The sequence below is a fragment of the Primulina tabacum genome, chromosome 6 (assembly GCF_025594145.1).
Source record: "Primulina tabacum isolate GXHZ01 chromosome 6, ASM2559414v2, whole genome shotgun sequence".
Lineage (NCBI taxonomy): Eukaryota > Viridiplantae > Streptophyta > Magnoliopsida > Lamiales > Gesneriaceae > Primulina > Primulina tabacum.
In genome coordinates, this window is record NC_134555.1 from 36,707,564 (window position 1) to 36,779,652 (window position 72,089).

Genomic DNA, 72,089 nt, shown 5'->3' on the forward strand with positions numbered 1-72,089 from the left:
AGAGAAGGAGCCGACACAGGAAGAAAGAAGCGCAGAAGACCGCGGAAGAGAGGGGAACAGAAGCTACTGTGAAGTAGTATCACCGCGGAAGAAGAACATAAGGGAGGAAGAGTGAAGGGCAGAAGCAAGAGGAATTCCGCACACACGCTACAAATCATTGAGAATTCTTTTCCTTCTTTCTTAACTATGTTTTCTTCATTTAATTTGAACACTGATTTTGACTTTTATTTTAAGTTTATGGAGTAGATTTTTATAGACTAAGGCCATGATAGGGCCGAGACATATTATTTTTTGATGTTTTGAGTTTAATTCAATTAGATTATTTATTTTATTCATTGATTGATGTCGTTTATCACGTGTTTTTTTAATCTGGCCAATTAAATTGAATATTTGTTGGTTAATCTAAAACCGGAAGGCGATAGATTAATATTTGCTTCACACATCAATCAACACATGGTTAAATTGACTAGAAATAGTATTCGATTTCAGTGTGCGATTTTAGGTTGAAAAACTGGAATTTCACAGCGATCTAATGCGGTTGAATCTAATTAAATTCAGTTAGGAATAATTGGACTGTTAGATTTAATTAGGTTTATTAATTCGGGGAATCGTTTAATAAATAATTTTGGGAATTCCGTCGTGAATTAAATAATTAATTTAATGAATATGAATTTGACACGTATATTATAAGTTGTCTCGGTACCGTTGTGCGCCTTAGTCGTTTTTAAATAATTTGAATTTTCGTCTAATTTAATAATTTGGATTTTTTTGCTTTAGTTAATTTATTTAAATTGTTTAATTTAGTTTTGATTAATCTATCTCCCATCATTTGAACTTTATTAGCCTAAATTAGGAAAAATAATTCATATTCTAGTAATTAAACATCGATCTCTGTGGGTACGATACGTGGACTCATCTCCAAATACTATTACTTGACCTAGTCCGCTTGCTAGATTTATTTCCAACCGAAATCGTCGGTTAAGTTTTTGGCGCCGTTGCCAGGGATTGAATTGTTTAATATTAGGATTTATTATTTTCTTGAGATTAGGTTTTTATTTAATTTTTTTGATTCTCCGCATATTCGTACGTTTGAAGTTTGCTTCTTATCTTCATGATTTATCTAGCTGTGCATGAGCCGTGCTAGAGGAGACACAGAATTAGAGCCATTTGATCCAGAGATTGAGAATACTTTTAGACGGAGACGTAGAGCACAAAGGGAGAAATCCTCAGACTTTGACGAGGAAGAACAATTAAAACAAGAGTAGAAAGTTGAAACTGCAGGGATGGAAGTAATGGACAACGAGGAAGATGATTGCACTGTCTATGATCTTACTAGACAAACTACTGGAGGTTATGGTTCTAGCATCACTCGCCCTACTGTGGAAGCAAATAATTTTGAGTTGAAGCCATCCATCATTCAAATGATACAATATCAAGTAAGATTTGGAGGATCGCAGACCGAGGATCCTAATGCACATCTGGAGGGATTTCTATCTATCTGTGACACAATCAAATTCAATGGAGTGAGCACGGATGCCATAAGATTGAGACCATTCCCTTTCTCTTTGCATGGTGAAGCACCAGAATGGCTTAGAGATCTACCAGCTGGCTCTATTACTACATGGAATGGTTTGGTAGAAATGTTCATGAATCAATATTTTCCACCCACCAAGCTAGCACAACTGCGTATGGATATTTCATCTTTTCGCCGGAAAGATGGGGAGACATTACATACAACTTGGGAAAGATTTAGAAAGATGTTGAGGAGGTGTCCTCAACATGGTTTCTCTTCATCTGAACAAGTTCAGATTTTCTATAACGGAGTTGATCCTTCCGTGCGTCCCATGCTAGATGCGGCAGCCAATGGTAGCTTATACAGGAAGACTCCACGAGTTGCACTTGAAATAATTTCAAATATGGCTGAAAATAGTGCGGGTTGGCCAGATATTAAACGAGAAAAGAAGGCCGGAGTTCTTGAAATGGATGTGTTGAATGCACTTACTGCTAAGATTGATGGGTTGGCCCATCAATTCTCTCAGCTGAAATCAAATCAAGCAAATCAGGTCCAAGGAATATTCATCGAGGAACGACCCATTTTTGATGAAGAAGCGATGAATTTTGTGGGGAATCAATGGAGACAGCAATCAAATCCATACAGTTCCACATACAATCCAGGATGGAAGCATCACCCTAATTTGTCTTGGAAGAATACGGAGAATTCCCTTAATCCAACACATATTCTTCCATCGCCCATTCCTCAACAAGTGAGACAACAAGGATTATTGGTACCTGCAGCGCCTCCAGGATTCAAGCAAGAAGATCAAAGACCAATTTATGAGGATTTTATGATGAAACATGTTGTGGGGATGGAGACGAGACTGCAGAATCATGATGCTATCTTACGAAGGTTGGATGCTCAAATGGGTCAAATAGCCAATCAATTAGCAAATCGACCCCTTGGAACACTACCAAGTGATACTGAGAAAAATCCGAAAGGAGTGAATGCAGTGAGTACAGTGATCAAGGCCGATGAAGAGGAACCAAAGAGGCAGAATTCTACAGATATGGAGGCAAAGAATGATGGAGGAATGAAACCAAAAATGGAAGATGCTAAGGAACAGAACCCTCGGACTACACGGAAGACAGGTAAGAAAGGTAAGAAATTTGATTCTAATGATAATATTGATATTAATACACTTCCTTTTCCTCAAAGAGCAAGGCAGCTACAATTGGATCAACAATTTTCGAAATTTCTTGAAGTTTTTAAGAAATTGCACATAAATATTCCTTTTGTTGAGGCTTTGGCTAAAATGCCTTCTTATGCTAAATTCTTGAAAGATATTTTGACTAAAAATATGAAACTTGTTGATTTTGAAACTGTTAAGCTTTCTGAGGAGTGTTCAGCTATTTTGCAAAATAAATTACCTCAAAAGCTTAAGGATCCAGGTAGTTTCTCCATTCCTTGCACTATAGGAAATTCTAATTTTAACAAGGCATTGTGTGATCTTGGTGCTAGCATAAATCTTATGCCTTATTCTTGTTTTGAGAAATTGGGGATTGGAGAAGTTAAACCAACCACTATTTCCCTTCAACTTGCTGATAGATCTATTAAATATCCTAGAGGGGTTATAAAGGATGTTTTGGTTAAGGATGATAAATTTATATTTCCAGTTGACTTTGTTGTGCTAGACATGGAGGAGGATCGTGAGATCCCCTTAATTTTAGGTCGTCCCTTCTTAGCTACTGGAAGAGATCTCATAGATGTGCCAAAAGGTGAGTTAGTTTTGAGGTTGAATGATGAGAAGGTAACTTTTAATGTTTTTCGCAGTATGAAATATCCTGGATCTTCTGATTGTTATAGAATATATGCTATTGAAAATATTGTTGAGTGTAGTGTGAAGGATACTTTTATTGAAGACCCACTGGAGATGCTTTTGGTGAACCCAAAGTCCACGGAATCAGACAGAGAAGAGGTGGAGGAATGTATGAACTACTTGGAAGGATCAAAGCCTCTGCCAAGATCTGTGAATTCGAAGATTGGGGAGCTTGTACATATTCCAAAATCACTTAAACCTTCCATAGAAGAACCGCAATTCCTCGAACTCAAACCACTTCCTCCTCATTTAAAATATTTATTTTTGAAGGAAGAATAATTCTTCGAGGAATTCCTATGCGAAGATGAGACAGAAGAGAAGTTGGAGGATGTAGAAGAACACAAGTCGAAGGATTTGAACTCATACATGATCTTAACATATATTCCACCAACAGATTATTTATTTCCATCAACGCAAACTCAAGAATATTACATCCTCTACGAGCTTTATCATAGATTAGATTGTTCTTCCCCTAATAATCAGTCTTTGCCGAGTGTTGTTGGAGCGACGAGCGTGCAATGTCAATATCATGCCAAGCTTGAGGGCACATATAATCAAGACCCATATGTAATATTGTATAATATTTACTATGGGCAGAAGCCGCTATTTGATGGATGCTTTTCCGTAGTCAAGCTATAGACAATGAATATAGTGCTTGCTAGGAGGCAACCCAGTGATTTATTTTATTTAGTTTCATTTTATTAGTTCTTTTTCATTTTGTTAGTTTAATCGTCTGTGATTTTGGTGTGTGTAGGGATATTGGAATGAAGTAAGATGACGTAGACTCTGGAAAAGCTAAACTGTTGAAATAAGAGATTGCCAGCACTGAGGAATTCTACCATCCCCATGTTGTACTCCTAGGATATTAAAGCACACTGCCAGGGAAGTGTTTTCTTACTATTCTACATCCAAATTCTATATTCTTTTTGAATGGCATGACACTGAGGACAGTGTAAATCTTAAGTGTGGGGGGAATTATTAAACAACACTTAGCAAATGCTTCAATGATTAATCCTCGAGCATGAAATTTTTTTTTTTGGTTATTCTTTGAGAAACCGCACTAGTGATTACATGATACACTAATTGACTTTCTAGATTTTTGAACACTCAAGAAATTACATCACACCTAGAATTGATTGAGATGAGCTGTAGTTGTAGCCGAAGGGTTTGAGCACAAACTAGTTTTGTATCATGTTTTGAGACATCATCTATGCACTTTGAGTCATACTTATATGAATTAATTGTGAATTAGCAAGAGGTGAGCTCATGAAAAAAAAGAGAGAAATAAACTCTTTAGCGCTTTAAAATTTTCAATAACTCTCATGTGCTGATTGATAAGAAAAATTGGAGGAGTTTGAAAAAATCATGAAGAATGAGAAAGGGATTGATGAAAAGATATATATAAAAGAAAAAGGAGGATGAATGAATGTTATATGATGTGGTGATTGAAAAACCTAAAAGGGAATGTTGTTGAAGATCGAAAAAAAACTGGAGGAAGAGAAAGAAAATATGGGGGAATATGAATGAAAGTACAAGGAAGATAAAAAAGATAGGTGGATGAATGATGAAATTCCATAAGGGAAGGAAGATAGGAGATGAAAGAGTGCGCTATATGATTAACTTGTTTATTTTCTCTCATTTTGAATTCCCTACCTTTATTGTAGCCGTGAGCCGTGGCCTAACGTTATAACCTTAAAAAGACCTATTGACCGGGTCATATTCCTCCAACATTTAGTGGAGAAAGATATGAAAGATAAGCTTGTGGAGAGTTTCTTTATATATATATAAAAAATTCAGAAAATATCTGCATTCCTTAAACTAAAACACCTTTGAGGAATATGAGTTTTGACTTCTACACTACACATGTCTCATTATCTTGATCTTTTCTAGTGAATGCTTGAATTTTAAAGTTGCAACGAAAGTGAATCTTTCGACTTTCAAAGTGTGATCTTTTGATTGAGTGTGATGGAATTTGGTATGTTGAAAAGTGTTGATTGTGTCATTTTGTGTTATGAATCATTGAATATTCCTTCATAATATTTTTATTCTTTTGATTTGCTCGAGGACAAACAAAGGCTAAGTGTGGGGGGATTGATAAGGCCAAATCTTGAAAAGATTTTAGGGATTTGATTTAATAATATTTGCCCTTATCTAATATTTTTATCCCTATTTATGTGCTTAATTGAATTAATAATTGTAGATTTAAATAAAAGATGAAAAATGATTAAATTTGGAAATAAAATAAATTTACAAGACTTCAAAGGAAATAAAATATTTTTATTTTATTATCTTGATATTATTGAAGTTCTTGATAAAGATGAAGTCTAATCTTTGAAAATAAAATCTACAATCTTATTATCTACAAGGTTTAAGTGGAGATGAGCTTAAAAAAGAATACAAGGATAGGCCCATTTAGAAGAATAAAAGGAAGAAAAGCGTACAGAGAAGGAGCCGACACAGGAAGAAAGAAGCGCAGAAGACCGCGGAAGAGAGGGGAACAGAAGCTACTGTGAAGTAGTATCACCGCGGAAGAAGAACATAAGGGAGGAAGAGTGAAGGGCAGAAGCAAGAGTAATTCCGCACACACGCTACAAATCATTGAGAATTCTTTTCCTTCTTTCTTAACTATGTTTTCTTCATTTAATTTAAACACTGATTTTGACTTTTATTTTAAGTTTATGAGGTAGATTTTTATAGACTAAGACCATGATAGGGCCGAAACATATTATTTTTTGATATTTTGAGTTTAATTCAATTAGATTATTTATTTTATTCATTGATTGATGTCGTTTATCACGTGTTTTTTTAATCTGGCCAATTAAATTGAATATTTGTTGGTTAATCTAAAACCGGAAGGCGATAGATTAATATTTGCTTCACACATCAATCAACACATGGTTAAATTGACTAGAAATAGTATTCGATTTCAGTGTGCGATTTTAGGTTGAAAAACTGGAATTTCACAGCGATCTAATGCGGTTGAATCTAATTAAATTCAGTTAGGAATAATTGGACTGTTAGATTTAATTAGGTTTATTAATTCGGGGAATCGTTTAATAAATAATTTTGGGAATTCCGTCGTGAATTAAATAATTAATTTAATGAATATGAGTTTGACACGTATATTATAAGTTGTCTCGGTACCGTTGTGCGCCTTAGTCGTTTTTAAATAATTTGAATTTTCGTCTAATTTAATAATTTGGATTTTTTTGCTTTAGTTAATTTATTTAAATTGTTTAATTTAGTTTTGATTAATCTATCTCCCATCATTTGAACTTTATTAGCCTAAATTAGGAAAAATAATTCATATTCTAGTAATTAAACATCGATCTCTGTGGGTACGATACGTGGACTCATCTCCAAATACTATTACTTGACCTAGTCCGCTTGCTAGATTTATTCGCAACCGAAATCGTCGGTCAGAAGGCATACAAAATGAACAAAAAACTCATAAAACGATTTTACAAATAAATTTTATAAGATCTCTGATCCAATTCGATTCATGAACTAATATTATTATTTATTTTTAAAAAAATTTAAATATATATTGGACTGAGTTGTCTGCCCGAAAAAATAAAAGTGCCATCATGAAAATGTAGCATACATTTCCAGCGTGCGTGGTACTTTTTGCGCTGACAAGTACAAATTTGTCCTGTTTTAAGCTGTGGGACTAATATAATCCACCACCACCCTTTAAAAATTGCATGCTTCACTCTTCAATTCCAACTGACGACTATATATGTATATCCTCATTCCTTAAACATCACAACATATAGAAACCTTGCAAGGTAAGAAAAAGAAGGAATAATTGAATTCTTGCCTTTATTAATTCTCGTAGCTTCTTGATTTTTTAACCAAAAAAAGACAGTTGTTAGCATCGAAGAAAGAATTTGACAAAACGGGTCTACCGTTGTGGATGTTGGGGTTCCATGTGGAGCGTTTGCTGGCCGAAATGAACCGGTTGCTGGCTTTACTCTTCCACCAGGTTCAATAGTACTGATCACGATTTGTCGAAATATATGGATTGTCTCTTGAGATAACATTGAAATGTTGTGATGGTGTACGTGTTTTAGGGAGTGTTGGATGAGCAGTTCTTGCAGCTGCAGCAGCTGCAAGATGAATCATCTCCAAACTTTGTCTCCGAGGTTGTCAACATATACTTCCACGAGTCTGAAAAGCTATTGAAGAACCTCAGAGCATTGTTGTATGTAATTCACTCCAAAGATTACATTTGGAAATTATAAAATTTATTTTGTGGGTTTGAAACTGTTTTGTGTGATATATTTTGATAGGGCAGATAGAGAGTTATCGGACTACAAGAGAATGGGAATACATTTGAATCAATTAATGGGAAGCAGTTCGAGCATTGGTGCCAAAAGAGTGAGGAATGTGTGCGTCGCCTTTCGCGCTGCTTCCGACCAAACCAACTGGCCTGGGTAAACACACGCCTTTTCTAATTTCAATATAGCACGTACTTAAATTTCACTTTTTCACATGCTTGCAAAAAGCCTCTTGGGTCCGAATAAAAAATAAATCAATTTAGGTGCTTAAGAGCGTTGGAACTCCTCGAATACGAGTACTGTTACCTCAAGAACAATCTGCACGAACTGTTCCAGGTCGAACAACAGAGAATCCTAGCTTCCTCCGTCAGGCACCCAGTGCACCAGCAACAACATCCTAATAATCAGTAGCCCACACAGAATCAGCTGCGCAGCAACAATAAAAAGTGTTGATAGTGACAGGATGATTTGATCAATTCATGGTTTTCTCGTATTTTGAAACAAAGTTCGGCTTTGTAATGCAGAGCTTCGTTTAGTCCCTTTTAGTAGACTGTCACTTGTTTCGATGTTCGTGATGTGGAATGGAATGTCGGATCCATTGTTGTAAATTAAATGTCATTTCAGTCAATCGTGAAATTTAATTTTCTCGCAAGTGAAAACTGTTATATTTATTATATATATTTGTGTGAGTTATTTTGATTTACCATATTATAAAAAACGAATCCTATCCGGCCCTTTATTTTTAAAATTTTCTTAGTCATTTTGAGTTGAAAATGTGGCATGTGATATCAATGGTTTGCTGTTTTGCTAAAAATTATATCTGATGGTAAATATGATGTTCAAATTTTTTTAACCGTACAACGGTCCAAACACAATATTTTTAAATGCTACAAAAGTCCAAACACATTGTTTCAAATGTATTACTCGTGAGAGATTTAATAAAAGCTATAAATCATGTAATTGAAATCATATATTGTAGTTATTCTAGATTTTAGACAACGGAACAATGTGAGCAGCAACAGTAACACTAGTAGAAAAATCGGATTTTACTTCGGATGTTTAAAAACACGGGCTTCACTATATTTTTTTATTATATTTTACTTCGGCATATCAATGTTGACGAAGTAAAAAAATAAGAAAAATAAGTTCATGCTGAAGTAATAAGATGAACCGCGCCGATTAATAAAGAAAGCTAAACTATACTAAACATTTAGCGACGGTTTGTAGTTAAAAATCCGTCGCTATTTTAATCAGCGACGGTTTTTCAAAAGGCGTCGCTAATAGCGACGCTTTTTTCGCGCATATGCGCACACACTTCAGCGCATGTGCGCGAGTGCCTCTGTTCTCGCATCGTAGCTACTGGCTTCCTCGCGCATATGTGCGCGACAGAGCGCGCATATGCGCGAGGTCCTCTGCCTAGTCGCGCATATGCGCAAGAGACACTGCCCTCACACATCAATTTTCGCATGTAATCACATTTCCAGTCACGGTTTGTTTTAAACCGTCGCCGATTTAGTCAGCGACGGTGTTATAAAAAACCGTCGCTATTAGCGACGGACCTGTCAAAAACCGTCGCTAGTAGCGACGGATTTTTAGAAACCGTCGCTAGTAGCGACGGATTTTTAGAAACCGTCGCTGAATAATATCGATTATATCATATTTCCTTCACAGACGAGCTCATTATATCCATCCACATTTTCTTTCAAAATTAACCCTAACACCACGCCGTTCCACTCACCGCCGTGGGCTTCGAACCACCAACACCACCGCCGTTCCACTCACCGAGAGGGAAGCAAAACACCAGCACCACCACCGTTCAAAGCACTGAGTTAGTCCGGCACCAGTTTCCCGAGGTATGGTATTGATTGGAACGATAATTGGTTAATTTCTTGTTGTCGTACCTCTGTTAAGTTATTTATTGAAAATGACCACCACCAACCTTATCAGAAGTTTGAAATACATGGTGTTAAGACTTTATAAGTCAAGTGTATTCTATGCGGCTCACGTGTTGACAGAATTAATGCAAGCGATTGGTAGGTCTTTCGATACTGTAATTGATATATTGTTGTGTTCAAAGACTCAGTAGTCTATTGTCTTGTATTATCAAGAGCTACTAGTTGGGAAGTCCTTTTCTGTATGACTCAATAGTTTCTGATGAGGTTGGTGGTTGAGATACACACCATTTCTTTGGAGGTGCGTGTTGTTTTCTAAGGCCTTGGTTGTCCGTCTCTGGGTTCTTAATGTTCGGCATTGTCTAAAATATTTGTTGTCCCCTTCTTGTTAGGCATTGTCTAATTTTCGGTTTTTCTAACTTATATGCATTGTGTGTTGAGGACTGGACATGACGGTGTTTGTTAGTCATTGTCTCATGTCTTTTTGTTGTCTTGAAAGGGGAAAAAATGTCACCTGGCTGTAAAAGAACGCGAAAACGTGGTGGCTTATGGCACAATAATATCAGAAGGAGGTCCAAATGTTATGATTCACCATGTTCCACTTGGGGAAGAGAACTTCAAGGTATCTATTGATGTTGTCTTAGATGAAAAAGCACAGCTTCCGATCCCAATTAAGTTTGGACCAACAATCATCAATGATGCTGTTGGAGTCATTGTTGGTTGGCCTAAAGAGTTGGTTATTTTTCCAACGACAAAGGTACTTTCGGTTTTCATTTGACTTTGTGTTTGCAGCTCTCAGATATGTTGCTCAAACAATGTTTTATTTTAAAATACTTGTATGAATAATATTTTAAATTGTAGAGGAAGGGGAAACCTCAATCATTTGTGCTTGCGGATGTTCCTGGTCAGCGCGACAATTTCAAAGAAATTGAGAAAACATTACCCATGTCGTGCAAGTATATCTACTCTCATGTTGTTCGATTGCTGAATGAATCGGATACCATATGCATTGAGTTTAAGGACGCTATGTTTGGACGTCCTAAAAACATACGGTTGCTAAGAGAAGATATCGTACGCTTTATGGAGATGAGGGAGATAGGTGCCAGACAAATTTTAGTTTACATGAGGTATATATAATGTCTAACTTACAATATTTGTGCATTTATATAATATTTTTTGTGGTACTTGTTCATATTTTGAAAATTTTCTAAACGATATATTTGTGCATCTATATCATGCAGTCAACTCTACAAAGATTTGAAGAAAAAAGACAAGGCTGATTATTTTTCGTTTGTGGATCCCGGTAATATACCTACATGCCCGATTGGCACAGATGGCCGTGACTTATCACAACATATTGCTGATCAGTTGGACGCAGTGTGTAGAGATAGCATCTGCCTCATCCCATACAACACTGGGTAAGAATTTAGTTATTTATAGATTTTTACTTCATGGTAGTCAATGCTGTAATTTCATTTTTTCAGGTACCATTGGATCTTGACAATCGTCAACGAAGATAAGAATATGATATATTTATTGGATTCAACGTCTAACAGGAACCGAGATGATACATGGAAAACTATTGTGACAAAGTAAGTAGTAGCTTATGTTGATTTTGAATACATTAACTTATAAATATGAAAAAAAATAACTTCTTACTTTTTAAAATGTAGTGGGGTGAAGATGTACAATGCCTCCAAGGGTATTTCTAAAGGGCCATGTTTTAAAATATTGACGGTATGTATCGTACTTATTTATGAATACATGAATTGGTAGTGGTTATTAATTAGATTGTGATTGTTGCATTAACTTTTCAATTCCATTATAGGGTAATCTGAAACAAAGTGGTTCGGTTGAGTGTGGATATTGTGTGATGAGGTACATGAAAGAGATAGTCGATTGCGATGATCCACAGTTGGAGAAGATGGTGAGTTTCTTCTTGGGATAAATTTGTTGATTGATTGAGATGAATTGTTGTCATTAAGATATATTTTATTGTTGAGATAATGTGTTGTCATTGTGATATATTTTATTGTTGAGATAATGTGTTGTTGTTGAGATAATGTGTTGCCATTGGGATATATTTTATTGTTGAGATAATTGCTTCAGATGAACTGTTGTCATTGTGATATATTTTATATTATTGATAAAAAAAAGGAAATTTTGTTCCTGATTTTCATATCTTCTGTGTTGTAATCTTAAGCTTTTGTTGTAATCTTCGAAAAAAAATATGTTGTACATGGGAAATTCTTTTAATTGTTTTTAAGCATGTGTTAATTATATTTGTGTTCCAAGATTAAGTTTTAATTTTCCTAGCTAGCTTGGCGGCTCATCCAGCCTTACGTTTTTTATGTTTTAATCATCCAGCCTTACGTTTTTTATGTTTCAAATTTCAGTTTGCAGGATGCATCAAGAACCAATATTACACCCAATGTCAATATGACGAGGTTAGAAGTGAATGGAGTGAATTTGTTTACTCCTATGTAGGTGCTTAAATGGATGTTGTATGTTGGGACAAATATTTTGTTTGTCATTGTGGATTTTTGGATATACTTTTGGTTTAGTGGATACATTTTTTGGGTTACTTGTGGATTGATGAATATGTACTTGTGGATTCGTGGATATTAATAATTTTTAGATGAATAATTTATGAGTTTAATTATATTAGTGTATTAAGTCATATATTGCGAAGTCTTTTTTTAACAATTACTTCATCAAAATAAAAAAAAAATGAAGTGTAATAGGTAAATTACTTCGTTGTTATTTGCAAATTGTGAAGTTACATAATATTAAATACTTCGTCAATAAGAAATCAGACGAAGTGATAGAATTAATTTACTTCAACATTGTTCTGTTAAAGCGAAGTTGTTTTGCGCAATTACTTCATCAAAATACAAATTACTGAAGTCTTTCGAACCACTTACTTCGTCACTAAATGTAAATTGTGAAGTAACATAATATAAAATACTTCAACAAATAGGATAAATGCTGAAGTTATAGATTATATTTACTTCCACAAATAGGATAAATTGTGAAGTTGTTTGTGTCTATTACCTCATCAAAATACATAACTACGAGGTCTTTCAGATGAATTACTTCGTCGATTATTGTAAATAATGAAGTAAAATATTATAAACTACTTCGCTAAATAATAATTAAGACGAAGTTATATATAATATATTACTTCATTATTTACAATAATCGATGAAGTAAAACACATTTCTTACTTCGGCATCGGTCCAATTCTGGACCGGTTTTCCTTCGAAAACCGGGCAAAGACTTCAGTATTTTCAATCATACAACTTCGGTTATTATGCGAAGTAAAAGGTACATCTATTACTTCACGTCCATATACTTCGGCAATTAACTACCTTATTACTTCATTGAATACGCGAAGTAAAAATCGATTTTTCTACTAGTGTAAGCAGTAAGTCGAGGCAAGGATAAGTCTTTTACCAGCAAGACGAAATTGCCCGTATAACATTGCTTTACATTGGCGACAATCGTCTTTAAGATACAACGATTTCGAATCAAGAGTGCAACACTACAACTCTTGATACCATCGAACGAAATATGTAGAACTCTCAAGTTTCGGAAGAGAAGAATGCAATGAAAATGTATGCAAAAGTATCTGATGAATGCTGCAAGGGACTATTTACAGAATGAGTCACATAAGCCAAGGGACACGCGCACAAGCCAGGGGACGCACGGTTATGAGCCAATGGACGTGCGCCAATGGATGCACAGTTCCGTGCCAAGGGACGCACTGGGAAAACGGGAACGAATACACTGTTTGGTCCAAGCGCAGATGTACACACTGTTTGGTCCGAACGTTTCTATGATAGGCTAATGGATACACTGTTGCAGTCTCTGTCTTTATTTCGAAAATAAAAATTATTTTCCAAATAAATTTTGTCCAAAAAGATTAATACGGTCAAGAGACCACACGAACTGAACCGAGCCAGCCGCACGCGCCTGCGTGTTTCTCCGACCAGCCTATCAGCGTCTTCCCTCTTTTAAAAACTTTTGGTACCTCTTGGGGTCCAAACCTTTAGCTCAAACTTCGAGCTAATGGAGAAGACTTTTCTTGGCACATTTTCTAATATGTGACAGCTCTCATTCCTTTCATTCACTACTCACTTTTTATCCAATGTATATCACAACAAACTAGGAATTTATGTCAAATTATCAGAAAATATAAATAACAGTAAATGCGTACTAGAATCTATTGATTGACCTAACATGAAAGTTATGGATTTTCCAAGACAACAGAGAATCGACCACCTTATTCTTGCATTAGATGAGGTAGGAAAGAGTTCTAGAATATGGGTAATGTATATATTCTGTGTTATTCATTGTGTCTCAGGACCATAACCTTATATAGTCTTAGTAGTCTTCGACCTATCAAAGAAGACTTAATTATATAGTGTTTTTACACGTAAGGTGAATCATACCAATTTATTTAATACTTTGGAAACTCATAATTAATTAGATTGAATTATTGAGTCCTTTATCAAATAATTTGTTCATGTATAATTAATTAAATTATGTGAGCTTATAAAATAGTTCCAAAAATCACCCATTGGGTTCATATAAATTATCCGGATATTGTATATGCAAAAACTGAATTGATCTCTTGTTATATAAACCAAAATATTCCTTAACAATCTGATATATCAATTATACCAATATTGAACCAAAAATGGTCATCGCTACATTTAAAATCAATAAACTTATCAATGATCACAATATCAACATAATAATAAATAGATCAAATATGGACGTGTATCATGCAAATACATAAATGTGATCCAAATAAAATCATGTATTTCCAACTTGTCATCTTAATGACTCAAAGAGTCCAATACAGAATTTCAACCAAATGCCAAACCACAATGAAAATCATCACTTTATTTCAGAATAGTTCATATACAAATCTTAGTTGAATTCGTCTTAGAGCCGCAAATATTGGGTGGCCAGCCCATGACATTTTGGGTGGTCAATCCATTTCAAACGCATACATAATTTTAGAGTTTGCAATAACTTGTTCAGTTGACACATAACCACTTTGAATTATTTCATTCACAACTAGAACTTTCATATCAATATATTTTGACTTTGACAAACTTCAGTTGTTCTTTAAATATAATTATTTTTTAAATATAATTTAATATCTTTATTACCATATTTGATCATCAATGGTTTCTTTAGACCGATGATCATTCTTGGTGATAAAGCTCCATAAATTTATTCAGAATCCAAATACCCAACGATTTCCAAATGTCAGATATCTGATATGTTGGCATAAAATCATTAATTTACTTTATATACCTCATAACCCGATAATAATAATTTAATACCAAGTTTTTTTTTAAATATATGCCCAACATTTCAATTATGTACACCATATCCAAATGTAGACAACCCATTCATGCATGAAACTCCAACTGAATATATAATATTTGCAAAGATCAACGGTCTTCACTCTAAATTCGAATGAGATTATCACTTGATCAAATTTATACTACCACATACAAAATATAAGTATCAATATATTTTTCCTCAAAGTTGACTTTACAATTTACTCATTCTCCCTAAAGTCAACATACTATATAAACTTTGCATGCTCTATTTTCATCTACATGGTGACATCTCATAATTTAATTGAATTTAATTTCATAATTACATGCATGTATACTTTCGTGTCATTTTAAATATTGATGTTCAATTTATAAATTTTATTAATCAAGGAACCAATAACATTTGAATTTAGAAAAACTTGAAAGTTTCATTACCAAATGAATAAATAAAAAAGCTTAATTTTTCAAACATGAAACCAAAATCCAATTCCGTCTATAATACGATGCAACAAAAATGTTTTCCAAATCCAAATAATAGAAAATAAACCTTAAAAACATATTTCCTAAATAAAGCTTAAAAAAACAGCAATAGCCTCCAAAGTAGCCTTATTTCCATTTTCCATATAGATGTATCCTTCACCATCAATTGGCAACCAACTCCTTAGACAACCCTTTTTATACATGCCAACTACAGTATTTAGGACAATCATTCTTCACATGCCCATCAATATTTTTTCAAAAGAAACAAATGGTCATTTTATCTTGTTTTTGTTGCTCCATATGTTGTGAAGTCCAGAGCTTCCATTGTTCATTTCCTTATTGATTAATTTTCTTTTCTTATTGGTGCAATGACCTTGATAGTTAGACGTTAAGTAAACACTTTTAATCACTGAGTTACCTCTACTGAAATTCCACTTTCATCTTTATCAAGTTTAGTAGATGAAGTAATTGGAGTGGAAGCCGCAGAGCATGTTTCCATGCCAAACTTTTTCAGAAGTTCTTTTGTGTACTTAGCCTGATTTATGAAGATTCATGTATCGAGTTGCTTAATCTGCAGTCCTAGGAAAAATGTCAATTCTCCCATCATGCTCATTTCGAATTGTTCCTGCATTATCTTAGCAAACTTTTCACACAATTTGGGGTTAGTTGACCTAAAGATAATATCATCAACATAAATCTGTACTAACAAAATGTGCTTATATTTAACTAATGTGAATAAAGTCTTGTCCACAGTTCTGATGGTAAAGTCATGATTGACAAGAAATTGTGAAATAGTGTCATACCAAGCCCTAGGTGCCTGTTTCAAACCATACAAGGCATTGTGTAATTTAAAGATATGATGCGGTAAGAAATGATCAATAAAACCCGGGGGTTGTTCAACGTAAACTTCTTTTTGCAGTAGACCATGTTAGAGTAGGTGCCCGTTGAGCCAAGTGTTGACCGAGGATTCATGTTGAAACTCTATGTATAAACAATCTTTATTTTAATAATATTTGAAATTATTGTTTTGGCACATCTTTATCTGTATACCCATGCTAGTTGCATAGATAAAGTCCTTGAATATACAAATAATAGAAAGAATATGATATGCTCATATGATGAGTATCATGAAACTCATATTTGCAATACTGTATATTCTAAACAGTTCCTAGTCGATTCAGCCGCCTCTAAGAAGGATATAGGCCGCTCGAGTTCGAGACTAGTATATGCGATGTGAGTACCATGTTTCATTGGTAGGGGACATTGTGATGTCCGAACATGCAGATAGGTGCTTCTTGTAGAGTGCACTGAACAACCCTCCATAAAGGACTTTCCAAGTGTTTCTCACTTATAGAGTGGAAACGTCCTAGTTTATGGTTGTACACCATTAGTCCTTATGACCCGAGACAACATTGAGACTCTATATGCTAGTATTGCACTTTGACTTGTTTACCGACTCATATGGGGTCATCAGGTGGCAAGGTTGGGTGTTTTGTCGAAACATATAGGAGTCGATGCATTGTAGTCGGGGATTCATCGCTTACCTCCGGGTATAGATATCCTATGTGTATGTAGTTTGAAATCTCTGATCAGAGTATGGTGGTAATTAAGAAAGGGGTTTCTTAGATTACACCATCGATGCAACTACGACATGACACATAGTATTGATTCATTGACAACTCTCGATATACCAATAGTTGTCGAATCGATCGGGATATATGAGATGAAGGGACCGTACTATACGCTAACCATAATTGAATGGTTCTTGTAGGCACTATCATTTGATACCTATGGAATCATGTAAGCGATGCTGCTAGGCGTTTAACATGATTGGTTGGGTACTATCAGACTTGAGTTCTGGCGTTCTTATTATCAAGGAGTTGATAATTAAGAATGGAGCAATTGGGGTATGCTCATATAAGAACATGTTTAGTTTCGAATCACATTAAGATGTGAACTCACGGCTAGTTGTATCAATGAACCATTGAGGGCCACACAAGTGCTAACTTTTTAGATCCCGTTGAGAAGAAAATTAGTTCAATGTGTTGAACGGCTTATAAGCATGACATGCTCATGCACTTAATCACTTTTTCAAGCACCAAGAAAAACTTTTTCCTCCCCTTCTCCATTATGCTTTGGCCGAAATTTTTGAAGCATTTTTCCTTCAATTTTGCTTCTTCAATTTGTTGAGGAAATCTTAGTCTTCTCAAAGAAAAATGTCTTACATTTTCTAGTGCAAGTGTAATGTGGATTTAGCTTGTTGGTGGTGGGCTTAATTTTTGAGCAAGGAGTGCTCATTGGAAGTTTGAAGATTTGTCTTGCCATTGAAGAGCTAAGTTGTTTACAACTTAGTTGGAGCCATCATCAATCTTTTAAGATTGATAGGTAAAATCTTAAAACACCCTATGAATGTCATTTTGTGTTTTATTGTATTTGCTACACACTATAGTTTGGGTGCTCAATTTTCTTGCTAGAAAATAATTTTGATACTTCCGTTGCGCAAGCATGCACCTTAACCGATCCCCTTTCAGACCATTTAGGAAAACATTTTTTACATCCATCTGATAAACTATGAAGTTTTTGAAAGCAGCAAAGACTAATAGTGCATAGGTCTCATCATAATCTATTCATTCTTCTTGTCTGAAACCTTGAGCCACCAGTCTTGCTTTATTTCTAACAACAGTACCTTCTTCATTTAGCTTGTTTATAAATACCCACCGAGTTCCAATAACTGCTTGATGAGATGGTCTGGTTACAAGAAACCACACTTCATTTTTTTTAAAATTGATTCAGCTATTCTTGCATTGCTTCAATCCAATTGGGATCTAGAAGAGCTTCTTCAATCTTCTTTGATTTATCCTGAGAAATAAAAGTAGCATGCATATATTCATTTATCATTTGCCTTCTGGTTCTTAATGGATCAGCTAGATTTCCAATAACCAAATATGGAGGGTGCGATTTTCTCCAAACAAAAGGGTTTAGAGGGATTTCTTCCCGATTTAATGGATTTGGATCATGCTCAGGTAAAACAATAGTAGGTTTTGGAATGTCAGCTGCTGGTTCTGGTACATTATGTGTCTGTACAACTGGTTCTACCATAGGAATGTCTGGTTCTGGATTTTTAGCATCTTTGACACTTGGTTCTGCATCATCTTCACTATCCAGTTCCAGATGAATTCTGTCTAATATGTTACTTAGATTTGACATATTAGAAATTTCAGGTGCACTGCTATCTTCATCAAAGACGACATGAATAGATTCTTCAATATTAAGAGTTCTATTATTGAAAATTCTATATGCTTTGCTTACTGCTAAATATCCAAGAAAAAGTCCAACATCTGATTTTGAATCAAATGCTGATAAATAATTTTTACCATTATTATGCACAAAACATCTACAACCAAATACATGAAAATATGATACATTAGGCTTACTCCCTTTCCATATCTCATATGGAGTTTGATTATGCCTCTTGTTGATCACGGTTCTGTTTTGTGTATAACACCCCGTGTTGATTGCTTCTGCCCAGAAGCGCTGAGAGATGTCTGCATCTGCTAGCATTGTTCTAGCAACTTCTTTAAGAGTTCTGTTTCTCCTCTCAGCTACTCCATTTTTTTTAGGCGTTCTGGTAGCTGAATATTGATGATGAATACCATGTTCATCCAAATATAACTCAAGAATTTTGTTACTAAATTTAGTGCCCCGGTCACTTCTGATTTTAATGACAGAAACTGCTTTTTCATTTTGAATCTTTTTCAGAAGTTTGATCAAGAGGCCACTGGTTTGATCTTTTCAAGCAAGAAAGATCAACAACGAGAGTGTATTTCATTCCCCCTAAGATCGTGATAGGGATTGGACCAAACAAGTCCATATGCAATGATTCCAAAAATCTTGATGTTGATTTATTACATTTATTCTTAAAGCTAGATCTTACTTGTTTTCCAAGTTGACATGCAGAACATACATGATTCTTAATGAAACTAATATTAGGTAAACCATCAATTATATTCTGCTTCTTGAGATTATTGGTTAACTTGAAGTTAAGATGATTCAATCTCTTATGCCATAACCAGTGATTATCACTTTGGGATGCAACTAAATATGCAGGAACATTAACGTGATCTTTGTTCCATGATACTTTGTAAGTGTTGCCTTCTCTCTTTCCGGTTAAGACTATAGACTCATTATCATATTTAACTGTGCAGGTGTGCTTCTGAAAAGCTACTGAGAATCCATTATCACATAGTTGACTAATACTAATTAAATTGTAACAGAAACTTTCAACCAAGAGCACATCATTTATAGTGATATTACCATGGATAATCTTACCCTTACCCACGGTTTTACCTTTTAAGTTGTCCCCAAAAGTTATATTTGGTCCATTACAACTCATTATTTCTAAAAGTAGACTCTTTTGCCCAGTCATATGTCTGGAACATCCACTGTTCAGATACCATGTAGAGCTGCTTATCTTGGCTCTCCTGTTTCTGCAAACACAAGTTTTACTAACTGGTACCCAATCTATTTGGGTCCAAGCCTTATCAATCCTTTAGGAACCCACATTTGTACAATTTTAGGTGATCTTGTACTTCGGGTATTCCCAGAGGTGCATGCAACAGAAGATCTATTAATGTTATTTCTAACAAGATGCATTTTAGGATGTTGTTCTTCCCTTCTGTTTTTATCGTTCGGTCTGTATCTCTTCTGAACTTGTATACAATTATAGTACTGGTAGTTTCTAACCTTCACAGAGGGTTGTCCTCCTGAGTTGAATCCTCTGTTGGATCCAGCACTCTGATGGACTCTACTCTTAGGTTCAATGTAACCCAGACCATAATGTTTACTTTTGTTCGTCTGGTCTACAAACCTTTCAATTTGAACCGTTGGTACTTCTGGTTGATGTACCATGCTGGATTTAACAAAGTGAATGTATTTCCTTTTGTACATATCCAGTTTTGACTTTGTACTTGTTTCAGAATTGCTTTCATTATTACTAAGTCCGAGACCACTCTTGTCTCCAGATTACTTCTGTAATTCTTGAATCTTTGCTAATAAAACGGAAGACTTATTCCATGTATTCACCAGTACCGATAGCTTCTGATTTTCAGACATAATCGTCTGGTAATCTGCATTTACTCTGTCATTCTCAGTTCTCAATTTACTTATCTCAACTTCTATACCACTGCAGCCGTTTTCTTGCAAGCAAGTGAACTTACTGATTTGATCATTCAAGTTTTGATTTCCAATTTTAACTTCCTCTAATGACTGAGAAAGTCTTGAGTACTCTACTACCATATCATGCAATGCTTTAACTAAATTATTTCGTGTAAATTCATCATAATCAAATCAAATACCTCTCCAGATGTCAAGGCTGATTCAGTGTTCGCCATGAGACACTTGATTTCTTCTTCATCACTATCACTGGAATGGACATCTGAGTCAGAAGAATCAGAGCTAGAATCTGCCTATTTTGATTTATTTTCTTCAGCAATCATTATTTTGCGGTCTCTTCTAGATTTCTTATCATTTTGCTTATGCTCCTAGTTCTTTTGCTCTTCCTTCTTAGGTTTCGGGTAGTCAGCAATAAAATGTCCAATGTTTCCACAGTTGAAACATGCCATATCACCAGGTGGTGATTCTTTTTTGAAGTTTCGGTTTGGACTTTGGTATGCTCGGTGATTCTTCTTCATGAATCTTGAAAATTTCTTCACGAATAGGGACATTGCATCATTGCCGATTTGTTCAGCAGTCTTGTCAGACGTACTTTCAATAGCAGCAGCAGGTGATACACTTGAAACAACTGCAGCAGCAGTAGTAGCAATAGTTGCAAGAGCCTTGGTAGGTGGATTCGACAAGGGCTCTTCTCCACTTCTTACTTCCAATTCAAACTCATAAGCTTTCAAATCTGGAAACAAGTCATGTAGTCTTAACTTGTTCAGATATTTTGAGACTCTCATAGCCATTTTCTTAACATCTCATTCCCTGGGTAAAGCTCTCATCTTTTTGAGTGCCACTTCTCTATTGCCAAGTTCCTTTCCCAAAGCTGCTAGTTCATTTACTAAGCTGCTGAATCGCTCATCAAATTCGCTTAGAGTTTCTCTAGCTTTCATCTTAATATTTTCAAACTTTTGTATTGCCACAGACAGCTTGTTTTCTTTTGTCTGTTCATTTCCTTCACAAATTTGGATGAGTTTCTCCCAGATCTCTTTTGCCGTAGGACACATTTTGATTTTGCTAAAGGTATTCTTGTCAAGTGTTTTGTAAAGAATATCCTTAGCAACATTGTCTAGATTTGATTTCTTCTTGTCCTCGCTTGTCCATTCACTTCTTTGCTTTTCAACCATTTGTGGTGTACCTTCAGTAACAGCAATAGCTGTATTAGGCTTTAAAATTTTCAAGGTGCCATTTGATGACAAACCACATATCATCGTCTTGGGCTGCAAGATGGGCTTGCATCCTAATCTTCCAATCATCGAAATCCTCCTTTGAGAACATATGGACTTTGCTGAAATTTGCCATTTATGTTGAAATTTTCAAAACAAGAATAACCCGCTCAGATACCACTTGTTGGGGATCAATTTAGAGTTTAGAGGGGGTGAATAAACTCTTTCTTTTTTTTGACATTTTTGCAAATGTGCTAGAATCCTGTTAGAGATTATAGCTTATCTTGTCCGAATATATCACAATAACTTGTGCGGAAATGATCTGATGGTTTGAGGTGAAACAATAAAACAGTAGGCAGTAGACAGTAGTTGTTTCTGGAAGTTCGAAAATGAAATCTTGTACGTCTCCCCTTCTTCTGTTTCCAGAAGGTATCACTAAAAGACTTTGGTTTTTACAGTACAACTCTTGTACACACCCACTTCAGTAGGACTTACCCTTCGCCTACTGAAATTCTTAGTTTCACAACACGATATAATGAATACGACAAGGTTCTGGAAAAGACTTTTTTTCATATTACAAACTCTTCTCAATAAGATGTAATAAGGTGAATAGCTTGTGAAGAGATAAAGAAACATCAGCACAAGACGATCTCAGAAGATCAGATATTTGCTATAAAGAGAGTGCTGTTTTTCTGTATATTGAGCTTGAAGATAAAGAGTAGTTCTTGATTGCTGAAAACAACGTTGGAATGATAGACAGAGAATGTGTTTCTTGTTAAGAATGATCGTTGTTCTTCTATATAGGATTGATCCTTTAATATATAGAAATCTTGAATCGAACGTCTATAAACAAAACAGCTTCTTTGACTCTGAGTGAATCAGTTTTATCACCGAAAAAGGATCCTGCAGAAATATTCAGAATAATCAGTCTTTGTTTTACACCAAAAGTTGTAATGCGTGCTAAATGTCTTCGTACAGCATTAAATTGTGCAATTAATACTAGTACTATGTAAAGTAACGGTAACATTTAAGGCTTGTAAAGATCAAACGAAAGACGTTAAGTTCTGCTTCTGCTTAGGCTACGTTCTGCTTCTGCTTTTGTTAACCGTTAAGTTTAGCTAAGAAATACTCGAGATAAGTACTTCTTCTGTTTTAGCGATACGAGTGCTTCTGCTATTTATATTTTCCTCTGTTTTTACTTATTACCACCTACTGATTTTAACTCTCATCACCACAATTAAAGTAAGTCTAACACAGTAATTCCATTTATATCACTTTTACTTGTTGCATTATTAATCCTCATTTGTAGTGAAGAATTTTAGTTCATGGTTGTCATCAATATTATAGACATTGAAATCAACTTTCTACAATTCAAGAATCATCTTTTTCTCATTTTTTTAAGTAAAAGTTATTCTTGTTATACCAAACATGTAAAAATAGCAAAAATATTAATATTATACAACACATATATTTAAATACAAATTATTAAAAAACTTATAAAATATAAATATTTAATACAACTTAAAATATAAAATATTTTAGAAAACATTTAACAAATATACATTTTTTTTATTTATCATTCATATCATGCATATATTTAATTTAAATAAATCATAAAATATACGGATTCAAATGGTAGGCCCATATAAATAGGATACCTAACACAACATTGATATTTATTATTTTAAAATAAATGACAATTTGTAAGTTGTACACTTAAATATAATGATTATTAAATATTGATAATAAATCGGGATAACAATATGTTTTTCTTTTGACCGAAAATTGCAAGCATGATTAAATAATAAATTATCACATATTTAAAACTACATTTTGTTAAAATTTGGGCAGAAAATAACATTCCTTTAGGTCGATCATTTTTCGCATAAAGTTAATACAATTTAAGACCATACGATTATGTTTCTATAATCTGACCAGAAAATAACCTTTTTTTGGGCTTAATATTTTATGCAGAGCACAAACATACTTTTAGTCACTTATTGTGTTTGCAATGTAGCCAAAAAATAGCTGAACACTTGCCGTAAAAGCACCGATCGCAACCTTCACAGGCATGGACTCAGCTTGGTTGACAACTAACGTCATGCCCGCGATCTAGTTCACCGGAAAACGACCAAACTTGACCCAAAACTGAAGAAAATCGTGCAACAACACAATCGCAATTTCAGGCTTTTCTCTGGTGGTTTTCAACTTACGCCAGATTCATGGTGATCGTCTCGCCATTGAGGTTGAGCCAGCGCCTTCAATTTTGGTAGTTGGATTCCTTTTGGAGATTAATTTGATGGATAAAGTGTCACGCTCCGAGACCGAGGCGTAGATGACATATGACATTGTATAATAATTTCATTGAAAACAATAAAACTCGTAGCAAATAGCCAAAAATCAGTCTAATTTATAAAAGAATAATGTCTTTACATATGTAAAATACGAATAATGCAAAAGCTATTCTTACAAAGAAAATTGCGAAATACGGAAGCGAATAAACGACAATCATGAAATCAAGGACTTGGTCTTCATAACTCTGAATTTCTTCACCAGCCCTAAAATTGATCTTGTTCCTTCTCTTCCACATGTTCTTCATTATTATCTTGAGAGAGACGTAAGGAGCTGAGTGCTTTAGAAAACACTCAGCAAGTGGGGGCAGAATAACAAGTTATACATGTTCATATATTTAAAGTGATCATTTTTCGGCACAGGGTCGAAAACGGAGAGACAGAGTTCAGAACTTATATCGACTTGATTATATAAAACAGAACAAATTCTTAATAAAACAAAGTCTTATAAAACTTAAATCACATGTTGAACATAAATCTTATAATAATATCATGTGATACCCTTGATCTTGGGCTCCATCTAGGATCTTTCCCTATAAATGGGTTCCCTCTGAGACCTTCTTCCATAGACATGATCCATATGAGGCTTTCTGCCTCACAGGTTTTCCCGATGCGCCATCATTCGAGTCATGTCAAATAATTTATGCATAAAAAATTATTTATTTTTATAAAATCTGCACACATATGTAGACTTAAAAACAAATATGTGTATTATTTTACATTGAATTAAGATCTTAATTTTTATTGGAGAAATTGGTAAAATAATCTTTGGTCAACTATTTATTTAAGAGTTTTTAAATAAATAGTTAATCAAAATTAAAAAAACAAAATACCCATTTATTTATAGTATAGGTATTCGATGCGGTGAAAAATACCTTTTTGACATGTTGAAATTGAGGCCGCCAACAATTGAGGTGGGGCAATGTTGGGTTTGGATTAAAAAAAGCTACTTTGATCGAGTCAACACACAAGATTCAGTGCTTTTGCCACGAGCCCAACGAAATTTTCAGCAAATTCCTTCATTTATGTCTCTTTTTTTGGTATTTTTTTGTTTAGGAAGATCGAAATTTGATTCCAATTTGATTTCATTATTCTTTTGGCAATATAATATCAATATTAACGTTGATCTCATTATTTTTACTTTTGGAAATATTTACCAATTTTGACTCTGTGAGTATATATTTTCTATATAAATGGTCAAATAGGCATTCTGTTTTTTTAATGTAATAAAATTATGTTGAGTGTTTTCGAGATGTCCTGACATTCTGTATAAATCAACAAGTTGATTTTTGTTACGAATAGAATTCTCTTAAAAAAAATAAGATCTATTATTAATCTTCAACATAGTCAAAAATTTCTTATTAACTTGGGTACATCTTTCATAACTGATTAGGGAAACAAATTCTTCAAATTTGGTTATCTACCGGAGTCGTCTCTTCGGAACTATACGCTTCTATCCATGTTTCGTTTCTTTCAACGCTTTGTTTCATCTCCGCTGCTTATATCACTCATTTGGTTTCACATTATGCTTTGCTTCTCTTCAACTTGTCTTTCTTCTTACCCAACGTCATTTTCTTAAAAAGCAAGTCTTTTGTGAGCCGATCTCACGAATCTTTATCTGTTAAACGAGTCAACTCTACCGATATTCACAATAAAATGTAATACTGTTAGCATAAAAAGTAATAATTTTTCATGGATGACCCAAATAAGAGACTCGTCTCACGAAATACGACCCGTGGAACCGTCTCACACAAATTTTTATCTTTCTTACAAAAATAGTTGACCCCCTCGAATATATCTCAAGTACAAATATTATTTTCCCCAAAAAAAATAATTAACAAAAGTTAAAAAACAAAATATCTCTTTACTAGTAGTTTTTGGTTTGCGTTGTGCTTGTCAATTGGGCCGCCCGTTACTTTTTGTTACATATGGGCAAAAGACATAAAACTCCCTGTACCCCAGCTGCTCCCCTTCTCACCACGTTACCTTAAAAGGCACGTGAAACTCCAACTTTAAGCTCCATTACCCACAAATCACCCTTTCTTAGTAAGCAGAAGGAATCATAATTACCCTCACGAAGAAAATAATGACGATTGTGGAAGAAGTGTATGTGTACGAAGAGGAAACCCATCTCACAGTGCTCAAAACCTCCCATTTCTTCTGCGGAGACGGCTTCAGTGTTTATGACTCCAAAGGCCAACTCGTCTTCCGTGTCGACTCCTATGGCCCCGACGCTGCTGAAACGGGCGAAATCGTTCTCATGGACGCTGACGGTGGATGCCTCCTCACTGTCCGCAGAAAGGTATATTAATTTTTTAATAGAGAAGTTTGTTTTATAAATATAGCTAACTCGAATCCCTGTAACAGTGGCCGAGCCTGCATCAGAGATGGGAAGGCTTTGTTGGGGAGAGAACCGAAGGGCAAAAGCCGCTGTTCAGCGTACGTAGATCATCCATAATCGGTCGATCGGGCGTAGAGGTGGAGGTGTATAGCAATCCGAACGTGGACTACCACGTAGAGGGCTCCTTCGGATGCCGGAACTGCAGAATCTTGAACGAGGAGAACGAAGCGGTGGCGGAGATACGCCGGAAGGTCGACGCATCCACGAATGTCGTTCTTGGAAAAGACGTCTTCTTGCTCTCGCTGAAGCCTGGGTTCGATGCCGCGTTTGCCATGGGCTTGGTTTTGGTGCTTGATCGGATCCATGGTGATGAGGAGGCGCCGGTAGGTGAGAATGGGAGTAGGGTTGGTGTGGAACCGAGCGTAGAGGCTCCAAAGTCTTCACCGTAGATTTATTTATCGAAAAGCACACTTTCATACTTTTAGCTCTCCAATAATTTTCTTCCTTGAATTTATTGATTTGTGTACTTGCAAGACTTTTACATGGGAATACCCTAAATCTTTTGGAAAATCTTAAATATACCTTTAAAAAAGTTTAAAAATTGTAAATTTTTGAGATAATCTATTTTAAGAAATCCGTTTTTGATTGTTATACCTACATATTTTTTAAAAATAAATGAAAATCGAATCTATGATCGAAATCATTTATAAGATTTAATGTTAACATTTTGTAATTTAAATCTTTTAATTGTACAATAACTCAACCCCCGACAGGACTTGCATCCAAAGAGTGCTAAATTTATTTTACTAATAATTTAATGAGTATGTTTCATGTGAGACTGTCTCGCGAATATTTATATGTGAAACTGGTTAACTCTATCGATATTCACAATAAAAAAATATTGTTAGCATAAGAAGTAATATTTTTCATTAATGACCCAAATAAGAGATTTGTCTCACAAAATACGATTCGTGAAAACAGGGGTCGGACCCCAGTACGACAAACCAGTAAAATCACGACGTATATAAAAGACATGTAATAATACCAAGTAAATGCAATGACATGCGATGCATGAATGGTAACAATGGAATAACGTATATCAAATGGAGTTCAAACGAATATCATCATCAACAGTAACAGTGGCCACCCGTGCTCGGAATGCAGCATCAAATCGCTGCTCGTCCATGCACGTAGCATCGGGAATGCGAGTAGCTAAGTCGCTCGTCCCTAGCTGTCATCTGGGAATGTGGCTAATCCTAACCCACCCGTCCCTCTGATGACTCAATATATCTCAACAGAATCAACATAAATAGCCGTCAAAGGAGTCAATGATCAATATGTTATGCCAATACAATTTATGCATGAATGCATCAGATTAAACATTCAAATCACATAATAGCAAATCGTATCACACAAATTTTTGCTTAATTTGATTAATGATAAACAAAATATATATTTAAATAAATAGATGGGTTTGGTGTTGGCACTGTCCTTCCTATTGTCTAGGTAGAGTGCCCAGTTGAAGCGAAAATCTAGAACCTTGGGATGATGTTTTTTTAAAATAATTTAAAACGTAACATAATATTATGTTAGAAATAATAAATAAAATTCAATTGTATTTTATGAACGATAAAAAAAAGGTTAACCACGAATTAATTGTTGATCTTGAATATAAGGAAAATGAATTGAAATTTGTTTGCAAAATAAAATTAAGATGATAATATTTATTCATTTTCATTGAATGGAAATACAGATGAAAAACATAATATTTACATTAAAACTCCTTTTCCAAAATAATTTAAATCCTAGTTTTTTTTCCCACATATGGGAGGATTTAGATATTTATGACATTAATGATAATAGAGATCACAATCACTTATTGACCCCATCAAGATTGTGATCTGTCGTAGTTGTGGATGTGAATCAATACAGTATGAAGATATATATTAGTAAATCGATGCATGCGTAGCATGTTTTTATAATTTTTTTATATAATTAATTGAATTTATATTCAAATATGAATAATATCAATGCATGTGTAGCATGTTTTTATAATTTTTTTATATGATTAATTGAATTTATATTCAAATACGAATAATATCATAACGGTAACATGAATTAGTGAAAATTCAACTATAATATGAAATAATCATATGTTTTAATTTGAATTGATTATAAATTAAATTAAGTCGTATTGTGATTATGAAAAATAACTAGGGATTAAAATGAAATTTTTAAATGATGAATTAAAAAAGGGAAAAATATAAAATGATCCACGGTTTCAAACTTTTGTCTCTATTATATACACTTAATAATGTAGTAGAGAGAGGGGGTCATTTAATTAATTTTGGAACTAAAATTTATGATTTTTAAAATAAATTATTATATAAAAAATTTAATTTAAAAAACGTGGTTATATATAAATAGGGTCATACCATGATTATGAAAAATAACGAGGGATTAAAATGAAATTTTTAAATGATGAATAAAAAAAAGGGAAAAAAATAAAATAATCCATGGTATCAAGCTTTTGTCTCTGTTGTAAAGATTTTTAATAAGAATATGGCTTTTTTGAGATGATATCACGAATCTTAATATGTAAGACGGGTCAATCCTACCGATATTCACAATAAAAAGTAATAATCTTAGAATAAAAAGTAATATTGCTTCATGGATGACTCAAATAAGAAATCTGTCTCACAAAATACGACTCGTGATATCGTTTCAGACAAGTTTTTGTTTTTAATAATGTAGTAGAGAGAGGGAGGGGGTCTTTTAATTAATTTTGGGACTAAAATTTGTTATTTTTAAAATAAATTATTATATAAAAAATTTAATTTAAAAAACGCGGTTATTATAGGCACCTCCCATGAAGTTCGCCCAAGTTAAAAGAACATCTTGAAAGATGGTATTTGTTGGGGGAAGAACACCAATCGTTGGGAATTAACCAGATGAAATTGGAATATTACCCATCATATTTCGAAAGCAACCTGTCCAAGCAAAACAATTGTACGTACAGTAGATCTATAGTCATATGGATCAATATTGTTCATATTTAAAATAAAAAGTAATATTTCATGAGTAACTCAAATAGAATATTCGTTTCACAGAATTGATATGTAAGATCGTCTCACATGAGTTTTTATGTTTTATGAAATAGTTGGATTTGCAGTTTTATTTGGTTGATGAACTAACTACCTTAGGCCAATGGCCAATTAATTTAGACGAATAAATATCAACCAAACAATTATATTCCGAATAAAAAATCAACCAAACAATTTGTTGATAAATAACGCCCCTTGTCTTTATCGGACAAGGATAAGAAACAAGGTGTATGTTATAAGAATAATAATTGAATAAAGATGGATATGTTTTTCATGTCTCATACATAATAATAATAATAATAGTAATAATAATAATATCATTATAATAATAAATTTTCATTTACATGCGAAGAATGTGAACGGAATTTACAATTTAATAAATTATCTTGCAGTTTTATATAATTTATATTTGAATTTTGGACTTAACGACGAAAGCACACGTGTTGCATGTTTGTGAAATATTCTTAAACTTAAATACACATATTTATTGATGTCAAATTATTTTTTTTCATGGATAATGATATGATTAATTAAATCACATCTCCATTTTCTTTTAAAATTATGAAGGCCTCATTCATTATTCAGTCATTGTTTGCAAACAGTTTGGAATATGTCTCTTATGAAACGGTTTGACAAATCTTTATCTGAGAGACGAACCAACTCTATCGATATTCACAATAAAAAGTGATACTCTTGGCATAAAAAGTAATATTTTTTCATAGATGACTCAAATAAAAGATCTGTATCACAAAATACGACCCGTGAAACCATCTCACACAAGTTTTTGCCAACAATTTGACTTCACCTCCTAAACTTCAAATCATATCTCTGATGATACCAAATGCAAATACATGCCTAAGTTGGTCCTCCTTATGATCATATAATATACACGCGGATACACATCGCCAAAGGCATTTTGGTGAAAAAATTAAAGCCTAATAAATCAAATTTTATAAAAAAAATTTATTAATATGATAATTGTGGTTATCAGAAACTAAGAAAAGAATGGCGGAAGCTGAAGAAATGGGACTGCATTCAATACCCAAATGGAAGTCTCGAAGAAGTAAGTACAATAACCGTCATGTGCCTCTTTTGTATCAATACAAAGAGAAATGAAAAACACGCTTATGGGAAAATAAGAAAAGATTAACAAAGATTAACAAGGAACAAGCAAAAACGTGTTTTGCTCGTTAATACGCCCCCTCAAGATGGAGCATGGATGTTATGAATCCCCATCTTGGACAATAACATGCGGAAGCGAGTCGGCAGTAGCGACTAGGTAAACAAATCAGCAAGCTGCAAATGTGTTGAAAGATGTAGTATCTTGATGAGTCCACTGTGAAGTTTTTCTCGCACAATATGGCAATCAATTTTAATATGCTTCGTTCTCTCATGAAAAACAGGATTGGATGCAATGTGAATAGCCGATTGACTGTCACAAAACAACACAGCAGGTGCAGCATAAGAAATGCAGAGGTCCTTCAACAATGATAACAGCCAAATCACCTCACAAGTAGCATTGGCCATCGACCTGTATTCTGCTTCAGCGGATGACCTGGAAACGGTTTGTTGTTTCTTGGATTTCCACGATATTAAGGACTCACCAAGAAGAACACAATATCCAGAAACTGAGCGCCGAGTGTCTTGACAAGCTGCCCAATCCGAGTCAGAAAAAAAACTAAGTTTGAGTGGGGTTGATTGTCCATAAAAGAGACCTTGACCAACCATGCCTTTCACATACTTAAGTACTGAATATACGGCGTGAAGATGTGGAGTTCGAGGCTTAGACACAAACTGACTTAGCTTGTTGACTGAATAGGCAAGATCAAGTCTTGTGATGGTTAAATACAAGAGCTTTCCCATTAGCCTTCGATATAAAGAAGGATCACTCAATAAGTCACCATCTTCAGTGTTTAGCTTTGAATTGTCATCCAAGGGTGTTGTGCGAGGCTTGCATCCTAAGAGACCCGCCTCAGTAAGTAGTTGAAGTGCATAGTGTCGTTGACAAATGGAGATTCCACGAGAAGATCTTGCAACTTCTATCCCGAGAAAGTACCTCAAGCTGCCCAAATCTTTTAGTTTAAAATGACTATTCAAGAACATCTTCAAGTCTATGGCGTCCTGCTCATTATTCGTGGCAATGACAATGTCGTCCACATAAATCAATAATGCCAAAAAAACATCACCCCGTGTTCGAGTAAACAAAGAACTATCAGCATGTGACTGATGAAAACCAATGGTGAGCAATGTAGATGAAAATTTGGAAAACCATTGACGTGAAGCCTGTTTAAGGCCATACAAAGAATTGTGGAGCTTGCAAACTGCATTCATGGGAAGATTTACCCCCTTTTGTTGATATCCTGGAGACAATGACATGTACACCTCCTCATCTAAATCACCATGTAGGAAAGCATTATTGACATCAAGTTGGGTAAGAAACCAACCACGAATTGCAGCCAACGCCAGCAATGTTCTGACCGTGACAATCTTGGCCACAGGTGAGAATGTTTCAAAATAGTCCACCCCCTCCTGTTGTGTGTATCCCTTGGCAACCAACCGTGCTTTATACCTTTCTAGTGTGCCATCAGCTCGAAATTTAGCCTTATATACCCAGCGACACCCCACAACACTCTTCCCATGTGGTAAGGGAACAATAGACCAAGTTCGATTGCTTTCCAGAGCTTGCAATTCAGCATCCATGGCTTCGCGCCACTCTGGTTTCACAACAGCTTGGGAGAAAGTATTGGGTTCAACAATGGAAGATATGTTGTGAACAAAGGCTTGGTAAGGAATGGAAAGTTTATGGTTGCTAAGAACATAAGATAAAGGATGAGTTGTGGAGGAATGAGAAGAAGACGCAGTGGCATAACATTGATAATCAGTCAACCATGCAGGTTTAGTGGGAACTCGATGTGGACGGGCAGCAACATCATTATTGGAGCTTGCAGCCGGAGTTTTTAAAAGCTGTGAAGAAAGAGGAGCCTAGGTTGGTAGAACAGAATCAGAGAAGAATGTAGTGTCCACAGAAGAAGAAGATTCACATTGGAAAGGGAAAACATTTTCGTGAAATGTTACATCTCGAGATATATAAATCTCATTTGTGAGAAGATTAAGCAATTTATATGCTTTGTAGCTAGGGGGATAACCGAGGAAAACAGATTTGATTGCGCGGGGAGAGAATTTGGTACGATGGCTAAGGAGAGTTGAACCATAGCACAGGCAACCAAACACCTTTAAATGAGAGTATGAAGGACTTTTATGAAAAAGTAGATCAAAGGGAGATTTGTTTGACAAAAGGGATGTAGGTATACGATTAATAAAATATACGGATGTGAGAATGCAATCACTCCAGTATACTAAAGGAATATGAGATTGAAAAAGTAGAGCCCGAGCCACATTCAAAATGTGTTGGTGCTTTCTTTCTACGACAGAATTTTGTTGTGGACGCTCCACACAAGAATGAAATGGAATGATTCCTTCGGACTTGAAAAATTCAGAGAACCGAAGTTCGGGAGCATTGTCGGATCGAACTGACTTTATTTGTTTGTCAAACTGTGTACGAATCATCCAACAGTAGGAAGAAAATATATGAAGCACATCGGATTTAGACTTAAGCAAATAAATCCACGTGTATCGAGATTGGTCATCAACAATTGTGAGAAAATATTTGAATCCATCAACACTTGGAGGATTAAAAGGACCCCAAACATCAATATGAATCAAATCAAAAGGACTATTGGAAAATGAATTATTTGAAATAAATGGTAATCATCTTTGTTTTGACAAAGGGCATATTTCACAGTTCAATATATCATTGTTATTGATGGGATTAATGTCCAAAGCCTTTCCCAAAACAGATAACTTGGGAAAAGAAGCATGTCCAAATCTATAATGCCAAAGTTGAGACTTGGAAAGGGAAACGTTACAAATTGTAGTAGAAGCTGGAAAATGACATAGAATGTACAGGTCGCCCACTATTCTACCCATCCCAATCATCTTGTCCGGGTTGAGAACCTGGATTTGACAAGAATCATGAAGAAAAGATACTGAGCAAGGAATTTGTTTGGTTAAGGAACTGATGGACAGCAAGTTAAATTTGAAATGAGGGACATAAAGAACATCTTTCAGGATTAGTTCATGTGACAACTTAACTGTCCCTATGTGGGTAACCGATGCAATCGAATTATTAGGCAATGTGACACTAGAATGAAACGGTTTGAAGGCATGGTAAGACTTCAAAGAACAACAAATATGGTGTGTGGAACCTGTGTCTATGATCCAAGATAAGGTAAAGGCAGAAGTAGAGGTAGTGAATAATGAGGATGTACCGGTGAAACAAAGTGCAGTATCAGGTTGGCGCTGTGAAACCAAAGTATTGCTACCAAGCTGAAGTTGCGAACTTAAAAATGCAATAAGCTGCCGGCAATGTTCTGGATTCAGATTTTCACCAGTAATTGGCAGTGGCGCATCAGAATAGCTGCGAGCATGATTAACATGGACTCTTCCTTCACTCTCTTCACCAGTAGTTGGCAGTGGCACATCAGAACAGCTGCGAGTATGATTAATATGGACTTTTCCTTCACTCTGTTTCTGCTTATACCTTGAATGACTCGGAGGATATCTGTGCAATTTGTAACATTTATCAACAGTGTGATTGGGAAAGTGGCAATGTGAACAAACAGGCCTAACAAACTTAGTTCCCTTAATGGTAAGAGCACCTCTTACAGCTGCAACGTTCGAGGTATTGAAGGCTAGTGATTGATCTGGCAGAGTTACAGAAGCATCATGACGTATCGATCTTTGCCTCTCCTCCTGAACAACCAAAGAGAAAGTCTTCGAAATCACTGGCAGTGGCTCCATCATTAAGATCTGAGCACGGATTTGAGCATATGACTCATTTAAATCCATTAAGAACTGCATCACACACTCCTGATTATGATAATCCTGCCATTCCTTTATCGAACCACAGTGACACACGGAAATCGGCTGGAAATCTTTCAATTCGTCCCACAAAGTTCTCATTCTAGTGTAATATGAACTAATATCCATTGAGCCTTGGTGTAGTCCAGTTAAGAGTTTCTTAATTTGAAAAACTCTCGGAGAATTCACTACAACAAAAATGGCTTTCCGCAGCACGCATAATGCACGCTGCAAAGTTGCAAGCGGTTAAAAGCTCAAGATTATCCGTGACGTGCATGTACACGCTGTTAATACTATTATCAACGGCGTGCATATGTACGCTGTTAATACACCTTTCCGCAGCGTGCAATGTACGCCGTTAATAGTTAAAAAAAATAAAATATCAGCGACGGACAAAAACCTCAAACCCGTCGCTAATTCAGCGGCGGTCTTTAAATTTAGCGACAGTTTTATAATTTCGCGACAGTTCCAAAACCGTCGCTAAATTTTGCGTAAAAATAAAAAAAATTACTTTTATAATTTAATAAATTTTTATAAAAACTAACAATACAACTATAATAATAATCCTTATTCTCTTAATTAACTATTAAAAATTAACCATAAATTGAAACAATAACACGTATCTAAATCGAAACTAAAGAAAAATTTTAAGTGCTCTAAAATCGTATAAGTAGAGAAAAATTTTAAGTGCTGTGAAGTCAAATGAAACAAAAATCGGATATAAATAGAGAATTTGCGATTTTTTGCGACGGTTTAATAAAAAACCGTCGACGATTTTAAATCGGCGACGGTTTTATGTAAACTGTCGCTATATTAGCGACGGTTTTACGAAACGTCACTAATTTAAAAATTCGAACTCATTTTCCGCAGCGTGCTAATAATATGCATGCCGTGAATAATACTATTGACGGTGACGGCGTGCGATTAATGTACGCCGTTAATGCCTGAACACAATTTTTTTTAAAAAAAAATGATTTACTTTTAACAGCACATAAACATGCACGCCGTTAATAGTATTATTAACAGCGTGCATTTATTGTGCGCTGCGGATAGTCTGCGGATATTACTATCCGCAGCGTGCTTTTAATGCACGCCGTCAATAGTAATATCCGCAGCGTGCTTCTAATGGACGCCGTTAATAGTATCAAGTTACTATCCGCAGCGTGCTTTTAATGCACGCCGTCAATAGTAATATCCGCAGCGCGCTTTTAATGCACGTCGTTAATAGTATCAAGTGCAACACTATTAACGGCGCACATATGGGTGCACGCCATGAAAAGTAGTATTCGCAGCGTGCTTTTAATGCACGCTGTTGATGGCGTGCTGCGGAAAATCATTTTTTTTGTAGTGATTACTTTGATGAAATCGATCTCTTAGATCATTCCAAATTCCGTATGCCGTGGACATGTATAATAAGCTATCCACAATCTCTCGGCTGACAGAATTCAAAATCCACGAGATCACCATGCTATTACATCGGATCCACGCTGCATATAACAAATCACCAGATGGAGGGCGTAATTGCGTACCGTCAACAAACAAGAGTTTATTCTTAGCGGTCAAAGCCATTGACATTGCTCTACTCCAGGTATTATAGTTGCTACAAGACCAAACCAGGATGATCGCCATTTTGCAGATAGAATGGGCTACTCGAGTCTTCGTAAGATACTTGACCACCTGAGTTGTTTGAGCTTGTAGCTTGAGAAATTGGTACTTGATTTCTTCTCGCCATTGAAGATAATCAGAGTTTCAGCTTAGAAATTCAAGCTCTGATACCATATCAGAAACTAAGAAAAGAATGGCGGAAGCTGAAGAAATGGGACTTCATTCAATACCCAAATGGAAGTCTCGAAGAAGTACAATATCCGTCATGTGCCTCTTTTATATCAATACAAAGAGAAATGAAAAACACGCTTATGAGAATTATGGGAAAATAAGAAAAGATTAACAAGGATTAACAAGGAACAATCAAAAACGTGTTTTGCTTGTTAATAGTGGTATAATTCAAAGCAGCAAATAAAATCGACAATTTTATCCCTCACAATTTATTTAAAACAACACATATTTGCTTCGTAAAAAAAAATGATATGAACAACACACATTTGGTATTTCAAATTACACAAAAACTTATATTATTAGACGGTCTTATATGTCAATTGTGTAATTAGATCCACGTAAAAATATTACTTTCTGCCGTAACTCCAGATATGGACAATATCTACCATATATATATATATATATATATATATATAGAAAATCTTTTACGGATAGTGAGGAACTTAATCAAATTACATCCTTCATTTTCATTTGAAACCATTTTTAATTTTACAGCCTCATTCACTACGTCATTTCTGCAAACCCATTAACTGCATATCCCATAAATTTCTATACCATTTTTTAACTATAGCAAATACTAATAACATACATTAGTTGTAACGTCTCACTCATTTTTAAAATTCTACTGGACATTTTTTTAATAAAAGCTCGCATTTTCGAAATAACATTTAAATTAATCGTAATTATCTTACCGTAGAAATAGTGCATTTTAAATTAACCAAACTCATCCAAAATCATACGTAAACATAAATGAGTAAAAATCTTAAAATCATCAACGTATGAAAATATTCATCTTCTCTCAATCTCATAATTCGTAATGCGGAAAATATGTGGTCCTCGGGTCGTGTCACCGCACCAAGTCTGCCTACTCAGAGTTCGGCACCTCCAGTCTCCTCAACATTAAGCTCACCTGCATCACACACGCCTAGTGAGTCTAAAGAGTCAACACACCTGCACCGTTAATAGCAAATACATATACATAGCACACAGCAGTGAAAAATACCATACTCAACATACTTTTCATGAACTTTAAAAATGTAACATAAACGTGTCGTGTAAAATCATGTGTCAAAACAGCTCATCGTATCATTCATCGTTTATCATTTATCGTTTATCATTCATCGTTTATCATTTATCGTTGATCATTCATCGTTTATCATTTATCGTTGATCATTCATCGTTCATCATTCATCTTTCATCATTTATCATTGGTGAATTCAGTTCATTAGAGGTGACTATCGTACATCATCATTTACGAAGGATCCATCATACATAGAACCGCGGTATCCGGCGGCTGTAGGACATCAGTGACAGGATCACCCATCCACTGTGCCTAGGCCTCATCATCAGCATTTACATATACGTCTTAACCATTCACATATACTTCGATAGGCACAACTAATTCTCGTCATTCAAAACATTATCATTTTCATCACTTATAAAATTCATGTATAAATGCAATTTCCTTTAAATTCAAGCATGCAACGTATATTTTTATAAAATCTTAAAAATCGTGAATCATGATGCGTGAACATTTAAACTATCATGAATTTGTGCTCAAGGCGCTGCCAGGACCAAAACCTCACCCCGGGTGCAAAATGACAATTTTGCCCCTGGGAACCCAAAAATTATCGTTTCACCCCTAAACATAAAATTTCACTTCTTTGACATTTTCTTAATTTCATTGACTCTAACATATCCCAAATAATTATTTAAGCCTACATGAATTTTCTCATATTTTTATTTGGCTTAAATCGATGACTTATAAATTAATCTTTAACTATAACATGTTAATACGTTTTAATCTCGAATTAAACCAAACATTATCATAAAATTCCCAAATTAAATACTTAGACTTCTAATTATTATTTGAGCTTAAATATAATTTCCCATAATTTTATTAAGTTTAAATCTAGACGTTTCCATTAATCATTTAATTAACGTTTCGTACGACGATTAAATCCCGTATAAATTCAAAACTCATTATTTTGATCCGAAGCTTACCAAACTCCTAAAAATATCCCAAAACATATTTATAAGTATTTCTAGACGTAAACTCTAGCTCGTTTCATAACTTAAATTGTTTTAAAACTTGGACCGGGGTCCCGGTTTTAACCCGAATCAACTCGAAACTTAACCGAATTTTACCAAACTTAAAACATGACTTAACAACACTATATCATACCTGAATCCACCCAATTTGAACCCCTTAGAACCTTAAAAACCCTGCTGATATGCTGCTGTAAATTACAGCCCAAGCACACCTCATCCCTAGTGAGCTAACCCCCCCTTTATTTCGTTCCTAGCCTAGACCCGATGAACCAGCCATGGTTCGGCCTCCCCTAGACCAACTTAGGACTACTCTGGACCCCAAGAACCCACGCCAATCACCTCATGCAAGCCGCAGCTCCCTACAACTCGCTATTCTCCCCAAACAACTAAATCAAAGCCAAGCTTCTACCCTCTCGATCCACAGCGCTTGGGATGGTTCCAGCACACATTGAACCCTACCAAGACTTGTCTCAGACCTACCAAGGTCTGGTCTAAGCCTCAGCAATGTCCCTGCCGTGCTGGTCGAACCCTGCACGCTGAAACACTCAAGATCGAACCAACCGTGGAGAATTCTTCTCTCGTCCCTACACCAGTACACATCCAGCAACTTTCCTACCCCTCGTGACAGCAACTCAACATTACCAGCAGCCTATAGACACTCAAGAACAGTAGCCCCTTGCACCAAAAATTCAGAAAAACGTGAGTTGTGAAACAAAGATGCTAGTATTTGGACATAAACCGATGGATCTCCATGATATGCTTTGGATCGTGAATTCCACAAACAAATAAACATAATACAGCATGTATATAACGTGTATGATGCAGCAATAAAAGTACATGGCGTGCCTTGGATTTATTTGAACGAAAACTTGGAGAAAACACGCGCCGAGCAGTCACCAGATGAGTTTCTTTTGCAAGGAATGGAGATGGCCAATATTTCCTTGAGGTTGCTGTTGAGAAAACCGAGAGGGTAATGAATTATGAATGGGGTGTCGGGTGGTGGTATTTTAATTGATCTAGGGTATCCAATAATGCCATATTTAAATGGCTAATAGTCAAGATAATGATCATTAGTTATTACTTAAAAAGTTTAAAAGAATTTTGAACCCAATAAGCTTAAAATTCGGTCTATTAAATCCAAACATACTCCCGAAAAATATTTCGTGTTGGAAAGATTTTGAAAATATTAGCCGAACCCTAAAAAATATCCCCGATTCGCTAAAATTTGCGTACCGATAAAATTAAAATCTTGCGGCTAAAAATACACAATAAATCCCAATTCTTGAAAAATATCTTTAAAACATCTTAAATTAATATTTAAAAACAAATCATGTAATTAAAATAATTTTCCTGAAAATTCTCAGGTCTCCGATCCTCGTTCGAGCGCGAAATGAAACTTAAAAATCTTTAATGCATATACCTTTAAAATTTCGTGAAATAAATTCTATCATGCAATAGTAATCCATAAAATGCATAAAAATAATTAAACACAAATTAATAAAATAAATATGCATTTTATGCTTCCAAAGAAATTTAATAAAATACCAAAGAAATTTAATAACTTGCATGCATGTGGTTTACGTGACCCTTCAAATTTTCGGGGAGTTACATTAGTTTTCTCTTTTTAACAAGTATCTACATCAAGAAATTGCCTTTTTATTCAACAAAAAAGAAAAACAATAGAGAAAAAAATAGGGAGGGTGCAGAAAACTCACCGTGTAGTGACTAAATCAACCAACGCATTAGAAAACTCAGCCACTGAACTATACTTGTATGCTTGGCAACAAAAAACGTAGAAAGAAACCCTCTTTCCCACAGCACGAGCCACCATTAATTAAATAAAAACTGTGCACCTTCGGCTCTTAAGAGAGTGTTTGAGTTAGTAAAATAGGTGAGTATTTGGCCACTAGATGATCAGAAGTTCGATTATCCCAAACAATACTTTTTCAGACGAGTTTGTCACACAGAACTTGCTCAATGTAATTTACTTGACTAACGTAATTTGCATATTATTGCATTAAATCTGAATGTTTATCAAGTACACATCGAATAACACTTTTCACGTCATCCAAAAAAAAAAAACCGAGTACCTTGTAGGTTGATTTTTCCATGAATGGATTATAAATATATGAATTTCGATTATAGATTTATTGTTAACAATAACATAATATGTCACGCTCTGGGCCAGACCAACGACTGCACAATAGCCCCTATAGAAACTAATTCATATCCTTCCTCGCTTTACGAAAATGGTTAAGCCAAGTTTTTATAGGAGTATATTGTAAGCTCTTATAAAGCATTTTAAATTTTCATTTTCAACCAATGTGAGACAAGGATATCACAATCACTCATTTTTCAGAATGTGTCGTCCTCGTTGCAAGCTGCCCCATGATCCACTAGCGCTAGGAATTTAGAGATAACTCATAAAGGTTCAAGAGCAGATTCTCGTAATGTAGCACTTTGCCCCACATGTTCAAAAGGTCGCTTCCACCCACGTATCACTTTTCTTGCATAAAACTTATTTCCTGGTGTTCTTATTGGTGAATAGTGATCGTCTTTGATATCATTTTGTCATGTCCTAATATGCATGGCGTGAACATCGACATTGTTCTTGGAATTCCGTAATTAAATTACCCAAAAACATTAAGCCTTAACAAATATTTTAAATATAAAATAAACTTTATTCAACGAATTCACTGTCTTAAAACTCGAAGACAAAAAATCAAACTCAATGCTCGACTTATTCAAAATAAATGTCTAACACTACCAAAGAAATAATAATTTTCCTAGCCAAGTCACCATCCTCGTTAGTCATTTGATTCTTGATCTTCTATCTCATTCTCATCTGAAAGAGAATGTAAGGAGTGAACAAAAAGATTGTCACTTTGTAATTGGAGATAACATATATTCAAATTTTAAAACATCATAATATTTTATATATTACCATATCAGATTATTAAACTTATTCACAAGTATAACTAAATTTTAAAAGTGGGTTTTAAATTTTAAAAACTTGTATTGATGGTTTATAGCAGGGGTATTCACGGAATTTCCTCTAAGGCTTCACCATGGCGCAATTAATAAAGAGCCATCTTATGCAAGGATGCAGTGGTTTTAAACTTTTAATGAATTTTATGGAGTTTAAAAGTTTACAAGTATTAAATCTAGATTTTGATATACTTTATAAAAATTTAGTGGTATTTTATAAAAATTTAGTGGTATTCAATGTAAACTATTGTAAAATTTTAAAAAGTCACGTGGTGTTAAAACTTAATTTTTAAAAACTCTACAAAAGTCTATAAGTATTCAAAATGTCAATACACTTTTAATGACTTCTTTGAATTTTATTTAGTACAAGAATTAAAGCATAAGGTACCACAATAATATTTCAAAAAATGTCTTTGAATCAACCTAAAGATTTGGATGTACATTTAATTGGAAAATTTCTCAAACCCACATATTCAATACAAACACTAATTTTCGTTCTTTTCTCAACCATATATTTTCCTTTTTATATGTACTTTTTAAAAACATATTTTTTTTATTGCCAACAACAATTTAAAATCTAAATTATTAGCATCGTCATTTTATTTTGGAGTTCCGGTCACAAATCCCATAAAGTTTAAATTAGATTTATTTTAAAAAAATTTATTACACTACGTAACAAATTTTTTTTATAATATTTTATTGAACTATAAATTGAAAATAATAATTATTTTTTATTAATAAAATTTAATTTTTTATTAATTATTATATAAAATTTGATGTTTAATTATTTTTTATAATTTTAATTAATTTATATCTTGATTTTGATTATAACTCAAAATTCTTGCACATGAAATTTTTTCATTAACTATATACATATATATAAATGTGTGTGATTAAAACATAATTTTAGAAGTTTATCAACACATATATATAATAATAACTATAATAAATTAAAAATATTAAAATTTTATAAATTTACACTAATTACAAATATTTTAACATACTTATTATTTATTTTCGGGTAAAAATAATTGTCTTGTTTAGTTTTTTTGACATATCAAAAACAAAACTGATATAATTTTTATACAAAAATTTATTTAAAATGAATGGAATTAGTTTCAGTTTAATTATTTATTAATATTGAAAATTGTAATTATGTATTTTTTAAAAAATATTAATTATTTAATAAACATGATGAATTGACTTGAATAATTAAAGTTTAATTGCAATAAATTTAATACCGACTTATTTGTTGTCTTTCGTAAAATCAAAATATAAAAAATATTATATTGAGAGAGAGAAATATTTGAAATAAGTAAAAGTTATTTACATTCAATTGTTAGATCAAATAAAGTTTAAAAAATAACAATAACAAATTACAAAATCCATAGGGTTCAATAAAAAAGTTTACAAATGTCAAAAAATCCGTGCAAAATAAATCTACATGATTCTGTAAAAATCTTTAAAAATCTGCGATATTCAGCAAGATTCAGTAGAAATCTATAAACTCCATAAAATTCTGTTATGTAAAAAAAGTCAATAAATATCTGCAATAAATACACCCCTTAATATAATCTTTAATATAATAGGAAGATCTCATGGACTGCCTAAGGATATTGTCGTATAAAAATTTATGTGATTTTTAATAAATTAGGGAAAAAAATAGAAAAATAGGATAATTATGTGAAATGGAGCTATCAAACATGTTGACAAACATCCAAAGAGAATCATTTAGCTTTCTTCCGGTTTTTACTAAAAGAATATGATGTAAAAAAACAATGATAATACCAGTGGTTCAAGATTATACACTATTTAATTTGGGCAAAAACTTGTATAAAACGGTCTCACGGATCATATTTTGTGAGACATATATCTTATTTGGGTCATCTATGAAAAGTATTGTTTTTATGCTAAGAGTATTACTTTTTATTGTGAATATCGATAGGGTTGACTCGTCTCACAGATAAAGATTCGTGACACCGTCTCACAAGAAACCTACTCTTTAATTTGTGTTTAACATTAAAGCCATTAGAATTGATTGCGAGTAAGCCTTATGTGAAGACTGGTTGATAAGATTTATATTTATCATGAAAAGTAATATTTTTAGAATAAAAAATAATATTTTTAATGACTGGATCGAGATGGAGATTTGTCTGACAAAACTGAAGCTTGTAAAATAGTTTCATGAGTTTTTATGATTTCATAAATATCTACAATTCAATGTAAATTAAAGGCCCATACCTTATAAATACAACAAAATCCAAAAACCTAAATCAATTTTTAGGTACGAGACTGGGTTCAATTGGACTGAATTAAAATAGTTCTCGATTTGTTTTTAAGCAACTCAATCTGATTCAAGGTTGATGTCGGATTTGAAACTCGATTAAATCGAACTACTCATTTTCATCTGGATTGATCGGTCCGATAAGCATCCCTACTTTGTGACCTCATAATAAAGTGCAAAACACTATACGAGCTCAATCTGATATTCGTTGGTTATATAACGAATTCGCCCGATCAATCCGACAAACATAGAATCAAAACATCTACGTCTATGCAATTTGATATATCAATGGTCATATAAATCTCAAACTTTTAAACATCCCGTTGGTTTGGATTTTAGTGATTGTATAGAATTTTTATGTGTCAAAAACTAGAAGTGGAAATATAATTTTGGAAATTTCTGAGAATTTGCCAAGGAGAGGATTTTAATGGGTTGACATGCATTTTGCGGCAGTGATTCAAATCCCTGTCGGATGGATTGCCTCAGGAAGTAAATACAAGATTGATGAAGTGTGTTTGGTGTGATATAAGTATTTAGTTTTGCATATTCCGTGTTTAGTTAGTTTTTTATGACATGGTCTCACTTATCCGTGAGACGGATCAACCCTACTCAAACGAGAAACATAACCAGGAAAGCCTTGATTTATGATTTTAGATATTATATCATTATTTTAGTCATCATTTATGTTTGATTCTTTGAAATTTTAATTCTCTCTGTTGTCAAAATTGAGTTTTGGTCAAGGTTCTAAAAAGTGTGAAGCGCCCCAAAGCGCGGTAACCGAGCTCCAAGCTTTTCAAGCTTAAACGAGATTAGCACATGTGTTGGGTGCAATAATTGTCCCTGCTTGGTAGAGCGATCGAACCGTGGTGTTTGAGCTGCTGTACGGTTTAAAAGATTTGAGTTCCACCATTACCACCAGCTATAGCTTTTGGTAAAACGGTAAGCACTCGGTTCTACAACATGCTTAAGCGTGAAAAAGCGCTTTTTTATTTTTAGTGTAATTTTAATTATCTCAAACCAATAAATAGATAAAATAATACATAAATATGATAAATTTAAGTCTGATGCATTGATTTTCATATTTATAAAAGAATAAAAATCTCAAATTACAATATTTATTTGTTTTTGCAACTATACCATATTAAAAAATATTAAATATTTGTTAAATCATTATCAGACATACTTAATCATAATTAAAATAAAAAAATAAACATCTAAATTATAAACCTAATTTATTATTTTAAAATAAAAGGACATACATTCAAAATAAATTTTTTTAAAATAAATAGATGCGATTAATTGTGCATAAGTATACTTAATTAAACGCCTTAATTACGCTTAATTCGGTCAAACTACAGTTTAACCGCTTTTTTGCGAAGTGGGGCGCTTTTGTCGAGCTTCAAGCTTAAGTGCGCTTAAGCGGACTTTTTAGAACACTGATTTTGGTCGTGTATCTTTCAAATATATTTTTTTGGCCATTATGAGTAATTTATTTTGCAATTTTAGTAATTCATGAACCAAAGTGTTATGTGGTTAGGGATGTAAACGAACCAAACCGTTTGTGAGCTATTCGAATCTCGATTCGATAAAAGCTCGTTTGAGCTCGTTTAATGAGGCTCGTTAAGATAAACAAACCAAACCAAGCTTTACAGTATTCGGCTCGTTAGCTCGTGAACATGTTCGTTGGTAAGTTCATGAGTAATTTCTTAGATGAAAAAATAATACTTTTGATATTTGATTTATTGATTTTGCATATTATTTATGAAATATATAGAAAAATCTATTAAATTTATTAATTATAATAAATTTACAAATTTTAATAAGAATAATATATTTTTCTTTAAATATATAATTTATTTTTTAATTAATTTAATGAAAATTTAAATGTATAATTCATATTTATTAAGCTTGTTTAGACTCGATAAAGGCTTGAATAAGCTCGTGAGCCATGCATATATTCGTTAAATAAAGCTCGAGCTCGGCTCGATTATAAACGAATCAAGCTCAAACATTCAAGAGTTCGGCTCGGCTCGACTCGATTACATCCCTATATGTGGCACATTGACAACATGTGGAAAATGGACTAAATTTGTCAAAAATAAAAAAATATGTGCCGGATTAAAATTGAAATTTGACATCATAGATGATTAGAAACAAAAAGACCGATTTTTTGTTTAAATTTCAGTCAAGTCAGTATATTGTTCATCAGAAAAAGTATTACAACGAAAAGGTAGAGATCAAAAACGAAAACTGTTTCGCGCGACAGCTCAATCTTATTATAGAAGATAATTCATAAAATTAACCACCCATCACCAATGCAAACCTGAGAAAGAGTCATTAGATTCAGAGATGAGATTCATCTTGGAAGAATATTGCGTGTGAATTATGCGTTTGCAATTCGTATTCGCTGATTTTCCTGTCTTCTTCTACTTCCGCTTCATCATCCTCATCAGCATCCCACAGAAAATCGAGCATATGAAGCTACAATGTAACTGCACACGAGTCATCAATCCCACGTAAAATTTTGATCGTGACAATATATCCGAAAGGATGATCAAATTGGAGTACACACTCCTTGCAATATCATCAAAAAAATGATTTTGGCACATTTTAAGTTCTGCAACAACATACACATTTTAAAAATCAAAACAGAGAAGCCAAGAATCTTACATTGCATAAATAGAGTGTTGTGTTTTCCACTTAAAGGCAAATGCAACAAAAGAAAAGTAACCATGCAGTTTTCATCCAGAGCCCTTTCCAATGATTCCTACGTTTCAGCCGGAAATTATTGATGAAATCAAGAAATGACCAAAATTAAATACCATATGACTAAATGAAGCATCACGATAATTAGATTTCTCACATACAAAAAAAAAGTTCACCACGAAATCAAGGCTAAGCTTATTCTAATTCATCAGTCGACGACTCGTGCCACCACAGTGAAAGTATCCAAAATTTAAACTCGTCCTCTATGTAGCATGCGTGTTTCCCTATGATAAAAGTTGGACGATAACAGTTGGATGCATGACAGGGCTATTTGGTCGGCAAAGTCTTGTAGTTTACCAGTCACTAGGATCGGTTTCTACAGCTTGATAAAAGTAGGATTCAGTTCTGGCAAAATCTTTCTGTGTTTGCCATATAAGCTCAGCATAAAGGGAAAGAACATTGCCATCAATTGGATTAGCTAGTATTGCCCTCCCACAGTACTCTTCTGCTTTCGCAAATTCTCCCCTAATCTGCAAAAACATAGATGCGTGTGTGTATCAGGATTAAGAGAAATTGATTGATGTACCACAGCATTTAGAATTAGACTAGAGTACGAGTAAACAATTTTCTTGACTACCATTTCGTCTAGTACTAAACATCCACTGTCATACTACAGGTATCCCATAAGTGAGTATTACGAAAGTTCTTAATAATATCTGACGATCAAGGAAAGAACATATAAAACGGGTGCTATAGTATTGCTTATCTTTCGCTATATCATCCAGGCTCTTTTATATCTATCCATGGCCGGAGCCATACCCTAGCACGATAGAAGATCAAACTAGAGTTATGTTATGTCCATGGCTAGTGAACTAGCCTCCCAACCATCAAAGGACTTTAGATTAGCAGACATGCGATAGGCCGGGGAAATCCTTCTGTTCAGCTAAAATTAATCACTCAAATAGATTATACTTCACATCAGTTTAGGTGGAGTTCGCAAGTCGAACCGGGCTGGAACTTTGTATTGCTCGACTCACCAAGTCCCGAACGATCTACAGCGTCTTGGTTAAGGGTTATGCGGGTAACTTTGGTCAGCAAAGATTACATCGTATATGGGCTTCGAGACATCCCGTATCCATCAGAACATTTAATTCCAAATTATTACATATAGTAGAAAATTTTACAAGAGTTCTGCAATATTTTATTGATGAAGGTAACCATAAACATTATCTTTTCATCGATTTCGAGTAACTCGTTCGACATCAAAGTTTTAAATTTGGGATTTATTGCTCTGACTGCCAGAAAATAAATAAATAGTACCTCTTTCAAGAATTTGGCATAATTGATAGCAAGAGAGGATTCCCAGGATTCGCTTCCATCATCCTTTCGTAGTAAGCGTCCGTACCATCAGATCGATGCCAACCTCACCATACTCTCCTCCACGAAACACCCCTCGTCATCTTTCTCCGCCTCCACCTCACCAAATCCGGAGCTCGAGAGCAGTTTAATTCCCGTCTGTTGCTTTATCTTCGCCGTATTGGATGCCCCTATGCCCCGAAAACTCTTCTTAAGCTTCGGATCCGACTCTGTTCCACATCTCCAGGAACTTTTCTCGAAGGACATTATCAGGCAGACTGATCCGACTCGGGTTAGCAGGGCAATGCACCAGATTCGTGTGATGGGACCCAATTTTTTTCCTTATTATTAGTATGCATTAGTTTTGGTTTAGCGCAGTTAGTATGTATTAGTTTTTGATCCAATTCAGTAGTCCAAATTACAATTAACAAATATTTCTCAAAATGGGCTTTAAAAATGATTTCTCAGCCCAAAATGCATACCATATTGTTTGATATTGTCAAAAAAAAAAATGATTTTCTGGTATAGTTGAGTTGTGGAAGCTTTTGACTTGATTTCCTCGAAAGTATTCATGGTACTTCTGTTTGATTCTAGTAAAGCTAATCATGGAAAATGTGACGTATCGAAAACAATTTTATTTTGATGTCTTAATGCTTGTTGGAATTTTTTTCCTAGTCATGGCTCTGTTGGTTCCAGTGTCCGTCTTTTTCTTTATGAGGTCTTTATTCACGGTGCTTAATTTTCTGATTAAATTATTTCAGATTTAATTACGTGCTATTTATGAGAATTCTTGGTGTTTCAATATGTTTGGGATGATTGGGTTGATTGTAATGCCAAGAAATAGACGAATATGATCGGAAAATCCTTACATGTTCTTAATGATTTGTTTATCGAGCATTGTCATGTTATTAACGTTAAATTTATCTATGTATTTTATATTATTTGGTTCTAATCTAAATTTAATAATTTTGTTCATATTAGGTTATTTTAATATCAAATTAAGAGACAAAGAGAAGAAACAATATTTTATCATTCTTTCAGCCAAGAATTGATAATCCTTCATCATCCGAGAGGATTGAGACTCATGCATCCATTCATATTGAGGAGCCCAAATCTCCTTCTAAATCTCAAAGAGTTGTGTTTGATGAAACTTCCCTTGAACGGGATCCTGGATTGCGTATTTCGATGTTGCAACATCCTGTTAATCATCGTGATGAAGTTAGACGTGCTATATCAAAATGAGGCCATATCAACCTAAATTGTCGGAATACCCACGGTCTGAATCAGGAAAGCAGAATCGTCGATTTCAACATACATGGTTTAAAAAGTTTCCATGGTTAGAGTATTCTTTTTCGAAGGATGCAATATTTTGTTTTCTGTGCTATCTTTTTGAATTAAGTGAATCACAACAATCTATATCTACAATTGAGGGGTTTAGAAGTTGGAAACGCGTTAATGATGGAGCAAAGTGTGTTTTTTTGTCTCACATGGGAAGTTCTAACTCAACACACAATAAATCTTCAAAATTTGTTGTTGATTTGATGAATGTCACTAGGCATATAAATAAAGTTATGAATCGAGAAAATTCTGAACAGATTCCAAAAATCGGTTAAGGCTTGCAGCAACAATTGAGTGCGTCCATTGGCTTAGTTTGCAAGCATGTAGATTGAGAGGTCATGATGAATCTTCATATTCCCAAAATCGTGATAATTTCATTGAGATATTAAAACTATTGGAGAAATTGAATGCTAGTATTGGTGATGTTATCTTAGACAAGGTTCCGGAAAATGCAAGATATACCTCACCAGAAGTTCAAAAAGAAATCTTGCATATTATTGGTAATAGAGTCAGAAATAAAATTCGTGATGAAATTGGAGATTCTAAGTTTTTATTTTGGTGAATGAAGCGAAAGATGTATCTAACAAAGATAATGTGACTATAATTTTGAGATTTGTTGATGCCCATGGTTTTTTGCGGGAGCGTTTTTTTCAAATTGTGCATGTTCATGACACCAGAGCTGAAACACTCAAGAAAGAAATATGTGATGTCCTAACTAAATATAAACTAGAAATTCATAATATGCGAGGTCATGGGTATGATGGTGCTAGTAACATGAGTGGTGCTTTTAATGAATTGCAAGCTTTATTTCTTAAAGATTGCCCATATGCATATTATGTACATTGTTTTGTCCATCAACTCCAACTAGTATTAGTTGCAGCAGCTGAAAATGATATCTCTATATGGCTTTTCTTTTCAAATTTGACGACTATTGTCAATCTTGTTACATCATCTTCCAAGCACAATGCCGAGTTACAATCTTATCAAGTTAATGAAATTGCACGTTCTATTGTTGTCGGTGAACGCGAGACTGAGCGAGGAGCTAATCAGATTGGTACTTTGCATCGAGCAAGTACTACTCATTGGAGCTCCCATTTTGATTCTATTTGCAGCTTGATAGATATGTATGATACAACTATTATTGTGCTCGAAAACATTATCATTGATGGCAACTCCACTTCAATACGCGTATAAGCTGGTGCATGGTTTATTAATAGTGATGAAGTCTTTTGATGTCATTTTTATTTTGCATTTGATGCATTAATTTATGGAAATCACAAATTTGTTTTGCCGTGCCTTGCAACAAAAATCTCTTGATATCATAAGTACAATGGATTTGGTCTCTACAACTAAAGAACTTTTCCTGAGATTAAGAAATGATGGTTTTGATATTCTTCTTTCGTATGTAAAATCATTTTGCACAAGATTGGATGTCGATATACCGGAGATGAGTTCTCATTATGAGCATTCTAGTCGTTCATGCCAGAAAATGATACCATCACAGTTGAACATCACTTTCATTATGATATATTTAATATTGCAACAGATTTTCAGTTGGAATAGTTAAACTCTAGATTCAGTTATGAGTTTCTCAGCTCTGCTTGGGATCCAAAAGATAATTTTAAATGGTTTAACATTGAGCTACAACATTTTGAGCTCGATGTAGTTTGTCATGAAGATTTTCAGAAAATGTCCACTATCTCAGAATTGTGCCGAGGGTTATTTGAAACAAAAAAATTGCAACATTATAATTTGATTGACAAGTTGATCCGTTTAATTTTAACTTTGTCTGTTTCCACGACAACTACGGAGCGTGCATTTTCGGCTATGAAACATGTTAAAACAGTTCTTCGTAGTAAAATGGGAGATTGTTTTCTGACAGATTCTATGGTTATCTACATTGAGAGATAGTTTGCTTCAAATATAGACTCAGATTCTATAATTGATTAATATTATACTTCGAAGAATCATAGATCACAGCTTCAGTAGTAAGATTATGTCTATATATTTTATCTTTGTATATTTTAGTTTAAAAATATTTAATTTAATCATATAACATATTAAATGAATGGTTTTAGAGATATTCGTTTTATTTGATCTTCATTAATTTTTTTTGCAGGATGATGGAGATATATTATTACATTTTCAATGTTTTGTCAGTTTCTGAATCTTACGGGTTCAATAACCAAAATATTGAATATTTTGTTAATGAGAAACTTTTGGAGACTACGATAAATATGTATCATAATTTTGATTTTAATTGTTACAGATATTTCGTTTTTTGTTAAAAAATTTAGCTTGAGTAGATTTTAAATCATGGCTACGCCATCCAATAGCTCAATTGGAGAGCCATGAATTCAAGAGTGGGGTTGACGAGCTTCGGAGTAACATTTAGTGATTCTTACACATTATTTTCTTCAGATTCTATAATGGCAGCACGGCAGAGCTAGTCCACATTGAGAAGAAGAGGATGGCGGGTTTGTTTTACAGTGTAATTGGCTGTTGGCGGGAGAATTTTGGACTCTAGCAGGTTGCGTGGAGGTCGTGTTGCCTTGTCCCAAGGGTCGCGCCCTCGCGTCATTTCATTAAAAAAAAATCTATATTTAAATTTATTTTTTTTCTATCTCGCCTGTTTGAGAATTTTTTATTAAAAAAAATTATATGTTATCGCAACTATTAAAAAATAAATATATAGATCGAATTTATTTATCTCTTTATTTGTGAGTTCGTTTCATATGAGATTTGCTAAGATGAATTACATTAAATCCATACGAATGAATCTATGTTATACCGGGAGTGGATCTTTTGATTTTTGTTTTGTATAAGATACTCATTCAATCATCTCAATTGAAAACAAATCAATACTTTTTTATTTTACAATAAGATTACAATAAGATTATCAGTCAATCATCTTATACAAAAAATTGTAAATTTTCTCAATCAACATGTAATTGTAAGATTGAAAGGGTGAGTGGAGATGTGTTTGATTCTCAATCAAATCTCAAAGTGAGAAAAATGTCTGCAAAATAAATGAATGGCAGCAGGAAGCATTAATGATGGCACACATGCTGACTTTTCGGATGAAAGATGGAAGAAATGTTCAGACGAAAGACGCGTTTTTATACGTGTTTTCTCCCGTCGTATAGCATTTAAGTGCTTGATTTTATAATATTTGTGAGGTGTTTATTCTCCTGTATTAAGAGAGTATGTATTCTCTTTGAAAACACAATGAGTGATTGTACACAATAAAATACTATAGTGCTATTTTTTTCATCTCGCGTGTGATTTTACCCAAATAACTTATAGTAGTTTTTCACCTAAATCTAGATGTCCAATTTTTACTTTATTTTCATATTAGTATCTTAAATTATCTTATGTTGGAAGTAGCCCAATTTTTTGTGGTCGAAGTCATAATAATTGAATAGTTTTGCGTGGTATAAATAGATTATTTGCCACGTCAACGTGTTTTTCTTTGAAAGAAGGGCCTCTACATGCAGGGTGAAAATTTTGAAGTGCATTCCCCGAAATTTTTCACTAATCAATCATCTTCTTCCGAGTCAAAGTCATCAATCTCACGACCCAAAATACATATTGAGCTTCAATTTAAACTTATCCTGAATTTGGCCAAATTTTTTAGAAGGACATGAATGATAATATATAATCGAGAAAATTAAATAAAATCCACAAATTTATTTTTATTTATAAAGATAAAAACTCTAATAAAAATTACATCTAGGAATCTTGTTTGTTCTTAGTTAAAGATAATTCGCGTACGAAATTCTCTGTTTTATTTGATGTTTCAAATTGTGTTACATTTTACTAAAACATGTAAAGTTAATTGCATGAATATATAGATTCCAGAAGTTTGATATATAGAAGTATAAGCGTTCACCTCTCTGATTCCAAATTAAGAGTACAGTACAATTGCTAATGTTTCGTTCGATATTTGGATTAAAAAATTAAGTTAATTTATTATCAAATTTTAAAATCTCTAAAATTTGTTTAACTGTTGGATGGTCTTATTGTAATTAGAAATCAGATTCATAGATTTTTAAGTTTTAATATTTTTTGCATTAATAATTATAATAAATTTCAGATCTAATTAATATTGATATAAATGGAAATATTTAATTAACAAAAATTAGATCGTCGTAGTGCAATAGCTTGATTTTTTTAAAAAAAATTTATAAGGCAAAAACTTGTATGAGACTGTCTCACGGGTCATATTTTGTGAGACGGATCTCTTATTTGGGTCATCCATAAAAAAATATTACTTTTTATGTTAAGATTATTACTTTTTATTGTGAATATCGGTATGATTGACTCGTCTTACAGATAAAGATTCGTGAGACCGTTTTACAAAAGACCTACTTTTTTGTAAGAGTATTGCTGATAGGAATGACGATTGGTCGGATTTACTCGAACTTGAGACCAAATAGTTAATATTTTGAATGATTCATACATGTGTCGACATATATTTGAAATTTAATGGGTTTGACATGTTAGAACATTTAAACAATTAATTTTCAACTACATTGTATATTTATGACAAAATTTAGATACAAAAATTTGAAATTGAAATTTTTCCTATAACAAAAACAATACAATCAAATTAACAAGCAAGTTTCCTAATTAAAAAAAAAAAAAAAACTCATTAAAGATATTTGTTAGATAATACATTATATTTTGCTAAATAGGTTGGATTTAGGCGCCATTAATTAATATAATTAAAACCCAATATTTAAATATCTTTCTATATTTAAATTTATGGAAACAAGAAACTTTCAACACAAAAATTCGTATGAGATTATCTCACGGCTCAATTTGTGAGACATATATTCAATTCAACCCGATTCATGAAAATGTATTATATTTTATGCTAAAAATATTAATGTTTATTTAATTATGGATCAGATGTCTAACATAAATATATCAGTAAAACCGTCTCACACAAAATCCGAGCAACTTTCAAACCACATGAGACCCCATATTTGGTTTTCTTCTACATGCTTTTGGAGTCATCAAGCTGCATGACACCACCATATAGGGGTGGGTACGGTACGGTATACCGTACCGAACTACGGTACCGTATACCGTACCGAAAATATCGGTATGAAATTTGGTATGATTTCATACCGATACCGATACCGAAATTTCGGTATACCGCACATTCGGTATACCGAATTTTCGGTATGAAAAAAGTTCATACCGGTACCGTACCGACACCGAAAATTTTTCGGTATACCGACATTTTTTCGGTATACCGAACTTAAATTTAAAAAAAATAATAATAAAAAATTATTTTCGGTATTTCGGTATATACCGAAATACCAAAAAAAAAATATTTCATACCGATACCGATACCGAACATGTACCGAAATGTTCGGTATACCGATTTTTTCGATAAATTCGATATTTTTTTCGATACGATTTTTCAGTATTTCGATATTTCGATATTTTTTTCCACCCCTATCACCACGTGCACTTGGCCTTACTTTCTTAGCGCATCACAGCCATTGTCATTTAAATATTCCAAAAAGAGTTTAGAAAATTGTCCGATCATTGAAGAATTCTCGCACATAGTTTGACTACAAATTGTAAAAAAAACTTTGTTTATTAAAATAGGTTTAGGTCTACAACTGTATTGGTTCATGTAGTCAAACTAGGTATACTGCAAAAAAATCATCCCTTTTAAATTTATAGCTGGATTATATATGAAGAATACTAACGCACGCCAACACAAATTTTTTAATTTATATTTTATTTTATTAAATCTTATAAAAAAAATTCATATTATACAAAGATAAATTAATTTTGGTCTAAAATATTTAAAAGTTGATAATAATTATATAAATAAATTGTTAATGATGTGAGTATCAAAATTTAGATAATTAAAAAAGCAAACTTATTTTGTCCCCAACTACATGGTAGGAGAAATAGGTTAATTTAGATTTAAAAATATAGGTTAATAAGATTTAATATTAATTGTACAGAAAAATATATGTAAGGCCCGAGAAATTTATCCTGTTAATCTGAAATGATTTAGTGATTAATTGATGTGATTATAGACGGAATGGATCAGACCGGGAAAGACGAGAAAAGACGCGAAATATGTGCGAGGGAGATGCCATCCGCGCACATGCGCGATCTAGTGCGCACACATGCGCGGGTTTGGCAGAAGACTCCGCACATATGCGCGGCGTGAGGGCGCCCATATGCGCGAGGTGTCCAGTAGCCAAGGGGCTGGAACAGAACATTGCGCGCACATGCGCGAGGTAGGCAGAGAGTTGCGCGACGTGAGCCACGCACATGCGCGAGGTAGGCAGAGAGTTGCGCGCACATGCGCGACGTGAGCCGCGCACATGCGCGAAATGTCCAGAGAAGTTGGCGCATATGCGCCGGATGGAGGCGCGCATATGCGCGAGTTGCATTGCACGAGACAGTAGGTCTCGCGCATATGCGCGACGATGGGGCGCGCATATGCGCGAGCTGCCGTGATGTTACGCGCTGAGAAATAGTGTCTCGCGCATATGCGCCAAATGATGTCGCGCATATGCGCGAGACGTGTGTTGTGAAGAGATGCGCCACCTGCCCCTCACCATGCAACGTGTGTGTATATATATATATATATATATACAATCGATTCATTCTTCCCAATTCAGAAAAGAATCGAGAAAAGGCTCCGAGGAAGGATTTTAATTTGTGATTGAAGATTTTGGGAGATCCGTCCGTCCGATTTTGAATCCGACTTCAATACTGAATTCCTATCGACGCAGGCTATAACTGGACGTAAGTTTTGTTACGTGTAGATATGATTTGAAATTATGATATTGTCAGAATTGAATAGGAATCATATATGGTGTTTTTGATATAGTAGACATCGTATAATTGAAGTCCGATCGAAGAACAGACTGTGTATGTATTTGTTATGATTTTCGGAGTCGATGTGGTTGAGATCTGATATCAAATTTGTATTGTTATTCAGATTATGAGTTGTACTGATACTGATGATGAGTTCTGGTATTATATCTGTGATGTTGAGATTAACGGGGTTATCGAGACTGTATTGTTATACCGTCGAAAATCAGTAAATTGATATTGATCAGATTCAGTAGTGATTTCAATTATATCGTGATATCGTCGATATGGATTAGATTGTATCTTGATTCGATATTGATCAGATTATGTTTGATTTGAGTATTGATCAGACTAGATTTTGAATTGAGTTGCATATTGAGATTGTGCCTATGCGATATTGTATTTCAAATTGATATGGACAGATTTGACTTCGACTTCGTCAGACCGCGAAGACAAAGGTATAAATTAATGTTGAGTTGGGATTGCACAACTCGAGTAAGGTTTGACTTGAGTCTCCCAAAATCACATAATTTATTTTATTGCATTGTTATTTGCAATTGAATGATATTGATATCTTTGATTTATTGATTGATGTACGGAGTCATAGGCGGATACGTCTAGTCGTACACGAGTGATCTTGTGACAGAAGCGCCTGATAGTGGTGGGATCGCCACGGGCACATTGCACGATGTCACAAGATAGGATATTGGTGAAAATGCCCCAGCCTGTGACGGTTAGGTCAAGACACCGAACGTTTGGCTATATCGGAGTGGATAGAATTAGAGTTTCTTCTATTACTGGTGTCCGATATGGAAAGAGCCAAATTCCGTGAATAAGAACATACCACCACCCCGATCGGGAGTGTAGGTGGGTGTATGTTCTTATTCCGATCGGGATCCCTAGATTAGGACTGAGTCGAGTCTGAGTCTAAGAATCACGGAGAGTGATTCATTGCTTGATATGAAATTATGTTCCGGATGATGATATATGTTTAGAATATAATTTATTCTTGATATTGATTCATATTTAGGATTATAATACATGTGATGAGTATTTGATCCATGTTCTGATTTTGATACATGTTATGAATGTCTATTCCATCCTTTTATATTGTTTATATGAAAGGAATGTATACATGATTTATACTGGGAATGTAATTCTCACCGGAGTTATCCTGCTGTTGTCTTGTTAGTATGTGTGCATGACAACAGGTGGGACATGATCAGGGTCAAGAAGAGAATGAGGCTGGACTAGATAGCGTGGAGATCCGGGCTCAGAAATAAATTAGGAGTCAGCACTGATATGTAGTTGAACTTAGTTGGATTATTGTAGACAATACAGGATTTGTATATTTGTATTTAATATGTAATTCAGATTGATTTACATAACGTTTCCGCTTTGTATTTAAAAAAAATTTAGACCCTGTTTATTATCATTGATTAAATTGTCCTAATGAGGATTAAGAACTTGATTAGCGTCCGAGTCCCCACAATATATATCATATCGAAATTACATTCAACTCCTTGAACTCAAATAATGCGTAATTTAATCGACAAAATGAAATTTTGGCGCTCATTTTTTTTATAGATATTCTCGATCAATTTTGATATTAAAAAAATGTGTGATTCTTAGAGTGTAACTTATTATTTGATTTGTATTTACTACTAATATGCATTATTTGTGTTTTTAAAAAATATCATTCCCTAAAAAATTTTATTTTTATTGAGATGCAATACTATTCACCTTTAAATTTGAGACACATAAACTTTTATTTGATTTGTTTTGTTAATTTAATACATACATACATACATACATATATATATATATATATATAATTAAATCCTTGACTTCTGGAGATGGGCTGAACATGGAACTGTTGCGTGCACGTTGAAGTGATGGGTGCAAAAAAGGCAAGTTTATACTGTACGGGAGGGAGTTCTACTCACCCTGTATTCATAAAAGATGATCGATCGATCGATCGATCGATCCATTCAAATGTAAAATAAAAAAAAATATTAATAAATTTTATATTTTTTTAGTTTCAAATATACAAAACAAAAATAGAAAATAAATATTCCGACGTAACATAGACTCACCGTGTGCAAACCTAATTCTTTTGGCATTATATATCAATTTTCCAACACAATCACACATTTCAAGAAATTGGCTAAAAGATCGATACAACTTAAACAATTACATAAATCACTGACACTGATAAATAAATTATATGTAATACAAAACTTTGATGTTTACTTTTTTTTTGAAATTCGGTGAATTAAGGTTGATAGAACTTATTTCCACACCTACATTTCCAAGAAAGAAGATAGTAGCTGTCATCTTCTCTATCTCTACCAAAAGAATATTTTTGATAATTATTGATGGTATTTTGGCGAGGTGGGATGATCAGGGTTGCCAAACACGGCCTACAATCCATGCATTTGTTCACACAAGCTGGTGGCCTCGATCCCAATATCATCTTCTTCATCTGCTCCTCCATGCTACTTGCCTCAATCCCACCTGTCAAGTGTAACAGGAAAATTAATTTTCCTGTTTCCACGCAAATTTCGAAGTCCACGTATTTTTATTTTATCTCACATGCATTATACGATGACACAAAATGTATTTTTGATTCTTATTGCAAAGAAAAATAAAAGCTAATATATGTTAACTCGTCCATGTATATATGTAGGATGCTAATATAGATGATAATTTGAAACATTAAATATATAAATAAAAAAATGAGGTTGGATATGTAGAAATTGGGTGCAAATCATGCAGTGGGGAAGAAAACGTATAAACTAAATTTTCTTTCACATAGGGCAGAGATCAGAATAAATTAAAGAAACATATGAAAACTTAGCCTCCTCTCCTGCAGGCTAGATAACTCTTGCTTGCATGGAGTTTAATTACCTGATTTATGAGGCAGAAAAGTGAGAGAAAAGAGGAATATAGCCATGACTGCAAAACCGAGAGATAGCTGACATTTTCTTGATTGGGCAAGGGCAGCCATGATCAGAATAACGAGGAGACGAGACAGACCAGGTTATATGTATATATGATTGATAGATATGATCAGTTATATATATTGATAAAGGAAATGTATTTATTTATAAGATTATTGTTGAGCTAGGAAATCTTGAAGTGGATGAAGTAAGGGTGAGGCTGTGAAGGGGACGAGTGTTTTTGGGCTAAGAGACAAGATTGTTGCAGACTTTGACAAATCTCCGCAGATTAAAATGACATCTCACACAAAAAAATAATAATGTGTTTTTTTGGGGAAAATGGCATGTTTCTTGAGTTAGGTGTCGTGGAAAGTTGAAGTGACCATTCGAAAATCCTGCACCACCACAAATTTTGGTAATGTGTCGACAGTCGTAGTTCAAGTGACATCGAGTTCCGAACTGTGGTAAAAGTTTCCTTCCCTTAATTGCATGTGTAAGGGGAAAAAAGTTGATTTTGCCACTGTCATTTAATAGACATGCTTTATCGGTTCACCGGTTCTTCAGTTCTGGTTCCCGTTGTCTGGTTTCGGATCTGTTGGTTCCAGGATCGGTTGGAACCAGAACCAATTCCAAAGTGGTTTTAGTTCTAAGGTATCGGCCGGTTCGAACAAGTTCCGATTTTCCATTGATGTCCAGAAGGAGACACGTTAGAAAAATTATTTTTAGGTGGTAGAAAAAAAAATATTCTTTTTAAGTACTTTGAGTTGAGTAAATACATAGTACAAAAGAATAAATATAAATGAAATAATGGTTTCTACATTAATATTAAAATTTCATCACGATATACTAAAAAATATTTGGAAAACTATGGATATTCCTCGGAACTTGAGTATGCAACTCCGTCTATCGCTCCAGAGGCCTCATTCTTTTTTCAACCGCAAACCAATCATGTAAACATGTCAGTGTGATAAATGTTTGTAACTTTATAAATTATTTTTTATTCATCAATGATTCTATCGTATGTTGAAATGATGATTTGGAAGCAACACTTGAACATTGAACTAATGAACATCTCTTGCATTAATTGTCACTGAGACCAAATAAAGGTGCGGATTAACTTTCCATCATTCTAGAAAATCGAAATTTTATGGAGTCAAGCAAGGTTGCTAAGACATGTACAATTGGGATAGTACCCCAATATTTAAAAATTTTTCTTTCCTACTTGAAACAAAATCACTCATAACAACATCGGTACAATATTCAATAAATTTAGAAATCATGTTGAAAAGCAGAGGTGGAAACATGGTGGCGGTAGGATAATTAATGTCAAAAAAATTTTTCGGTTTCCTTTTAAAAAAAATTCAACGAAAAGACACAGTTACTCAAAATGTCCCAATCAAAGTCGGTCAATATTAAAACTTCTGCCGTAAAATTGGTGTTATATGGTTAAGTAAATATTTAAAACATAACACAGTACTAAGGAAGTTATACAAATAATTTCGTCGAGTTTCATCAGGAAGAGTAAATTTCTTATGTCTAATTTTGTTAGCAATGACTAATGTTTTTTAATCACAACCATATATTTTTTAACATAATAATTTTTCACATACTTTGATTTTTCTATCATAGTAGTGCATTAATCATCATAAACACATTTAATACATAAGTTAATATATAATATGTAAATATAACATGAAACAAATTACCTTATAAAAATGATCTTAGAATCTTTAAGGTATTTAATCGTAATATTATTGAAACACGCATTATGTAATATGATCGGCATTATTTTCCCTTATATAACATAAACCTTATCAATATTTAAAACATATCTAGCTATAGAATATCCAGTTTGTGACGATTCTAATTCCTCTAAAGATATATTTTTTCCCACCATCTAAGTGTCATCAATCCAATGACATGTAATATTAAGATAAGATTCTAATTTTATATTAGTTCAAATATCAGTTGTCAAAACTAAATCTACAATTAATACTCATAAGATGCAAAAATTAATGATTGTCTGTATTTTTTGTATATATCAAAACTAATGATAACCTCCTTCGATGTAAGCGTAGTCTAAAACATTGATCATTTAAAAGAAATTAACAAAATTATTTCTTTACAAAATTACAATTTGATTCAGGTAAATCGGTTTATTTTAGGTTTTAGTTTTATAACTTGTCAAAGTTTGTTTTTCATTCAGTAACTTGAATTATTTTTTTGTATTTTTTCATCGAAAGCCACTAAACTAATCGAATATTGTTTATTTGACACTGATATTTTCTATTTACTTCTATAGCGAAAGTAAAGTCTATATTAAAAATATTAAATAAATCTAAACAAACAAACGGAAAAATAAAATAAAGCATCCGATATTTCATAATGGGTGGAAAAAAGATTTTCGTTTATCTTTATTTTCGCTTGGATAAATTTTAATGTGTATAATATATCCAACAACTAGGTTTTTTTTTTTTTTTGGATTTTTTTACTCAAAGCCACTAAATTAACAAAAATATTGTAAATTGACACCGATTCTCTCATTCGTTGCTAACGCGATATGAATGAAGTGAAACTTTGACAATTAACATTACTAAAACTCAAAACAGATGAACTTACATGACTATAATTGTGATTTTTCACTGTTTCTTTTAACCATTCATAATGATAAGATTATACTTAAAAAAATTATATACATATATCCAAGCAAGAGACAATGTTGAAAACAAAACAAAAATTAAAAATATTTTTAAAAATTGAAATCTATAAGGTGAATATATAAAGGTGGACAACGGTTGGTATAGTTCAGTTTTACGTAATTACAGTTTCATTTTTTGGTTGACACTGTTTCAAATGCCTAATCCTATAATCAAACATATATGTTATTATTGTTTGGTTCGATTTTATAGTATTACGATTTGATTTATAAGATCGATTTATATGATTTTACAAATAAATTCAATTAGTTCATTATGCATAGTTCAAAAAGGTGTAAAATAATAATTTAAATTCAATTTCTATAGTTTTCATTCGTTTTTTGGGGATTCAAATTATTTAATTTTATAATTGAATTACTCCAGTTTAATTTTTTTAGTGAGATTAAGTTATTTAGATTTTTTTATTATAGATTTGCTAATTGTATTAGTTATAAATTAACTATTTTTAAATATATATTGTCACGCCCCAGGGACGGGGTTAGTCGACACCGGCGTTGCTCTCAAATTTACATTCGAAAACAACAAGCTTCAGAAGTACAAAATTTATAAACCAGTCTTTTTATTCATAATACTAAATAATTCATTGTCTGATACAAACTTAAATACTAATGTTTTACTGCGAAAATGTAAAACCAGACATAACAATGTCTTAACAGATACAGCGGAAACATAATTGAAAAACAACAGTCTTCTTCACCAGCCCCAAAACTGATGCTGCTCTTCTTCTTCTAACAATTCTCCCTCGTTCTTATCTGAGATTAGTTTGGTGGGTGAGTGATATGGTTATCACTCAGTAAGCGGGGGCGGGAATAACTCCCAGTTTTCAAAATCATTTTCAACAGAAACAGTAATACAAATAATATACAGAAATCTTATTTTCATAACAGGAATCGGTATTCGGGAATTAATATTCAGAAATCAGTTTTCAGAACAGAAATCAGAAATTTAATAAGTAATCAAGCACTAAGCACGTTCGTGAATTTCATGGCTAAACTGATATCAGTCCCCTATATGTTCTCTCCTCTAAGGGGTGAAGCTAGTAATCAGAATTCAGTCATGTTCAGAATATATATTCCTACGATTAGATCACTAGGTTTCAGTGCTTCAAAAATCAGATATCAGAATTCAAAAATACATATGCTTTGCTTCAAAACACAAGACATCAAACGATTTTCAAGATATTTATACATAAGTCCACTTACTGTAATTTGCTAGAAGTTTCGGTTGAAGTCTGGAAATATGTTTGCTCTCGCTACTGGATTTTACTGCTTGAATAAAGGCACTCTCTTAACTCGAATTTTCAAGTGATAACTCAAGATTTGTGTAACACCAATTCAGATATTTGATGGTGTTATTTATAGACAAAATTCTGACTGTTAGCCTCCCAATTAATGGACATAATCTGTTATTATGTGTCATTACAGCCTTTAATCCATGATAAATGCTTCAGTTACAAGTCATAAGCGGAATCAGTAGCTGTCAGCTGGAACCTCACGCTATTGTTGAACTCTTCTGCTGCTGGATTATATCTGCTGGAAAATAGCAGCTTTTGAAATATTAGTTGCTGCTGGAAGCTTCTGCTGAACTCTTTGCCTTGCTGCTGCATTTTGTTAGCTGCTGCAAAATGCTAGCTACTGCTGGAATTCTGGGTTCTCACATCCCTTCCTCCTTATGAGAAGTTTCGTCCCCGAAACTTGGTTATACATGATCCTCAAAGAGGTAAGGGTATTGTTCTCGCATATTTTCTTCCAACTCCCAAGTAGCTTCTCTTTCGGTGTGATTGGACCATTGTACTTTGATATATGGATTAGTTCGTCGTCTCAGTACTTGGTCTTTGTTATCCACAATCCGAATCGTAATTTTTTCGTACTTCAATTCTTCGTTTAAATTGTTCTCAACCAACAGTGGTCCAGCTTCAAGAATGTGACTTGGATCGAAAATATATCTTCTTAACTATGAAAAATAGAAAACATTATGGATCCTTGACATCTCAAAGGGAAGTGCTAATATATAAGCAAGTGTTCTCACTTTCTCTAGTATGTCAAAAGGTCCAACATATCTGGGATTCAGTTTTCCAGCCTTATTGAATCGGATTACACCTTTCATAGGTGATACTCTCACATATGCTTTTTCTCCGACTTCAAATTCCACGGGTCTTCTTTTCATGTCAGCCCAGCTTTTCTGTCAATCTTGTGCCGTCTTTAGCCTTTCCTTGATCATAGCAACTTTATCCACTGTTTCTTGGATCAGTTAGGGTCCAACGATGGCTTTTTCCCCTACTTCATCCCAATATAGTGGTGATCGACACTTTCTTCCATACAGAGCTTTGTATGGTGTCATTCCAATACTGCTGTGATAACTATTATTGTATGCGAACTCGATTAAGGGCAGATGTTCGCTCCAATTACCACTGAAGTTTAGATCACATGCTCTCAGCATATCTTCTAGAGTTTGAATTGTCCTTTCTGTTTGGCCATCGGTCTGAGGATGATAGGTCGTACTGAGAGTGACCTTAGTTCCTATGGCTTGTTGAAAACTCTTCCAAAAACGAGATGTAAACCTAGGATCTCTGTCTGATAGTATGCTGGCTGGAACTCCATGTAATCATACAATCTCATTCATGTACAATGTGGATAGCTTGTCCAAATTATAGTTCATGCAGACAGGTAAGAAATGCGCAGATTTTGTGAGTCTATCTACGATTACCCAGATGCCATCATGACTTTGACTAGACTTTGGTAATCCGACAACAAAGTCCATGGAGATATGTTTCCATTTCCATTCTAGAATCTCTAGAGGTTGAAGAAATCCTCCAGATCTTTGGTGTTCTGCTTTGACTTGTTGGAACACAAGACACTTAGAAACAAATATCGCAACATCCTTTTTCATTCCACTCCACCAGAAATTCTTCTTCATGTCTCTATATATCCTGGTACTGCAAGGATGGACAGAAAATTTTGACTTATGTGCTTCGGACATTACTTCTTGTCGAAGGTTATCGATATCTAGTATGCACAATCGTTCTTTTATACACAAGATTCCTTTGTTATCCGTCTCGAAATCTGGTGATTTACCTTCTTTAACTTGCTCTTTCAGTTTCACCAAAGCGGAATCTCTATCTTGACTTATCTTGATTGTCTCTCGAAGACATGATTGTGCTGAAAGTGATGTCAGGATCACCTTACTTGTATTCTTTCGACTTAAAGCATTTGCTACCTTGTTGGCTTTGCCTGGGTGGAGCTTATCGTCAAATCGTAATCCTTCATGAGTTCAATCCACCGTCTTTGTCTCATATTTAGTTCCTTTGGGTGAACAAATATTTGAGACTTTGCTGATCAGTGAAAATCTCACACTTGACTCCATAAAGATAATGTCTCCAAATTTTTAGTGTGAACATCACTGCAGCTAGTTCGAGGTCATGCGTTGGGTAATTCTGTTCATACGGCTTCAACTGTCTCGACGCGTATGCAATCACCCTTCCCTCTTGCATAAGTACACATCCTAAACCTTCTTTAGATGCATCAATGTAGATGGTGAAGTTTTTGCCTTCAGTTGGCAATACCAACACTTGCGTGGAGGTAAGCTTTTTCTTCAAAGTCTCGAAGCTTTTCTCACAATCTTTACTCCATTGAAATTTAGAGTTCTTCTGTGTGAGTTTAGTGAGAGGTATTGCTATTGAAGAGAATCCTTCAACAAATTTTCGGTAATAGCTTGCTAATCCCAAGAAGCTTCTAATTTCTGTCACAGTCTTTGGTCTAGGCCAATCTGAGATTGCTTCAACTTTCTTAGGGTCTACAGATACTTCTGCTGCTGATATTATGTGTCTCAAGAATGTGATGCTCTCTAGCCAGAATTCGCATTTCTTGAACTTGGCGTACAGTTCCTTTTCTCTCATGTTCTGGAGGGTGAGACGAAGATGTTCTTTGTGGTCTTCCTCACTGAAAGAATATACCAGAATATCGTCGATGAATACGACCACGAACCTATCAAGGTATAGTTTGAAGACTCTATTCATGAGGTCCATGAATGTTGCGGGATCATTGGTCAGTCCAAATGGCATCACTGTAAACTCGTAATGGCCGTATCTTGTCCTGAAGGCTGTTTTAGGGATATCTTCTGCTTTGACCTTCAGTTGATGGTATCCTGACCTCAGATCGAGTTTTGAAAAGACCTTGGCTCCTTTCAATTGATCCAAAAGGTCATCTATCATCGGGAGAGGGTATTTATTCTTAATTGTAATCTTGTTCAACTCTCTATAATCGATACATAACCTCATACTCTCGTCTTTCTTTTTCACAAATAGTCCAGGGGCTCCCCACGGAGATGCACACAATTCTTGAAGTTGTTCTTTGAGTTCTTTTAACTCTGCCGGAGCCATTCGGTATGATGCTTTTGAAATTGGTGTAGAATTGGGTACTAAATTAATCTAAAATTCCACTTCGCGGTCGAGAATTTCGCCAAAGAGTTCTTCAGGAAAGACATCCGAAAACTCTTGTACTACCAGAATCTCTTCTATTGCAAGTGTGGTTTCTTCATTTAACTCGGTTAACATAGCTAGGTAAACTTCCTCGCCACTCTTCGTGGTTTTCAAGTTTGAGAAGCAGAAAGAAGAGTCTTTCGTTCTCTTGTCTTACCATGAAATAAAAGTTTTTCTTGGTGTGGAGCTTGGATGATTACCGTCTTTCCATGACATTCTACTAAAGCATGATTTTTGACTAACCAATCGATTCCAAGAATTACATCGAATTCCACCATGTTTAGTTGGATTAGGTTTGCCTTGAAACTCTGATTTTCTATGAGAACACTAATATCCCGATATAGAGTGCGAGTTTCTAAAATTCGATTTGCAGGAGTTGTTACTCTATATGGTTCTTCTAAATTATTAGGCTTAGCTCCTAACTTCTTGGCAAATCTCTTAGACAGGAATGAATGGGTAGCACCACAATCAAATAACACATAAGCAGGTATATTATTGATTAGAGTGGTACCAGCTACGACATCATTTGAGTTGTCAGCCTCTTCTTGAGTGATAGCATAGACTCGAGCATTTGGCTTGTTCTCCTTAGGCTTGTTTGGAGTTGTTCCTCCTGCTGGACCATTCCTTGGATCTGGAAAAGGGCATTGAGCAATGCGATGACCCATCTTTCCACAACGGAAACAAGCTCCAGAATTCTTATGACATTCACCAGTGTGAGTGAATCCACAATTTTGGCACTTGACTCCTTCTCTTTCTCTGCTTGATTGAGAAGAAGTGGTTCCTTTGGCTGGAGTACTGGTGAATTGATTGCTTGAGAACCTAGGCTTCTTGAATTGTTGGCCCAGTTGGTACTGGCTTGACTGAGGACGTTTGAGTTTGTTCTCGCCTTCACGCCTCTTGATGTTGTTTTCAGCCCTGATGGCGCCTCTCATCAATTCATCAAAGCTGTTGGGCTCGATAACAGCAAGGGCATATTGAATGCGGCTGTTCAATCTTTTCTTGAAGCGATGTATCTTCAAGGCTTCGTCTCTCACGATGGTTGGGGAGTAAGTTCCCAATGAGTGGAACTTAGAAGAATACTCCACCACTGTCATGTTTGGTTCTTGAACCAAACTTTCAAATTCTGACAGCTTCTGCACTCGAACTACTGTCGGGAAGTACTGCTTCAGAAATGCCTCTCGGAACCTTTGCCACGTGATAGGTCACGTCCCTAACATAGCTAGTGAGACTCCTTCCCACCATTTGGCTGCCTTATCCACAAGAAAAGGTGTAATCACATATACCTTGATCCCTTGTGGAACCTCAAGTAGTCGAAGATGATTCTCCACGTCCTTCATCCAATTCTGTCCGACCTTAGGATCGGAGCTTCTATCGAAATTCAGGACTCTGGCTCTTCGGAGGGACTCATAATGCTTCTTAGTCCCATTCTGAGCTGGAGGTGGTGGCGGTGGCTGATTAGCATTAGGGTTGACAAACCCTTGTAGCGTGGTTGCCACAATCGTGGCTATAGCCATCAGATCCGTCTGACTGAGGCCAACTGCTGGTGGTGGTTGTTGTGCAGCCTCATCGTTGCGGTTGTTGTTGCGGTTTCCATAACTAGGGTTGCGGTTGTTTCTCATAGATTGTCCGTCCATTTCCTACAAATATGAAAGCTCTAAGGTTTTTGGCAGAATATGGACTAAACAAAGGAAACAAAATGGTTGAGTAATTGCTCAAGAATTAAATATGAAACCAATTGATAGAAATAAATTTTAATGATTTCTCACAAAAATGCAATTACAACTAAATTTAGGAAATGCTAACAGAAATGCAATTGGAACAAGTTTTACTACAAATAACTATTACTGAATGTTTAATCTATCACTTCTCCTAATCTCAATTCCATAGGATCCTCATCAACTTCAGCTTCTTCTTCAGGATCCTCCTCGGGTTCATCTTCATGGTTGGCTATTACTGCTTCTAGATGTTCAATATGACCATTCAGAACTGCATTCTGGTCGCTAAGAACTTCAACAGTGCTCTGCAACTCATGAATCTGAGCATCAGCCTGCTCACAATACTGATTATGCTGGTGCACGAGTTGGTGATTTTGATCCTTAAACACTTGGATCTTCTCAACCAAGGTATCATGTAACTCGATTAACTCTGCAACAATCTCTTGGGAGGTTTCGAACTCTTCTTGAGCTCTCTTATTCCTCTCTTCTGCCTCATGCAGATAATGAGCATAACGTTGAACATCATCTCTTAAGCATTCTGCTCTACGTTGTAATTCATCTTTGTCCAACTCTAAGCAATATCTTTTTCTCTAAGCTCTTAATGTAGCTACTTTGGTCAGCCATATCCTACATCCAAAACATGAGAGTGAAGGTTCAGAAATGATCTCAAGAGTACAAGTCGAGTTATAGACAATTACTGGAATGAACAAAATCAGTACAGCCTATAACATTTAATAGAAGGAAATAGCTCAAATTTTTGGATCTCAGAATCACGTGAAAAATTTACAAAAATCCTTCACATCAAGAACATGAAGTGTACCAAATTTGGTGCAAAAATACTAAGCCGTTTAGAAATGAAAATTCCTCAAAGTTTCGAAAAATTGGAAAATTTTACGAAAATGATGATATCACTATCTAAACGAAGGATTTTGGGATTTAAGTAGTCTATTACAGTAGTTTATTTTCAGTAGTCTATCACAGTAATTTATCAGAACTTATTTTCAGAATTCCATCAGAACTTATTATTTCTAGTTCCTTCTCCCCAGATTATGATACCACTTCAATGTCACGCCCCAGGGACGGGGTTAGTCGACACCGGCGTTGCTCTCAAATTTACATTCGAAAACAACAAGCCTCAGAAGTACAAAATTCAGAAATCAGTCTTTTTATTCATAATACTAAATAATTCATTGTCTGATACAAACTTAAATACTAATGTTTAACAGCGGAAATGTAAAACCAGATATAACAATGTCTTAACAGATACAGCGGAAACATAATTGAAAAACAACAGTCTTCTTCACCAGCCCCAAAACTGATGCTGCTCTTCTTCTTCTAATAATTCTCCCTCGTTCTTATCTGAGATAAGTTTGGTGGGTGAGTGATATGGTTGTCACTCAATAAGCGGGGGCGGGAATAACTCCCAGTTTTCAAAATCATTTTCAACATAAACAGTAATACAAATAATATACAGAAACTCTTATTTTCATAACAGGAATCAGTATTCGGGAATTAGTATTCAGAAATCAGTATTCAGAAGAGAAATCAGAAATTTAATAAGTAAGCAAGCACTGAGCACGTTCGTGAATTTCATGGCTAAACTGATATCAGTCCCCTATATGTTCTCTCCTCTAAGGGGTGAGGCTAGTAATCAGAATTCAGTAATGTTCAGAATATATATTCCTACCATTAGTTCACTAGGTTTCAGTGCTTCAAAAATCAGATATCAGAATTCAAAAATACATATGCTTTGCTTCAAAACAGAAGTTATCAAACGGTTTTCAAGATATTTATACATAAGCCCACTTACTGTAATTTGCTAGAAGTTTTGGTTGAAGTCTAGAAATATGCTTGCTCTCGCTACTGGATTTTACTGCTTGAACAAAGGCACTCTCTTAACTCGAATTTTCAAGTGATAACTCAAGATTTGTGTAACACCAATTCAGATATTTGAGGGTGTTATTTATAGACAAAATTTTGACTGTTAGCCTCCCAATTAATGGCCATAATCTGTCATTATGTGTCATTACAACCTTTAATCCATGATAAATGCTTCTGTTACAAGTCATAAGCAGAATCAGTAGCTGTCAGCTGGAACCTCGCGCTATTGAACTCTTCTGCTGCTGGATTATATCTGCTGCTGGATTATATCTGCTGAAAAATACCAGCTTCTGAAATATTAGTTTCTGCTGGAAGCTTCTACTGAACTCTTTGCCTTGCTGCTGAATTTTATTAGCTGCTACAAAATGCTAGCTACTGCTGGAATTCCGGGTTCTCATTTATTTGCTTAAAGTACCATCTAAACGGTCGATTGAGTTAACATAAAACCATAATCAAACCATAATAATTTCGATTCTGTGTTATAAAACCAAAATCAAAACTTCGAATTACAGTTCGATTTGATTTTCAATTTTTTCTGATTTGGATTTTCGATTTTCCGGTTTAGACCATTTTATGCCTACTCTAGAGATATTCAACCAAATTTCGTCTCCAGACATCACCAAAATATTTCGGTGCACAAAAACAGCCTCTAGTCCATCCAACTCCGCTTCTGCTATCGTATGGCCAATGAGTCAAGATTTGGTGAACCCATGAAATTGGGAAGGAGTTGAGTTCGAGCCGCACGATTTTATATATTTAAAGCCAAGTTCCAACAAGATCTTTCTTGTGTGTAATTATATATTGTCGAGTGTGCATCTAAATATGCATTTAGCCACAGAGACAACATGATGATGCAGACCCTCAAACATATATAAAAATAGCATGTAAACATTATGGAAATAGTTGTAAGGGTCTGACTTCAAGAATCATTTTTATGACCCAAGTAAAAATGGTATGCAACAACAATTTTCTGTCCAATATACGACATAGCTTTCAATTAAGAAAAGAGTTTACTTGATTTCATTAACATCGACCCGAGATAATTACTCTAATTATTTTTTCTTCAGTCGTACATTCCTTCCTGCTCCCAAACATCAACAAGAAAATCAACCATTTCCTGCCAATTAATCGTCGAACCCATCATATAATGGCACACATAAACAAAATAACAAACACAACACTATAAGGGAGCGGGAGCGGACTTACCCCAAGCGGAATAGGTTTACGAAATGGTTTGTTGCTGCTTAGTAAACTATCATAGGTCGCATTCCAACTGTGAAGCCAAAATTTTAGAATTAGAGACAGGACTTTCAGACAAAAATACCAAGAGGGGAGCCAGAGATAGAAGGTGGTTCAAGACAAGGTATAAACCTATGCGGTTCTCATACTTTGTTCGCAAATTTTATCAGTTCATACGTTGGGATGGTCAGTGGTATGTAGAAGAAACATTCTATACAAAGTATAAACACAAAAAGAATTCAAGGGTTAGAGGGAGGGAGAAGGGACAGAGCGGAAGCAAAGGGAAAGGGGAACATAAGTACTTAAAACTACTTTATAGGCTATGAAAATGAAGATTTTGAAAACAAGACGTGAACTGATCTCAACTTAATTTGTTGAAGTTATTTAATATCTTTGTGGCGCTGAGTTATGACAAAACACAGTAAAATCTTACCTTAGTTTGGGCTCGAGGAGCTGTTGTGACCGACTCTCTGGCCTTTTATTCCCTGTCCATTTTTGTCTACTCTGGTTCCAGAGAAGAAAACCTACAGCAAAGGGCCTCTGTGCTTAGATTCCACTGATCCACAAACCAAGTGTGATGATGATACAATGCTTGCGAAGAGTTGAATCATGAAGAAAAGAGTGAAAACAGTAATCATCTTACCATGATTCACAAATTCAGATGGTTTCACAGAAGAGCTAGCACCAAGGGCATCATGTGTCAACGAGATGCATCCATGCGATGACGCATTACTATCGTCCATTTCACAAGTTCTGGTGGTAAAAAAACTCTCTGATCTGCTAGTTTTTGACGCTTTCCAAACTTGGCTATTCTGTCCTTTCAAAGGATCATCAGCTGCCGAAATCAGTTTGGGTTTGGTATCACACCCAAGACAACCACTGCTCTGTTCCAAATTGTATTACATGCTGTAAGAATTCAACTTAATCCAACAATAATACCTATGGTAATCCTCTTTTTTTTTTGTTCAAGCAACACATGCATACATTGTCTTTCTCCGTGTGTTTTAACCAATCCCTTCACCCCTTTTCACATAGAATAGGGAAGTTCAATCAAGTTTATTTACGGTCGGGAAAAATATATTGCCCTCATATTACCAATTCAAGGTACTTGATTCATCAAGTCACCAAAGTTTCTAGGAATTGTAGATATCAGGCATTTCCAAAACCCACTCATCCTTGTCAAGCAACATGTAACAGTGTTACAACTCCGACTTC

At 34.4% G+C, this 72,089-nt stretch overlaps 8 protein-coding genes and 1 long non-coding RNA gene across 12 annotated transcripts in view; 5 read left to right on the forward strand and 4 right to left on the reverse strand.

Annotated features, from left to right (window-relative positions):
• The first annotated feature begins 1,283 nt into the window (after nucleotides 1-1,283).
• LOC142550220 (uncharacterized) lies at nucleotides 1,284-3,653 on the forward strand. The gene is made up of 2 exons (XM_075659458.1): nucleotides 1,284-2,646; nucleotides 3,067-3,653. The coding sequence occupies exons 1-2, from the start codon at nucleotides 1,284-1,286 to the stop codon at nucleotides 3,651-3,653; spliced, it is 1,950 nt and encodes a 649-aa protein (XP_075515573.1).
• Nucleotides 3,654-7,156: 3,503 nt separating this feature from the next.
• Nucleotides 7,157-8,295, forward strand: LOC142548167 (pseudo histidine-containing phosphotransfer protein 6-like). The gene is made up of 4 exons (XM_075656496.1): nucleotides 7,157-7,359; nucleotides 7,448-7,578; nucleotides 7,667-7,810; nucleotides 7,918-8,295. The coding sequence occupies exons 1-4, from the start codon at nucleotides 7,291-7,293 to the stop codon at nucleotides 8,063-8,065; spliced, it is 492 nt and encodes a 163-aa protein (XP_075512611.1). The 5' UTR covers nucleotides 7,157-7,290; the 3' UTR covers nucleotides 8,066-8,295.
• Nucleotides 8,296-9,808: 1,513 nt separating this feature from the next.
• Nucleotides 9,809-12,086, forward strand: LOC142550221 (uncharacterized). Its single transcript, XM_075659459.1, has 8 exons — nucleotides 9,809-9,847; nucleotides 10,046-10,303; nucleotides 10,408-10,673; nucleotides 10,788-10,964; nucleotides 11,031-11,138; nucleotides 11,220-11,283; nucleotides 11,375-11,473; nucleotides 11,943-12,086. Exons 1-8 carry the CDS (start codon nucleotides 9,809-9,811, stop codon nucleotides 12,039-12,041), a joined length of 1,110 nt encoding a protein of 369 aa, XP_075515574.1. The 3' UTR covers nucleotides 12,042-12,086.
• Nucleotides 12,087-21,361: 9,275 nt separating this feature from the next.
• Nucleotides 21,362-21,814, reverse strand: LOC142550222 (uncharacterized). Its single transcript, XM_075659460.1, has one exon. The coding sequence runs from the start codon at nucleotides 21,812-21,814 to the stop codon at nucleotides 21,362-21,364; it is 453 nt and encodes a 150-aa protein (XP_075515575.1).
• A 4,285-nt stretch (nucleotides 21,815-26,099) lies between these two features.
• LOC142548169 (protein LURP-one-related 5-like) lies at nucleotides 26,100-27,112 on the forward strand. Its single transcript, XM_075656497.1, has 2 exons — nucleotides 26,100-26,422; nucleotides 26,488-27,112. The coding sequence occupies exons 1-2, from the start codon at nucleotides 26,207-26,209 to the stop codon at nucleotides 26,908-26,910; spliced, it is 639 nt and encodes a 212-aa protein (XP_075512612.1). The 5' UTR covers nucleotides 26,100-26,206; the 3' UTR covers nucleotides 26,911-27,112.
• A 6,221-nt stretch (nucleotides 27,113-33,333) lies between these two features.
• On the reverse strand, nucleotides 33,334-34,614 carry LOC142550223 (uncharacterized). Its single transcript, XM_075659461.1, has one exon. It carries the CDS (start codon nucleotides 34,612-34,614, stop codon nucleotides 33,334-33,336), a length of 1,281 nt encoding a protein of 426 aa, XP_075515576.1.
• An 11,198-nt stretch (nucleotides 34,615-45,812) lies between these two features.
• LOC142549308 (uncharacterized) lies at nucleotides 45,813-48,028 on the reverse strand. Its single transcript, XR_012821160.1, has 3 exons — nucleotides 47,672-48,028; nucleotides 46,528-46,881; nucleotides 45,813-46,412 (listed from the first exon to the last, which is right to left on the reverse strand). It is a non-coding gene; the product is annotated as an uncharacterized LOC142549308 (long non-coding RNA).
• A 1,134-nt stretch (nucleotides 48,029-49,162) lies between these two features.
• Nucleotides 49,163-50,239, forward strand: LOC142550224 (uncharacterized). Its single transcript, XM_075659463.1, has 3 exons — nucleotides 49,163-49,175; nucleotides 49,303-49,545; nucleotides 49,614-50,239. Exons 1-3 carry the CDS (start codon nucleotides 49,163-49,165, stop codon nucleotides 50,237-50,239), a joined length of 882 nt encoding a protein of 293 aa, XP_075515578.1.
• Nucleotides 50,240-70,484: 20,245 nt separating this feature from the next.
• Nucleotides 70,485-72,089, reverse strand: part of LOC142549309 (uncharacterized) — a 3,475-nt gene continuing 1,870 nt past the window's right edge. For 2 of the 4 annotated variants that reach the window (XM_075658178.1, XM_075658177.1), the window contains exons 3-6: nucleotides 71,518-71,753; nucleotides 71,308-71,398; nucleotides 70,842-70,908; nucleotides 70,485-70,752 (exon numbers count right to left, since the gene is read on the reverse strand). In XM_075658178.1, coding sequence (XP_075514293.1) covers nucleotides 70,699-70,752; nucleotides 70,842-70,908; nucleotides 71,308-71,398; nucleotides 71,518-71,753 — 448 coding nt within the window. In that variant the 3' untranslated portion in view covers nucleotides 70,485-70,698. Of the gene's footprint in view, nucleotides 70,753-70,841; nucleotides 70,909-71,307; nucleotides 71,399-71,517; nucleotides 71,759-72,089 lie in introns of all 4 variants that reach the window. The other 2 variants (XM_075658180.1, XM_075658179.1) reach the window with 1 other exon arrangement.

Excerpts from the sequence above, each read along its gene's own strand:
- LOC142550220 (XM_075659458.1), top strand. The coding sequence starts at position 1,284 with ATGGAAGTAATGGACAACGAGGAAGATGATTGCACTGTCTATGATCTT. Across the intron at positions 2,647-3,066 it reads TCGGACTACACGGAAGACAG|TTAAACCAACCACTATTTCC; the intron begins GTAAGAAAGGTA and ends GGATTGGAGAAG.
- LOC142548167 (XM_075656496.1), top strand. The coding sequence starts at position 7,291 with ATGTTGGGGTTCCATGTGGAGCGTTTGCTGGCCGAAATGAACCGGTTG. Across the intron at positions 7,360-7,447 it reads TGGCTTTACTCTTCCACCAG|GGAGTGTTGGATGAGCAGTT; the intron begins GTTCAATAGTAC and ends TACGTGTTTTAG. Across the intron at positions 7,579-7,666 it reads AAGAACCTCAGAGCATTGTT|GGCAGATAGAGAGTTATCGG; the intron begins GTATGTAATTCA and ends ATATTTTGATAG.
- LOC142550221 (XM_075659459.1), top strand. The coding sequence starts at position 9,809 with ATGAGGTTGGTGGTTGAGATACACACCATTTCTTTGGAG. Across the intron at positions 9,848-10,045 it reads TACACACCATTTCTTTGGAG|GGGAAAAAATGTCACCTGGC; the intron begins GTGCGTGTTGTT and ends TTGTCTTGAAAG. Across the intron at positions 11,139-11,219 it reads TGGAAAACTATTGTGACAAA|TGGGGTGAAGATGTACAATG; the intron begins GTAAGTAGTAGC and ends TTTAAAATGTAG.
- LOC142550222 (XM_075659460.1), bottom strand. The coding sequence starts at position 21,814 with ATGATATGTGGTTTGTCATCAAATGGCACCTTGAAAATTTTAAAGCCT.
- LOC142548169 (XM_075656497.1), top strand. The coding sequence starts at position 26,207 with ATGACGATTGTGGAAGAAGTGTATGTGTACGAAGAGGAAACCCATCTC. Across the intron at positions 26,423-26,487 it reads TCCTCACTGTCCGCAGAAAG|TGGCCGAGCCTGCATCAGAG; the intron begins GTATATTAATTT and ends TCCCTGTAACAG.
- LOC142550223 (XM_075659461.1), bottom strand. The coding sequence starts at position 34,614 with ATGGATATTAGTTCATATTACACTAGAATGAGAACTTTGTGGGACGAA.
- LOC142550224 (XM_075659463.1), top strand. Across the intron at positions 49,546-49,613 it reads AGAAATCTTGCATATTATTG|CGAAAGATGTATCTAACAAA; the intron begins GTAATAGAGTCA and ends TGGTGAATGAAG.